The following is a 71,067-nucleotide window of genomic DNA, read 5'->3' on the forward strand; positions in this document are numbered from 1 at the left end:
AAGTTTTCTTAAAAGCTCTAACCACTAAAATAGCCTGCACAAGCTCTCTGCTTCCTAAAAGGACATATTTCACTGGGTAAAGTATGGCATTCCTTGTGTTTTTTCTTAACTTAGGTCTTCTGAGTTTCACCAATTGCAGAAAATATTGAGTTATAAACTAAATTATCTTAAATAAAACCACCTTATATAACAATAAGATGTGATGTCATGAAAACAACTTTTGCTATCTTGAGTTCATGAGAAAAAAGCTGCAATCTCGAGAAAATTACTTTTGTTATCTTGAGATCACAAGAAATTTTCATCTTGAGATGAAAGAAATTTCAAGAAATCACAAGAAATTTCATCTGGGGTCAGAAGCTTTCTGAGAGCCTGCTGTACTTCATCCACTTCAATTGACCACCTATCACAGTGGAGGTGGTGCGTGTGTGGGAAAGCCATAGAATGGGGTTTGGGGTGGGGTTGAGGTAGTGTGGGTGGGAGTTTTGAGGAGGGTGACAGAAATGGAAGTGATTGTGAGGTCGGGTGGTAATAAAAGTAAATTCAAGGCATGGAGAGAAGGCAAGCAAATGATACTGTCAACTCACTACCAAATACAAGTGTATTATTAATTTGAACCTTTTATCAGTCTTACTTGTATGCAAAATGTCTTTTACCTGTCTACAATAATAAAACAACATGCAATGATGTATTAATCAACCACTTAGTGCATGATTACTAAGAAAACAAACATACTACAGTTCAGATTTATGCTTAATTCTGGCTTGGCAAGGAGCAGTTATGTTCAGCAGTATTCAGTAAACGTTGCAATTTGTTTAACTGGCTATTGTTAGTTAACAATGCTGAGCTTTTTTTAATCTAACCTGGTTATGGTGAAGATTTTAAGCAGAATTTGAATGACTAAAAAAAATTATTAATAATAAAAATAACTTTATTAATAATGGCATCATACCTTAGGGTTTATAAAAATATCCTGCACCAGAAGGTATATTTACTTACCTCTCCCACATGTTCCATGTTAAGTAGATTCTCAAAGCGTAGGCCCCAGTGTATGTCACTACTTCCTCCAGCAATGCCGCCAAGCTTCATTGTCCTGTTGACCAAGTCCCTACACCAAGGACCCAAGTAGGCTTGAGATGTCCCGTTGTTAATTCCTAGGAGCTGCTTCGCTAAAAATGTTTCCCGGAGGATCAAAGTATAACATGGGTAAAGGGTCAGAAAGTTGCTACTATTACTTCTGCAAGATCCCGGAGATACAAAGAGAGATCAACACTACTCAATACTGTTAACAAATAAACAACAAAGATCTTAGAGTCCAGTTCCCAGACTTCCAAAAACTAATCTCATGTGGGTTTACTCAGCTTTTCAAGAACATTTTCTTTCTCTCAGTGAAACATATCACAGACATTAAGCCACTTGAAAACCCTCAGAAATGTAAACAAAATGACTATGTTTGGGCACCTCATCACCTCTCACCTTCATAAAATGAGATACATCCATGGAGTCTAAATATTAGATTTATTAAGAGATAATTCCAATACTGCAATATATTTATATACCACTGCTCATTATAAAGGAGGGAACAAAGCAAAGTCAACATCTTACAAATACATTTTTCATTTTCACTAATAAAATGTTTGTTTTGTTTAACCATGATGGTGAGAAGAACCAAGATATTCTAACATGTTACCTTATGGCTGGATGGCTGGAACAACAAACTAAGACGCTAATGCAGTTCTCTCAAAATTGGACACTGAAAACAAACAAAAAAGAAAAACAAAAACAAAAAACAACCAACATAAGAACAAAAGCTACTGTAAAAAACACCAAGTGCCAGCAGGTGCAAGAAATGAGTGGGGGAAAAAAAGTCCTGTTGCTACACGTTAGTTATCAATAAAGGACTGTACAGTTACAGAAAGGCATAACATTTGCTCCCATGCTGCACTTGATGTTAAAAAAAAGAAAAAAAAAAAAAGAAAAAAAAAAAGAAAGAAAGAAAATCTCATTTAGCCAAATCATCCCACAACATTAGATAAGACAAGAGTGGACATCACTGTCTCAATGAAAATTGAGAGTAACACTGGCTTGATGTTTTAATATTACCACATCATATTGGTGCTAACAGTAAGCGAACTTGCACTCTTTCCAATTTGCTGCCATATTTGATCACCATCATCAAGGTCCGGCAAAGGAGGAGTCAACAGTTCACATCAGGGCATTGCAACATAGGGCCTGTGTTGTAACCAGTCAGGATTCAGCCCTGGGTTTAAACGGTCTGGGTGGGGTGGTAGTTGACGGTGCCAGGGTCAGTAAGTCTTGGCATAACGTACACGCACATTCCTGCGCATGTTCAGGTGGGGGGAGAGGGGCAAGGGGAGGGGCATGGCGTCAACTGCTACGTGGCTCAGCTCTTAATGGGCCTCCCCGTTGAGGGAGGAGGCTTCCCCTCGAGGGGAAGAGGAGCGAGAGAAGCCCCTCTCTGTGTTGTCGGAGCTGGAGCCGCTCTGGCTGTGATGGTCTGCCGAGGCAGCGCTGGAGGAGGGGCTAGCCGATGGCTTGCTTTTCTCCTTAAAGTCTGTGATGACGACCGTCAGGTCGCCCACGGTCACCTCCAGGTGCTGGGCGCTACTCCGGTCGACGTTTTTTAACCGGGGCCTGGGAGGGCATAAAGATGTACATTTACATGTCAATTCTTTGAGGCGCCCTAGCTTCAACATCAAACAGCCTCTCTTTATATTAGGGCCCTTTTCTGGACTGATGTGACTCAAGAAGATGGTCTTGTAAGTTGACCCCTACTTGGGCTAAGTTGCCAGTCGATTAAGTACACTTACTGTACAGCTGGACACACATGCTACTAATCCTTATTTGGTTAATACTTTGTATTCAGAAGACCAAAGTTAACCAATGTCCTGTTCTCTCTGCAACTGTGCCATTGTTCCAGTGGTCATGTCTGCATATTTTGTGTACAAATATATAACTGCATATATATCAGTTTATGGTGCATTCTTATGTCTTTGCATAAGTATTTACGAGTGCATTTACAGTATCAATGTATATTGAATGCACTGACCCAACATTGACCCTTTGATGAAAACAAGGTTACTCATAAAAGAAGCCAAGAAAGGTTGAAGATATACACAGCATACAGGACTCTAGTAGACAGACAGTACAGTAATGGTGCTTAGAATAGTGGATTACAACTTACAATCGACTGTGTGTATGGCAGCTCTCTTGCTACAGCTATAATGTATACTTAATAAAGCAATCACTAAGTGTATAGTAAATTGCATTTAGACAGACTGCTGCACATTCATCAAGAGCCCCAGGGTAAATGTACTGCTCTAGTGCCTTTGTCCATGTATTTGTAAACAATAAGGTATACACTCCAAGAGTGGCACTTGTAATTGTGGAAGTTCCCCAAAGATGGCCTAATGATTTTATGGACAGGGATAAACTGATTTTAGGGGTCACCAGAGGCACTGGCCAGAAAGACAGAATACATAATAGTCATCTGGTGGGGTCTCAGGGAAGGAGAGGCCTCCACCCCCACTTCTTTTTTCATGTCGATGCATTTAGTGACCTCTGCACCCCATTCGGCACTGGACCTCGCCTACAACCAAACCAGCGCTACATTTGTGCCTTTGTATGTATTGGATTGTAGCCACAGATGTGGAGACCACACAGCTGCAGTTGTAGTAAAGAAAGCTGTCATTGTGAAACTCCAAAAAAAACAAACATAGCTGGAGATGTGCAGGATTCCTGTACCTGTATTATCTACAAAACCCCTTTCATTGTTACCATAATTCAAGCGATTGCCACTTTCATGCTTATATTTATAATCCAGGTTTGCCCAGTGAGTACCCCTCCTGAACTGTGTAGTTTATTAGCTTGATTGCTCACTCATTATTTAATGCTCCTGCGCTATATAACGGCAGGGTAAAGATTGAAGAGCTCAGGACAGAGGCTCCTTGGGTCTATGCCAGGGTAATGTGGACCCAAACTGGATAAAAACTGTGACATCTGAAAAGACACAGCTACAAAATGTATCACCTCATTTTCTTGTGGCTGTTCCTCTTCAGCGCAGGCTCCTTCTCGTTCTTCTCCTTATCCGTCCGCTCCTTCTTCTCTTTCTTGGGCTGAGTGGGCGAAGCAAACTGCTGCGTTACTTGCTGTGCTACCAGCTGGGAGACAGGACGAGGCTTCCTGGGGGTGGGGGGGAGTGGAGCATGAGAGTGTGAGAGAGGAAAAAGAGAAAAAGAGAGAGAGAGGGATGGGAGGCTGAGTGAGAAAACCAGAAATGCCAGAAATGCAAATCAGGCTGATCTCAACTCATCTGAATGAAGCCTGAAAAAGGAACTCCGGGAAAATGCCAAGTTCAGACAGGCCTCATGCACAAAACCAGTGTAGAAATCCAATCCATCGTGCGCAGATTGTGAAGCGAGAGACCACTGCTTCCAGGGGAGCAGCTGCTAAGTGCCTCTCGTTATACAGCCCACTCCCAGCACAAGCCCACGGGTGCACGCCATCTCTGGCAATTAGGTGGTAAACCCAATATTACTATTCGCGCCACCTCAGGTGCTGCCTTCAACAAAGCTGGACAGCTTGTTGTTACATAATGGTTAGGAAACGCCTGAGAAGCACTTATACACTAATGTTTTTTTTTTTTTTAATTCGTTAGCAATCACTGCAGTTTGCTGGGATTTCAAAATGTTATATTTTGCATCATTAAATGAGGGTGGAAAAAGGTTTCTCTTCTCCAGAAAGTTCCTGCTAGAGACCATGAGCAATGCTGCTACTATCAACAATGTGTAATTAACAGACATCTTCATGACATGTCATTGTGTCTCCTGTTTTTAAAGACTGGCATCAAGGAGACTGATACAACATTTCTGTGAGACACATCAAATAAGCTGTGGCACATTAAATGTTTATGTATAACCGTTTGTGATCACTGTAATAGCTATAGATGTACATTTCCATAAAGGAAACTCCAACATTTGACACCACTAAGTTTTATGTCCTATTTCATCAATCAAGCAAAATAAAATGCTGCATTTGTAATCCCATAATGATGTAACTGGCCTACTTTTATTTATTTGTTTGTTTTTTGTTTGTTAATGGTGATTGGAACCAAGATCTGACAGGGAGCTTTTAGCCCTGTATTTTTAATTATGTCCTTGTTCCTGTACTTTCAATAAATTGTGAATACAGATATCAGTTAATAGACGACAGAGCCATTAGCATGAAATGGTCATGAGATTGATGATTAAAAGTGGGTCATTATATCGTAGTTATAGTATGATGAAGATAGCTTAATCAGGGTTTATGAGAAAATAATAATAATAATAATAATAACACTTGTAAAGGAGTGAATAGACAGACAGAGCAAGCGATTACTATAGGGCACTTGCACTTCATACAGGGTCCCAATAACCTGTGTTAACAACAAATTTATTTTTGCAGAATTTACTGCCCAAGAGAGAGACCTCTGGAGTTACAGACAGCATACTCTATTACACACAGGCCCGTGAACTGCACATATGCTGTTTCACAAGGGTTCAGGATCAATTTCCCAAACCGAGGCTTACTCCTTATAACAGGCACTGCAAAGAATAGCTTTCGAAAAGCTTGCATGGAAAAGATGACTGTGGAGCAATAATGAAGCACAGCCACATAAGAGGTGTACTAGACCCACTTGCACCTCCTTACACATTTATCTTATGGACAATGTCAGCAAGCAAATTCAGAAAACAATCACATGACCATAACCTTGCATTAACGCTCATTGGTTGCCCTGATTTTCCATCCAACATGGGACAGACAGGTTTTGCTGACTAAAGCTATCTGTTTTTGGCAGCAGGGAAAAGAAAAAACCCAAAACAAAAACATTTGTTACCTTTGACAAATTTCCTCACAGCTTCCCCCTCCAGCACTGAGAACACACCTGCACTACTGTAAACATCGCATTATGCTAAACCCCCTCTATTATTCCTACTAAGCTGCCAGTACCTCAGGTGTTTGCATGAGGGTATGAGGACTGCTGGGAGGCGGCGTGTAGTTGGGAGTGTGAGGCCATGATTTATGCGCTACGCCGCAAGAGTGTGCTTGGGCCCCCTTGCTGGTGCCAAGGCCTGCCCCCATCCCATCCATCCCATCCACACCCCCCCAGTCTGACAGATGGCCCCATGCCTCCTGCGGCTTCCCCTCCGCTGACCTCCCCAGCTTTTCCTGCTGCTAGCATTTCCACTAGCTGTTCCGCTAGCCTTTCCTCTTTGCCGTTCCCCCACTTGTTCTGTACTGCCTTTCCTTGCTTGCTCTCTTTCATGGTCATCCCTTCTTCTCTTCTCCCCCCTCCTCCATTTCTGTTCTACCCGAAATTAGGTCAGCATATGTCAGAGATGTGGTGCAGGGCTCATCGTGCCTTGGCTAGCTGCATACTGTCTGTGGTAGAATCTCTCTGTTCTCGCCCCCCCCCCCCCCCCCCCCCCCCCAGGACAGAGTATTTTGGCAAATGAGGCTGCCAGCGCACCATCTTCCAAGCTTGGAATCAGAGCTGTTTGCTGAGATCTTTTGCACACTGTTGGTTTTGGCGTGGTGGAAAAGGGCACTTTAGCCTTTTGCACCCAGACTGCCACAATAGCTTAACTGGGACTTGCATGAACCTTCAGACTCCTCAATATGCTCCTCTATTCCAATCAAGAACAAGAGTGCATTCCTGTGCTAAAAGCATTACTGCCACCAAGAATAAGTGCGTTTTGGGGTCCGAAACCTGCTCAGATTCGCTTTCCCATCAAAATAAGATAATTATGACTGATCAGCTAAAAACTTGTTAGGATAACAGAACTGTCAGTCAGTCAGTCACAATTGCAGTGATCGTATCATGCAAGTATATATTGTGGTTTAAACACCCCCCTCTCCCCAATCTGTCAACAGCAGGGCCATTTGCTAAAAGCGCTAGCCTGGCCCAAGACACACAGGAACGAGTGGTAGCTTGCCCATTTTGGAAGTGCACTATGGTTAGCAGGAATGGTGGGAGGAGCAAGGGGGGGCTGGAGCATTGGGTGGTTGTCAACACCAGGTAAACATGGTACCATCAGAACATGGTTGGTGGTAGACGAGGGATGAGGGGGTTTTAGGGTCAGGCTGAAAAGGCACTCAAGAAGCAAGGACGAGCGCTGACTGACAAGCGCCGACTCAACAAATCTGAGTAGCACGGACGGGCTGAATTGCTAGCATCCTGCTCCTTCCTGCCCCACCTCCAAACCGCTTCCTCAAGTCGCACGACCAGCAAGCATGCTCTTGAACGATTGCTTTACCTTTCAACACCTGCCTGCCGTACGTGGTTTTAAAGTCTACCTCATAAAACATTCATTCTCATGCACTAATCGGAGTGCATACATAGGGTCAAACAGCGGGTCTGGGGTCTCATTTCTAAGGCCCAAGGAAGGAGTGGAAAGCAGCTGTTAATGCAGGCATAAACAATGAAGAACGCAAATGTGAATTACTCAGTGGTAGGTAATCTTAAACAGAAAGCGAGGACCGCTTGGTGGTACGCGGCTCACTCATTTTGCTGAAGCGTCCGTGCAAAGAAGTCGCCTCGCATGGCACTCCAGCTTGTAAATTAATGGACTGTACGTGTCACTGAATGAAGGGCACATCATCATTAAAGCCCATCAGCAACAGCCATCTCAGGGGCATCGCGAACAGAGGCAGAGGAACGGGAAGAGAGAGAGAGAAAGCGAGAACACCCGTATTTGTGTGTGTGTGTGTGTGTGTGTGTGTGTCAGCAGTTAAATGTCCTGATGAGGTGCTTCTCCCCCTGATGACACCGTGCCTGATTAAGCCATTGAATACTAATGAGCCCTGGCTGTCTGGGAGCCAGCTGCCACAGGGCCTGGTTGTGTAACAGCCACACGCTCTCTGCCATACTACCCTTTGCCTACTACTCCGTCTATATGCGGAACAGCCAGGCCCCTACAACAAAATTAATAACGAATTTGAACCACAAACGGTGGACTAAATTAAGATCATAGGATTATTTGTCCTGAAAGTGCAATGATGTAGTTTGGGAACGAGTGTATCATTTCCTGGCTCTTTGCCCCAGAGCTCTGATATCAGGGGAAATATTACTGTCAACAAGGCAAAGCTGGGTGCTGCTCCAAAACTCCAAGACCCTCTCATGATGGTTGAGCTGGGACGGGTTACGCATGGTTTTCATAGCTAGTGTCAAGCCAGAGGGTTTTAAATACCTTACTGATCGCAAAAATGTTCTAAACAAAACAGCAGAGCGAGTCAGTTAGGTTACTAACGTTAACCCTATAATACTCACTCTTCCTTGCGGGTCAAACTGAAAGAAGCGTCGGACGCCGTTTTCTTGAATTACTGATAGCGGCAATAAATAATTTACAATAACGAAAGGTGGTAGCCTGCAACCAGAGCATCTTCCTGAAAATAATGCCCTCTTGTTTACAAACCTTTATGGAGTGGCAGTTTCGTTTCACAATCCGCAGGCTACATTTAAACAGTCTACCGCAGACCTCGACCACTCAAAGAAATATTTACAAACGAACAGCTGTAAATTCGATGGATTTAAACCTAACTGACGGCTCTTTAGCTCCATGCTTCACAACGCACGCATTAGTGCTCCTTCATTGTTTCAAACAGAATAACTACGCGGATAACATTGTATCAACACGCGAATAAGTCTGGTAATCTCGCAGTGTAGGTAACAAATTCTGACAAGACGTTTTATCGGTTCAAAATCTCATCTAAAGCACTTACCGCGTTGACGTTCCCTTTCGGACATCGCACATCATGCATTTGAAAGCCTCGGCGCTGTTCTTGAACGTACAGACACTACAATCCCAGTATCCGTCGTCAGACGAGGGTTTCGGTTGCCGTTTCGGCCTTCAAAAACAAAAACAGAGAACGTCACATGTCTAACTTGAAGTATTTCTGAAAAACTCTAGCGTTACCAACACCCAAAGTCAGCGCTACCCTTGAAAAGGTGACTGGTTTTATGAGGTCTTGGTTTTATGACAGGATAGGCTATTAAAACATGAGTCCGCCATGGTTGTGTTGCAGCTACCTCATTCACACACAGCCTCAGCCTAAACCCTGGGCGCGCGCGGACTGCCTGAGCTCCCGTGTTGCTCGCTTCGAGTATCTTCAGTGACAGTGCGAGTATTATTTTACCTCGTCGGGCTCCTCTTGTCTCCCATACTGCCAAAACTTTGTTTGTGTACGGTGTTACCAGCACAGTCGCTATTTTGTTAAACCGCGATGCGCCCACGGCTCCCAGCTGTCGTAGAAACTCCAGTACAAGGACGCTCACGTGACCAAGTACATCCAACCAATAATTTTGTCAAGACAGGGTCGTAGGGTTTACGCTTTTAACACAAAACACCCGATCCGCGCCGTTTAAACTTACACATATCAAAGTTGATTTTACCCAGTGTGTTTATTCTTGGCACGGGCATTACATTTATCTATTGACCTAATATTTAAGACATCGGGAAAGCCTTTAAAAAGTGTAGTTTATCCCACACCAATTCGGAAATTCAGTTAAGGCAAATGATAGTACGCATTTGAAGACGACATGGTTTTAATGGATTCTTAAGTTCTCTAGGTTAACTCGCGCAGCTTCACAGCTAAAAAGTAGGCTCTTCTGCAACCTCCGAGCTATAAATAAAATACAGCCAGACTCAGTCCAATTCTGCCATTGGCTAACAGTTACGGTCTAACAATCCCCATGAAACCTGAGTCACAGATGGAACACAAATAGAAGATTTGGTTACATAAATTCCCATTTTTATGTGAGAGAAAAAGGGTAAAATGGGGATTCGTTATTTTAACTTGGCTTGGCTGTGTGAGTGCTCCCTTACAAACACACTGATGCACTCAACAATGCTATAGCTCTGAAGGATGGAGGCTTGTTGTAGATTACACAGCAAGTGCCATATATGCACTTGAGCATAGAGGATCAAGGACGTTGTCAAAAATAGTTTTATTTATTCATATCTGTCTGGGTTTGAAAATGATAAACATCTGTATTTTTATTTATTAAAAAAAAAAAAAAAAAAAAAGGTTTTAAAAAATGACTGACAGAATAGAGACTCTAAAAGTGAAAAACATTTCTGAACCCCTCCATGAAGTGACTACTACTTCTTAAATCAAGGTGGGGTATTCTGAGTGTAACATCAGTAACAACAGCTTTCCTCCGCACCAAACCACTAAAACCTACAAAAGTTACTTCCATCTTTGTCAAAGCTTTAAGCAAGCACCTCTGATAATCAGTTCAATCTCACAGGTACTTATTCTGGACAATAAGATGCATCGTCTTGTGAACATCACAATAGTCATCAGTCACTGAGCTCCTCCTCATCGCTGAAGTAGGTGCTCTTTTTGATCTTTTTCAGTTTGTGCGAGTCCTCTGATGTCGAAGCCGGGCATGACTCTTCCATGAGCTGCCGCCTTCGTCTTTCTTCTTCTTCAATTCTGGCTTGCTGCACACAGTAAGACCTTAATGAGGATTTGCTTTTGAACAGGCTTTAGGAGTCCCCCCCAGCCCAAGAATATAAAATGATTCTTCCTTGTTGTGGTTTAAGTCTAGTCCTGGACCACACTGGAAAACCAATGATGATTCACTAGTGAAAACCAATTGTAGCCTATTAACCCTTTTAGCATATTTAATTAATGAGCATGTAGAAATGTAAAAGTTCTGTTTAAATAATGACATTCTAAAGACCTTAAAAAGAGTAAAAAAAGATCATAGTTATTGTACAATTCTAAATATTAATTTACAAAAGCACAAGCCAAAACCTGTAGAACCATCGGAACTCCAAAAAAAGACCAAAACGAACACTATTCATTCGCCGACCTGGAAAGCAATTGCTTGACTTAAGCTGTCAAGTGCAGGGTCCTCGCCTTCATCTTCACTTTCTTCTTGGTCACTTAAGGAGAGGGGGAAAAAAAGACACCAGTGCAAAATGCATCACCTAACATCAGCAAACAACACAAGCATTCCCACTGTGTCTCGGCTGCTAACATACTGAATGGTACTTACACCTCCTCGACATGCTTCATCTTTTTCTTTTTTTTCTTTTCCTTTTTTGGCGGCGGTTCTCTTTCTCCAAGCAAATTCTTTGGGCAGGAGTAGCTTAAGTGGCCATCTTCCTGCAATGGAGAAACAGAGTTGTATGATATGATCAAAGTCTTCAGTAAAAATGAAGCCTAAAAAAGTGTACAGCTGTATTTGTCTAATTTAACTTCTTTGTTTGGTTCTGCAGTACAGTAAGCAGACTAAATATGGAGCCATTACTTCTTAATATTTGTGCATTTGTAAATGGGATTAAGCAATTGCCCCAGCTGAATAGGGATGCGTCATTAATTTATAATTTTATTTCTGGATTAAGATACGATTTTAGGTCAATACTAGGCTTACACATAAGTCAAAAGTATACTATCTGATTTCAAAATGATTTGTTTGGCATTCATTCCAGGGACTGAATCTATACTGAGTAATTTAGTGAAACACTTATCTCCATATATTACAATGCATTCATGTTATTTTTAGAGATCACTGTATTGAAATGTAATAAAATGAAACAACTGGAGTAGATTCAAAGTGAATGCACTCCTCCCTAAAAAAGCGAAGGATGATTCTGTGCTTCAGTGGCACAGTAAACCAACATGAAACAAGCTAATGACTGGAAATGTGGATAAGCAAGCAGAGAGCAACTCCCTAGATGAGACTTGGGAACTATTGGGGAATTTTTTTTAACTTGATCACATTTTGCATGATAAAGTAAAGGTTCTTTCCCCTTCCCATTTCGTGGAACCAAAAGTTATTGGACAAAGTTCTCACTGCAAGTACTCACATAACGCTTACAAATTACATGTGGAAATAAATCACGGGCAAAATTTTCTGACTCTTTCACTTTGTTAACAAGGGGTTGTTAATGTTTATTTTCAACACCTGAAGACATTTGTGGTTATAATAACTGCCCATAGTCAAAATGTAACAAGTATGAAGAAAACCTGGCTGTACACCTCCACACAACACAGTGAATAGAGTTCTAGTGAGAGAGCCTCTCAGAGCTCACACCACACTCAGAACACCTGAACATATCAGTATAGTTTCAAAACTTACACCACACTCATAACACCTGGACTTATCACTGTAGTTTCTTCTCCGAATGAACTCAGCCGCCCTCCCATTATCGATAGCAATGCTGGCCTTCACTGTCCGACCGAACAACTGTGGGAGACAGAGAAAGTAATTGGCAATTACTAGGATGTCATAGTCACAAAAAGACTTAGAGACAACCAGGAAGTGGGTAAGCAATGATTTAGCGATTGTCTATGTACCTGTTTATGGTTCAGTGATCGAGCACAATTATGGGCCGACTCTTTGTCCAGGAACAGCACAAACGCGACACCTTTACTCATCCGTGTTTGTTTGTCTTTTACAACGGTCACCCTTGAAATTATGCAAAAACAGTGTTATGTTTTAGAGTAAATGTGATTACTACTTGTTTTATTGCAGATTTGTTTAATGAGGAATAAGCTTAAAATGTACTTACTTGACAACTTTTCCATATTTAGTGCATAACTTGAAGGAAATGGGAGAATTCTCAAATAAGTAAACTAATTTCCAGATGAGGCAAAACAAAACATTAAAACTCTGCTGCTATTCCCTATAAAAACAACCATATGGAAACATTATCCTGAGAAATATGAGAGTAGAATGGACTTTGATTCTAGTTAACAGAACTAAGAAGTAGACTTTATCTGAAGGGGAAGCCCCTGCTGCATCATCACGATAAGCCTTTGGAAAGCCAGACACCTTCAGGGTTCTCACTGGGCATCAGGCTCCTCAGAAAACATAGCCTTTAGCCTTAAATCAAGACTGCAGTTCTAAAGATTTAGTGTTGCACATCCTCCTGTTTATACATGCACGTAATTAACAATAATTAACTTTTCAACCCAGACAAGCATTGACAATCAGTCTGACTCCTAATTGCCAAAATGACAAGAAGAAAACTCGATGTTTTTTTTTTTTTTATACAAAATCTCAGTTCTTCAAGTACTATTTTATTAGATTGGCTGGCACAAAATGAGGTTTGTTACCTCAAGGATCATCAACCTATAAAATGAGATGTCAGCAAAAACTTTTTTTGTAAAGCCATGTCACAGATGAGCTTGACATTTCCATCAATTTTGCATAACTTTCAGACATATGCTGCACCATGGTGAGGCAAACCTTCATTTTGAAAAACACCAATCAGTGATAGAAATTATTATTGTAGTCAGTATTGTCTGGAAATTCTAAAAGTTTAGCTTAGTATTTTAGTAGTTTTGACATTTCAGGCAACTGATATTTCTGAAACGGGTTTTAATAATTACTGAGTTATGTACACAAAGAAGTAAGAGAGACACTAGATCTTTCTTAAATAACAAATCATAATCCCAACTGTACTGGTCTATTTGTCTTTATCTTATTATTTTAAGACCAGTGAGTCAAAACATAAATATGCAAAATCTATGCAACCTATAATACTTAAGTTGAGAAAACCATGCAAGTACAGTCAAGACAGCAGTGTAGCACAACAATATGCAATAGCCTACCTTATGCAAGTCATTATTAGTTAAGGAAAATGGTAGATTGGAAACATAAACAGTGCTTTTGCTTGGTGCTAAGCCGCCACTCATGTTGCATCTGGAAAAGTAAAAAGAGAAAATGCAGTAACAAAGTTATCAGCCAGATCGCTGACAGATTGAGTGAAATTTAGTAGCTAAAACAGCTACTAAAAAAGCTTACGTGAGTGAAGTAACGTGAATAAAAGTAGATGCTTAATATGATAATTCACCTACGTGTTATGAATATGTTAGTTCCGTTACTGTTTTAAAACGTGTGCTGAAATATTTGACTACACGTCTTCAGAATATGTCTGACAAATAATAATTTGAATAATTCAGTGAATCCGAATCTTGGCAGATATATGTGAAAATATCTGAAGCACTAGGTTAGGTGCCCAATTAACTAAGTAAGCCAAGTTAGCTAACGCTAGCTATCCGAATACATCACGATACACTCCAGCTACTGTTTACTAGCAGCTTGTATGCTAGCTAGGTTAGCTACTTCTGGGAGAACGTATACATAAACACAATCTGAGAAAAAAAGTCTTACCAAACAAATAGCTACACCTTTGACACAAAGCCTCCGTAGATAAGATGCATTCCAACAAGTTTAAGATATGCGATTTGTTTTTAACAGCGATATAACCTAGCTATACTAGATACAACGATTATAAATGAGGTTTTCTGTTGTTTTTTGCAGAACAGTGAAGCAGGTCACCACCGCAATTCCTCAAATAGCTACCACGAAATCCAATTTCTAACCTACAAAAAAATCAGAATAATATCGCACAACCACAAAAGAACTACTAAACACAATCTATTTCGATATGTGTGGTAAGTATAAAATACGCAGTGTTCTTCACAACGACCATTAGTCATGGTGCACTCTTATTTTGTCAAAAACCTGACTCGGAAATAGTTTTTGTCGTCTGTGGTTGCCGCCATCTACGGTTTAATATCAGACATATCTGACCATAAATTGTCAGTTGAAGCGACCCTTTTGTTTATAGTTGCATTGTAGATCGATAATATTCACTTTGCGATCAACTGTGGAGTTATGCATGTCTTATATGGTATCTGTTCTTTGACGTAAATGGTAAGCTGTAGCTGTCTAAATAGTATAACTATAATCGCTACCTAGCAACAAGCACTCAGATATCCTAAAATGGATAATGCTTGCTAAACTGAGGCAGCGTTAGCTAACTACAGTTAGCGGGCTACCTCCGAATCGTCTGCGTTAATGTGCTAGGTGAGCTATGTGGAAAACGATGGCCTATAGAGAGTAATATATGGTTAGCTGGCTAACTAGTTAGCTACTTGATTACTCTGCGAGGTTGGTGTCCAGCAGGGTTAATTAGCTATCGTTCTCCTAGGTTAGCTGGTTATTTATCGTTATCCTAGCTAGATTCAATTGAAGACAAGCCACATGCTATGCCTTAGCGGCTTGTGCCTTAACTTAATTCACAATGCTTAACTAGCATTTTTGTTGTATGTATAATCTACAAAAGGCGAAAAATGAAATAATGGAAATTTGAAGCAAATATCTAGCTAGGTTAGCTAGGTAGCCAGCCAGCTAGCTAGTTGTTTCTTGTTATATTTGGATGGATCCTTTTTTCCACCAAGGTGGCGGGTGCAATACACCCAGTGCAAAGTTTGGAAAGCGTAGATTTCAGTTTTTTTTTAATTTTTGTGCTCTTCTTCAGCTAACCAAGATCGTCTAAATAAACATCACTTCATAGGAAAAAGCAAGTATGTACAATCTTTAACAAATTACCTAAACTTAATTTACTGATACATGTCTAATCAGTCTGATGCTTTTGAGGTATGGTAATAAAATGTGCTAAAGTTAATAGGTTCATTCTAGCTACCCAAATCAAATGTTCTGTAGGCTTTATATGGATTTCACGTACTAATACATTTTCTTTGTGATATGCTTTCTAAGGGAACTTTTATTTCATCCTCTGTGTTTATTGCACTTTTTTTTTACCCTAGTGGCATTCAGGAGAGAAAGGAACATCCGAGAAATGTATGAAGAGCGGTTTCACCCTGAAAGATCTGTAAGAACTTTTTGGCTGCGTACTACGCTTGCCTATACTTTACCGTTTTGTATTTAGAATATAAACCTGCATTTCTCCTCAGCCGGTGTGGTGAAGGAACTGCCTATTTGCAGCTGTCTTTTGGCATGAAGGTATGTGATGGGATTAAGTGCACTTCCCTTAATTTCACTGCTGCAGGCGCCGTATCCAAGGGGAGTTGCGGGTGAAAGGCGACCTGCATTCGGACGTCCTGACGACGACTACAGCCGAGGTTTCGAATACGACGGCCCACGCTTTTACCCAAACGGTGGTCCCAGGAGCTACCACGGCGACGATCAGAGGGCTTACCATGGTGATGGCCATCACTCTTTTTCTAACGAACCCAGAGGGGGTCCACCTGGTCGAAGGGTAAGCGCTGACATCACAGCAACAACGCCTCCCTAATAGGACACTAGAGGACACATTGTTTCAACAAGTATGCAGAAGATTTTAACAGACTGTGGAGGTCCAAAAAGGAAGTTAAGTGGATGACCAAAGTGAATGAAGTTGCACTCGGCCATTGTAAACCAGCAAAACTGTGACACTGAAACTTTTTTTTTTTTTTTTTTTTTTTCCCCCCATTAAATTTATGGGGCAGTTTCCAAGACACAGATTATGCCAAGGTCTAGACTAAAAAGAATTTCCAATTCAGTTCCTGACTAATTTCCATATATAAGCATTCAAAGGATTTATTCTGAATGTTTGTTTATTAGTAATGATTTTTTATATTCAGATTGTTTTAATTTGAAGCTCTTTTTATTGTAAACAGCTCACAGCAGATAAAAATTGCATTAGCATTGTTTCCAAAGAGTGTACTTGCAGTGTTTATAACTGACACAATTTGTATGTGTGTGTGTGTGTGCGTGCGTGCGTGCGTGCGTGCGTGTGCATGTGCGTGATCAGGAGGACTACCCTTATTACAGAGGTCCCAGAGAGGAACCTCACTCTGGCCGACAGATGGATTTCAGGTATTACCCTGCAGTCAGACAGTGCTTGTTTAGTAACTTGTCTGACTTCGCTGTCATTTCACTGTCATTTTGCTGTCATTTCCACCTGATTGTGACCCAAAGCAGAAAATGAAACTGAGAGTAAATCATCACATTTGAGGAAATGTTAGTTTGTTGAGCTTGTTTTAGGCTTTTCCTCATGGTCCCTGCAGCATGTTTGTGAAATGCTAATTAATATGTCTTAACATAATTAAGAGCTTACATCAAGTGTATAAATCAGCCTGCCTTTTGTTTCCTGTTTTGACTGGACTGTCGTGGGTACGCACCCAGAGAAAGGTACTGTGGTTTATGAATGAGCTTAGAGAGAGCACATGTCTCATCCCTCCTCCTGCCATCCCGCTCTGCATTTTGTGTGTTTAATTTGTTTTAAGGTCAACTTCATTAAGCAGGAAATGCTTAAATGCATGTCCCAGTCATGTTTTCTTACCTTAGAGGAGTGGCTCAGAGCACTTTGAATTTCTTTACCCATAAGGCATTTGGTCAACTGACTGCTATCTGGTAATATTCGAATGCTTTGAGTTTGGCCCTTATCCCCACAACATGATTCGTTCAAATGGCTGACCAAGCCCAGAATTAACTCCCCTGCCGGCTCATCAGTGTGGGAGATCAGGGAGAACGGGGAGAGTTTGAGTCTGCAGTGCTCCTCTGTTCTGCAGCAGCCAGACCCTGCCTCTCACTCACACACCCTGCCTCTCACTCGCCATTAGCATAGCATTTTTGACAGAGGGAAATTAATTTGAACCGGAGACTCCCTTGTCACTTAGAACCTGTGCACAGGATTACCTGCAAGTAAAACAGATTTGAATTGATCACGGGAAAAGAATTGTGCAGCAGTTTATAAATCATCACACACAGTCAAATAGAGGTACAGAATACAACTTCTGACTGCCACGGCATCAACACCAGTGGGCTAGGATACTGCCAGGCAGCCCAAACCTAGGCAGGAGCAACTGAGAGTTAAGGGCCTTGCTCAGGGGCCCAACAGGAGCAACTCAGCAGTGGCCGGGCTGGAACCAGCAACCTCCTAATCACAAGCCAAGTACCCTATCCACCGAGCCAACACTGCCCTACAGTTTATAAGTTATTTGTGTGTTAAGCTGTTTTGGGTCAGAGTTTCATTCTTTTTTTTTTTTTTTTTTTTTTTTTTAATCATTTTATATTTGATTAAATCATTGGGTGACTGATTTTGAGATTAATTGCTGAGTGTGGTTCATTTGGTTCATGTGCATTATTTTCACGGTGTATGACAAGCTATCAAGTGCTCTCTCAGTTGCCCTGTTGTGTGTTGTATGAGAGCTTGCATTAGCTGAAAGGCATTAATGACATAACCCTTTTCTGCCGCTAGGTGGCATCAGTATTTTAAAATTATACCGTGGGCTGCTTGCATTTAGGCACCTATTCTGTCAGTCATTGTAGTCATCCTGTTTATTTGGTTCAGTATATACAACACTACATACATCAGAATTCTGCAGTATTGTATAATCTAACCAGTTTCTACTGGTTGAAAAGTGCTTTGTTCTGTATTTTGGGACAGCGTTGAGACCCTGTAATGACCACTGTGAACTGTCAGAAAAATCATTTAACACTGTCTCATATATTAATCTGTGATTACTGCTCTCTTAGCTTCAGACTGTAGGTTTATAATTGAAGGTTATTAGAACCCCCCTTTTGGCCTAGATGTAATATTGTCAGTAAAGACAGATATGTGAGATGCAGTAATTTGGTATGCTGGTGTGAGGCAGGCAGGGTCATATATGCTTCAAACAAAACTCGGGGTCAGTAAACTTTTGCGAGGTCGGCATGAGTGGCCTTTCTCTCGTTCCCATGTGCATGCACATGTAAAAGTGAGAAATGGCTAGAGTTCACGTTGAGGTCACCCAGGCCAGGTGCCTGCTCTCTGACCCACCCCCACAGCCCCCATCTGTACGACGGGTTGAGTTGTATGAGCAGGTCGTACTGGGCACGTGTGAATGGTGGGGAGAGCAGGGTGAGGGGAAACAGACGCAGTCCATTAAAATGCATGTTAATGAACAGCACTGATGAGCAGCAAACCACTAGGGGGTGGTAGGTTTGTTTGCTTGCTTATAATCAGTGCCCACCTCTTTGCATAAACCAAGCAAGAGTTTACCAGCATGATGTGCCACCTGATCCTCACACAGAGGTGCGTAATCTTCAACAAGGAGGCTAGTATGTCACGTTTGGTAAACCTTTCCATTGGTAATTCACATTCAGTATAAACATTTTCCATTAGCATTCCTGTGATAAGGCCTTAATCAGGTGAAATAACAGGTTTTACTCCCAGCGAGTGTGGCTTGGCCTGCAGTTAATGCAAATTCCAGACATACAGAATCAACATGTTTATGGGAGTTCACAATAAGAGCTCAGTGGAGCTTGTGCTGCATGACATTGGCTGTTCACGCAGACTCACAAGCAGGCATCTCTGCTTCCATTGTGTACCGGGGCGTACTGATTGCCCTCAGCCACAGCATCTCCGCCTAGTGACAGAACTACATTTTGCACGTTGTCCGATGAAGAGCATGCAAGGGGGGTTCTGAAGGCAAACCTGAAGCAAACCATGAGCTTTGCCTGGTGGAGAAAGTGCTGAGTGGTGTCAGGATACTGATGGAGTCCCACGCACTGAACCATCAGCATACGCCAATCCAATTCATAGCATAGCTTTGATGATATGAATAGGATATACATGAGTTCCAGGTGTCGGAACACCACCCTTGCTGAGGCCCCCTTGGTCCAATCGCATTGATTCATCCAAGTGGGCCCCAACTTCTCTGCTGTTGTACAAGCTGCATCTAAAGTCTCATCACTGATCTGCGCTTCAGGCTACGAATGAAAGAAAAAAATTGTTTTGGTCTTAATTTATACTTTTGAAGATGGCATCTGGGGTTTGGCCAGAAGGTTATCCTTCAAAGACCCCTCACCCTGCAGGGTCAGAGACCAGACCCTCCCTCCCTCTTTTCTCCTGGTCCTGAGATACTACACCACATCACTGCTGAGTGCTTAGGGACAGGGTCAGGAGGGCTTGAAACTGCGAGGAGAGCCTGTTGGAGCAGCACTCTTAGACGCCTCTCACTACTCTGTCATGGCTGTGTGTGTGGTGTTTTTAAATATTTGCTGGCTAGAAATTTCAGGGAGAAAGTGCACTAAAGGGGCCAGTGGCTTTGGCTTTAAGTTGATTTCGCATTAAAGCATACAGTTTTGATTACGAAGAGAACATAGAACAAATGTGTCTTTCACTCATGCTAGTTAATCCATTCCTTGTGTACATGTCATCCGCTTGGGCATGATGTCCCACAAGAATGGTGCATGTGGACAAGTAATAAATCGACTAAGCTCTTCTGTGTCTGTCTGTATAGCTGTGTATGCATGTTCTATGGATAAGATTAAGCCTTTATTATTAAAATAGTCTTGATTTAAACCACCCAGAGTTGTGCAAATAGGGGAAACCAATGTTTTAAATGTGTCTTTATACCACTGTTTATTTGGTCGATGTTTGTTTATATTTGTCCCCCCCAAAAATTTCAGAGGCAGTAGTCGAGTTGGACCCCCTCACAACGCTCGCGTCCAGGGTTCGTATCCTGCCCCCAGGTCGCTGTCGGCTCTGGGCCCAGACCCAGGAGATGATACGCTGATGCAGGCCATCATGAACCTAGACCGCGGGTATGCACATGTTCCATCATGTGCTCCGTCTCGCATGTGTTACCTCCTTCTCTGTTTGGACTGTGTTGTAAAAGTGAAGTGTTGTAAAATGCTAGGCATCTAAACAGTGAAAATGCATCCATTAAGGGGAGTAAAGGGAGTCCTTTTTAGTATTCAGCAGACTGTTTGTCCCTTTACTTATTTGCGCGTGTGCTTGTGTGCGTGCGTGTGTGTCCTGCAGGGAGGAGAGGGAAGGCCTGCGTCGCAAGGCGCCATTTCCACAGGTACGCGACCGCTCCCCTCCGAGGCGGGACGTGCCCCCTTCCCCACACAGCCGCTCAGGATCCAGCATCAGCAGCCGCAGCTACTCGCCTGAGCGGGGCAAGGGCCACCCCTACCAGCCTCCTCAGGGGAAAAGTATGCTCGCCTCCTCCTTCATCTTTCATGGCCCCGCCAGCCCTTTGCAGATATGTTTGTCTGTCCCTGGTCTAGGCTGTATTGAGCTGTGCTAGGTGGTTGGGTGGGAATTGGGCCTAGTTTCCAGCGGTGCTTTTAGTCCTTCTTGGCACCCATGACATTAGCACCTCTAGGGCAGGTCATTGGTAGCCTTCTGAGAAAACATCCACAATCTCGATGCCTTGCTTTGTTTTTCCTCCGTGAATTCAGTCTGGAACTGGCTGAATAGTGAGCCATTTCAGTGCCAAAGATTTCTGATTGGCTACAGAAATGGCACAAGGATTCTGATTGGCTACATCGATGGCTAATACCACCAATAGATTTTGAAACAAAATTCAGAAATCTGAGACCATAACAAACACCGGAGATTTTAACATACGAGCCCAAATTATTATCGGTTACCAAATTGGCAGTATTAAAAAAAAAAAACAACAACAAAAAAAAAACGGTAGTTAATTTTTGTATTGTAGAGATGCCTCTGCGCATATCCTGGTTGGTCTCAAGGAGAGTTTTTGAAAATTTCAAAGTGTGACAATACAGCCACAGGGCAGAACCCAAGAGGACGCTCGCACAATTCTGAGGCTAGCTGACCAGTGCCTGAGAGCGTATTAATGGCCCTGCTGTTTGCAGGTATGGATTTTTCTACTGGTCACCCATTTTTTCTGACGGAGGGTGCTCAGTGGCGGGAATTCCCTCACCCTCAGGCCACAGCCTGCGTTATGGGTCAGTGTGTAGTGTAGCTTGCTGTGGTGCAGTGTGACCTTTGATCTGACAAAGCATCATAACCACTCACGCGATGCTTAGTAAACCCTTGGCTGCAGAAGATTAATCAAAGGTTGTCATATTTAAACAGGCATTTTTTGCTGTGAAGGTGCAGAGGCTTATATTATGAACTGCTGCCAGTTGTTCACCTAAAATACCCACTAACCTCGATTTATGCTTGACTGTCTTAAGCAGCCTGTGAGCTTCTCGTCCTGAGCTCTCGTCTCTTCATATCCACAAAGCAAACTTGTTTACAACAGCTGAAGAAGCACAAGTAATTCTTCAGCTTCTTCCAGCTCAGTATGTGGACCTGAAGGTCGTTAACTGGTTATTTTGTGGAAAAATGTGAAAGCATATGGAGGCTGAACGGAAACATCATGAAACAAACTGAAACATCAGGTTTCAGAACTGAGGTGCGAGTTAAACTGATCTAGGTTCAGCCATTTGGCCTTTCTTTTTGATATTATCCAGAAGCACCTTGGAAAAATAATCAGAAAGGAAGTGATTTTCAGCATCAGTTTTGAAAATTTAATTCATATTCATATGCCTTCTGAGTCCCATGACTTTCTCACGTTACAGCCTTTGTAGGTCTTGCCCAACCTAGCGCTACCTGAAAGCCTGTTGTATTGTAGCTCTGCTGTAGAGTGGTGCCATTGTCTGTCTGATTTTCAGACCTGAGGTTTCTTCTTAAATGGAATTTTTCGAGTTGTTCTTGCCCACTAACTCTCCTACACTGTTACAGTGCATGAACGCTTTCTGAAAGGAAACCTGACTTCGATATTGGAAGGAATAGTTTGACTGCCATTAACAGAGGAGATCTCAGTTCACTTTCCCCTTGAGAAGTGTCCTTACCGTGTTTTCTTTCAGGGAGACAAATCCCTCCCTAGAGCTTGAGCTTTTAATTTCACTCCTTCTCACAGCTCCTCGAGGGTGGTGTACCATGCACCGCTGCATCTGCAAAGAGAATCGGCCAGAGCTGGCCTCGGCTCCTGCCCTGACAGCAAGGCCTGGGATAGAGCATTGCACGAGGAGTGTGTGATGATGAAACTTGTTGAAACACAGCTTGTCACTATGGTTAAAATGATTGTTGATTTCTTTGATTTGTTTTAGGGTTCGAAGAGTCCTATGGCCCTAGTCGAAGTGCAGGTGAGTCCACCAGGTCCCGTCAATGCCTCGTGACAGTGTTTTAACCCTTGGGGTGGGTGGGGGAGGGGATGCGGTGGAATACTGTATATCCGTTGTTTTGACCCCAGGGTGCTTTGACTGCTAATGATGTGAAGGTTTATGTTGAAAACTTAAGTTGTTTTTGCAAATGGTAAATTCAGTAATGCTGGGGGTCATCTTAGAGCTACATGCTAATAGCCTGAATGAAATTAGCATTCAAGAGGCTGGATTGAAGGCAGTGAGTACAAAGACTCAGACATGCGCACACGCTGTTGTGCGCTTGCTTGCTCTCTTCCCCTTTCTCCCACCCACCATCCTTTGGCAGGGAGGCCGTTTCCGTATCAGAATGGTCACGCCTGAGTCTGGGTAACTGGAGAAAAAGCATAGCTAATCGCATCGTGTCCTTCTCCGGGCCACTTGTTTGGTCAAGGATCGTAAAAGTCCAACTGGGTAGTGTGTAGGAGGCGGATATCGAATGTAATTACAAAACCTGCTGCTGTAACTGAATATACGGTAGCCCAGATAATTTTCACTTTAATAAAGTTGCCTGTCAGAAGATATAAATTTAAACTATTGTTCATAGTTTTTTTTTGTTTTGTTTTGTTTTTACACCTCACAATAAGACAGAAGTATTTGTGATATCTCTCATTTATGAAACATTTTAGAAGTTACCAGAAACATAAATTGACTTATGGGGGTTGGAGTCTAAATTTGTGGTAGAATAAGTTACCATACTGCAGTTACCATACTGCAGTCTAATAGAACTGTTCACTTATGAGAGTCTGTATGGTGAAATTTATATGTAATGTCCTTTGGGCTTCCAGACATGGGTGTAATTTACACTGGGACAAACATTGGGAACGTTGTGGACATGTCCCCCCACCACTTTCTAAAATGGCTGATTTTGTCCCCACCAATTTTTGAATGTCTGCTGTGAAAATATTTTATATAACAGCTTGCTGCAGATAACATGACTGAATCAGAAATTGATCATGTTTATCACGCTCGTCACCCCATGGCTAGGGTGAGAGAGCCCCAGCTAAGATGAAGCTTTAGCTTTTTCAGTGAGTCAGCCATTAATGGATTGAAGCTTTCCTGCTTCAGAGACCGGTATTAATCTGAGTTAGGTTAAGAAAAGTGCTGGTTTACAGTCATGTCCCCTACTTTATACATGGCTGAGATCTGTCTGATTTATGTTTGCTGCATTTAGCAGTTGCTCTCGTCCAGAGTGACTTACAATAAAGGTTTGTTGACTTCATTAAAGAAATCCTTATGCTGGTATATTAGACCAGAGTTTAAAGGATTTTATTAAGATAGGACCTTGACAGAGAGAACACACAGGAAAATGCATGATCCTACTCAGCGATTGTACTTGGCAGCCCTCCTCTTGCAAGCCTGAGAAACGTTCTGTAGGCCTGCGGGTGTGTACGGTAGGGCATATAGACCTGTTAGTGGTGTGCGCTAGGGTGTGCAGGCCCACAGTGATGGGGAGAGACAGTAGGGCCTCCAATTCAAGTAGCAGACCCCTGGCCTCCAGAAGCTCGCTCTCTGGGCCTCTCCACCTGTCACCTGGGGAGCCACCTGCTGGTCAGATCATAGCTATGCCGGAATCTGAACCGAGATGCAATAGGCTGGAGGGTGATCCCACATCCCCCTGCTTCAAAGGATTTCTTTGTACATGCAGTCCAAAACAGCACTGTTGGCAAAGTTCTCCTTCTGCTATCTTTATTTTGTTCTCATCCCCCAATTCCCCATCCTGTTTGATCTTGCATAGACAGGGACCGAGGCCCAGGGACTTCAGTCATCGCCTCCCGAGATGGGTCACCCCACAGCACTGTGTCAGCCTCCAAGGTGAGTGGTGTGTAACAACACACATGCAAAACTGAGAATTTTCTGCCCTCTTTTAATATATGAAATAACACAGCTAACGTAAAGTACCTGACTAGTGGCAAGGCTTCTTCCTCCCACAACCTTTGACTCGTTCTCACTGGCCCGAGTGACTCCCCCTCTTTTAAGGGCTATTTGCTCATGCTTGGACCCCTCGCATGCCTTGGCCCTAACTTGCTTTTAAGGTGCCCTGCTTGGCACATGAAAGGCAAGCTGTCCCTACAGCATTTGCCCTTATTGTAAGCAGAGTTCACAAACCAGACACTCAGGGGTGGGTCAGAGGACAGGTCTTTGACTGAGGCCACCCAGGACGCTTTGACACTGAGCAAAGCAGGAGAAATCCATTAACTGGGACTTGCAGTTTTATCGCACAATCTGACGGAACACACAGAGCACTCTGGCTGCACTCTGGGGACTTCTCACGGCCTGCAATGAATTTCTGTTCTCTTGCTCCCATCTCGTTCCCACTACCTTCTCCGTTTGTCGGGCAGTGACTAAATCCATGTTGACACCGTGTATGGGGATGTTTGTTTTTAAATGATTTTTGCATACATTCTGAAGATATTTCCCTTTGAATTGATTTCAGGCTTAAACTGGTGGCCATGGTTGGCTTCCAAAGCTTGTTGCCCTTCCTTTGAATTTTGTAGCTTGTCAGTTTCCTTTCTGTTTTGCTTTTCGTTACGGGTTTTGTACAACCCAACCACTTTGTAATCTATTCTGCATAAGAAACCAAATACTGTTATCTGCAGAGCCTGAAATGCACACATCACACTTGCCTTCCTGATCTTCTGATCTCCACGGTTGTGGTTGTGCTTGCTGGGCGCGACCTTTAACCTTTTACGGGAGATGAAAAGGCTGGTTCTGGTGGAAACTCCTCGTTGCGAGTGGCCCCTCAGGATCAGCAGAGTTTTTGGGTTGTCACTGTGGGCAAGTGAGACAAGCTGGAAGTCCTCCACACCCACACTCTCTCCCTGAACCTTCCACTGGCTCTAAATGTCTGGGAAAAAGATGATTTTGGGTACAGTATATGGAAGCTTTAGGCTTAGATTAGTTAGTGGGTGGTCATGTCCTTTTTACCATGGTACAGATACACTGTTGTTTGCAAGTCCTCTGAATCATTTAATTCCATTAATATCCAAGTTATATCCAATATCCAATTAATATCCAAGTCTCGTAACCAGTTAAAGAATATAATTCAGCATTCAACCATATATTCTGTAGTTTCACAGGGAAAGAAAGAAAAAGGGAACACTTTTCCCCTCAGAACCTCCTTCTGTACTCCAACACTTTACTCTGTTTCCTTTGGAATGCGTTCCCTTTAACACAGTCTTCCATAAGTTTAAGCTGCATTTCAGTTATGTTGTTTCCAGCCAAGTCGCTGAGGGCTGCATTTTTAAAATGTGTGCGCTTACAAATTTGCAGGCAATTACTCTTGTCAGGTTTTGGAAATAGCAATTTGCTAACACAATCACGGGGCAAAAAAACAAGAATCTAGGGCCTTATCTAGCATAAAAACTGGCATTATATTTGGTCTATGAATGTAATTCTAAATGGAAATTTGAAACGTGTGTGGATTATTAGAGAATTGTGAGCTGTGTGACTGTCCAAGATCAGAGTGGTGTGGTTTTTGTGCAGGAGGACATGCCAGCGACAGAACCCCCTCCAGATGAGCCACTAGCCACTGCAGACGAAGCCCCCGCTGTTATGGACGACTTCCAGGAGCGCAGATCACAAGCCATTGCAGCCAAGGCCAGGGAAATCGAAAAGGTTTGTCTCATCCTAATGCTTACTTCTAATGGCCAACAGAACATTTTGGGGAAGGTTATGATCAGAGGAACATGTTTATATTGCTAAACTCCTCAGCATGGCTGTTTCCTCACCAACTTAAAGAAGGCAGCAAGGTGAGGAAACTTTTCCCTTCTGCACATTGGCCCCTGCCATGAAAGGCAAGATGCATAGTGACACAGTCATGAGTGACAGACATGCATGCTCCAGGCTCATCGGTGCTCTGCCCACACCCTCTCCACTGTGCACTTGTTATTTGGTTTCATCTCTCCCACAATACATCTGGGGCACACCTGCCCCGGAGCGATGCTCCACCCCTCTTGCGGGGGACGTCTCAGATCTTCAGCTGCGGACTTACATTTACCATGTGATGTTTTTATCCAAAGTGACTTATAATTGCGACAGAGTACAACTTGAGCCATTGAGGGTTAACGGTCTTGCTCAGGGGACCAACAGTGGCAACCTGGTGGTGGTGATTAGAAGTTGCCACTGGCCTCTTCCCTTCGCAACATCTTGTTCGCTTCAAGCTGGATCAGACTCCTCAAAGGAAAACCTGGTCAATGTTAAAAGGCTGGTCCATACAGAGCCCTGCCCTATAGGAGAGTCAGCCCCTGAATTTGAGGTACAGCTCTTCAGTCTTGGTTCTTAAGAAACTCTTTTTGATCCATTTCATGACATCTTAGAGTTGCAGGCAAGAAAAAAGTTTCTTGGGAAGACTTCAGTTTCTGGCCTTGAGGGTTTTCGTGGTTCCGGCCATTTTGGTGCTGAATTGAAGTGTGTTTGGATTTCTTTTGAAACATGCGCATATTTCACTGACAGTGTGTGAGGGTCTGTCAAGGTGATGCCTATGATTTGACATTGTGTGTGGAGAACTGCATGTAGAAGCTGTCTTATGGACACTGCCATATTTCACTAATTAGCCAGATACTAGCTAATGTTTAGATTTGACCCTGATCTAGTCTCTCAATACCAAAGTTGTTGTTCTGTTTTTGTTTTTTGTTGTATTTTTTAATAACCGAAGCCGACATGTTGACATTCATAAATGGCCCAGAACACTAACCACACTGCTACATCATTCCTCATTTTTATTCCCCCATTCTGTAAACGTTTTGCCTTTGCTTATATGCTTTTTTTCCCCCCTTTTTTTTCCATGTACTGCTCACTTGTGACTTAGAAGATAAACTAATTCCGGTTTTCAACAGAGCAAAGCTGTTCTCCATCTGTGTTGCACTGACATAACAGAATGTAGCTGTGCTGTGTAAAGGACAGAGCTTTGCAGCTGCATGCTGTTACGTTGAGCAGATGTCCACATGTTTTCTTATGTAGTGTCATGGTCCTATAAGTTCATTAAAAGGAAAGGTGCTAAATGTACTTTCAACAAACACAGAAAGATCATTTTGGCCTATGCAATGGCTTAGGTTTTCACATCTAACTTAATGTCTTTCCTGGATTCATCTTAATGAAAACAAGCTGTATGGAAATGGCTCTTGAAATCCTTTCTCAGTCAGAGACTACTCATAAACTGCATCTAAGGCACCTATCTCACGAGCAGTGCCCTTAAAGGGGCCATGCTTACTCCAGTGCTGGGGTTTTGAACCCTGTTATATCTGATCCGAAAATGCGGCAGCCCGTATTGAGGGCAAATGGTGGAGGAAGTAAGTTAGTTATACGCAGTTACCAAAAGGTCATCGGGCTTTAATCTGTTTCCTGCAACTACACGTCAATTTTTATTTTTTTTTGTGTTAAATTACGCTCACATATGCCACGTATCAGTCATGCATTGGTTCAGTCCTGTTTTTGCATTTTCCTCCCTTTCATTCCACTACTGGAAAGGAGTTGGAGTCCTTGGCTGTATGCTCTAGAAACACTGATTGTGAGATGTTATCATCTCATGTTTCCTTCATTGAGTGCTTATTTAAACTCCTTGCGCAATATCCTGTTAACAGCGGGCCATAAGAGGGGGAGAGATGGGGCTCCTGAAGAGCGCCAGTGCCTGGAGTCATTCCCGCTATTCTGGCCTACTCTGTCCTGTTGCTTTTAGGAAGTGGTTGGTAAAGTGTAGTGGGCAACAATGCTGCCTCCTGTGAGGGACAGGGGGTTCGATACCCACTATACCATGCTGTACCAATAAGAGTCCTTGGGCAAGTCCTCTTAACGCTATGCTGCCTAAAATGTAAATGAAGAGTGCAGATTAATTCTGATTAGTTGGTCTGCCAGCCCCACGTCTCACTTTCTCATTCTGCTTCTCTCTCCTAGTGAGCCTTTGCTCATGCTGTCCTTTAATCAGCGAAGCAAAATAACACGCAAAAGGGCATGCAGAAAACGCACACATGGGGAGCACACATGGAGTGGTTGGGCGGGGCTTTCCTGTTTGACTGGGAAAGGGGCGTAGGGTGGGGTTACAGGAAAAACGTGAAAAGTAAAATGCGCTTGAAGTCCCTTCCCCACATTCTCCCAGCATTAAGAGCTTTTGCACTGGCTCTCATGCGACCGATCCTCTTGACGAGAAGCTCATTGTTTTGAACTTTCAGCATCCAAGAATAGATGCCAGTGATGGTGAAATGTGCAGGGGGGATATCTTCAGGCCTGCACTGCTCAGCTGGGCCTGCTCTGTGGCTGAGAGGTCAGGGCTTGGTACTGCGGGCCAGGGCCTTATCCGATTTTTGTATTGTGCAGCTGTGAATTGGAACCTCATGTTTGTGAAAGGCATTCTGCAGGGATTTAATTTGTTCTTAAAGTTTTGGGGGTGGATAAATTAACCAATGTGCTTCATAGATTAAAAAAAAGAGCTCTAGATCTTTAGGTGATATCTTTTAAATCATATTTATAATTGGTAGATATGGTTATGCAAACTGTTGTGTTGCTGATGTTGAGTGCAAATAATGTGCCTTGTGTACAATAAGGCTTTGTCTGGGATGGCTGCACCCTACTCCGCAGGCCTGTTAAGTGAGCACTTTACTCACAAAGGACAGGGCTCTTGTCTACACAGACGCATTGAAACTATAACACTACCTTTCTGCTTTTTTCTATAACAACCATAAAAAAACACCAGTTAAATGTAGGCCACACATGCAACATTTTGGCTTTGTGAAAGACAACCTGCATAAAATATTAATGGAAGTGACTGATCTTTTTGTTGACTCATCTACAGCTTTATTGCTTTTAATATGTGGAGCATTATGCCTGTAATCTGCATTCCTTAACATAGTGCAATGTTCTCAATATTTAGTGCTGAAGCGTGGTATTACCATCATTTAAAGCTGTCAAACACTTGCCAGCAGTGCTGTGACCTCTAAGAAGAGAATGCAGACCAAAAATATCCCCAGCAACAGTGCTTATAGCTTTTACTGGGAAGTGAGTGTGAGCTGGTTGCATTCCTCCCAAGCAACTGGATAACTGCACTCAGTTCCTGCTGTAAGTTGGGACTCCCGCGCTTCCTCTCAGAATTCCCTCAGCCCCTCTATTCTGGGATTCCATGATGGACTGGCTGGCTGTTCTCCTGGAGCCACTCTGAAGTCAGCTTGATTGCCTGCACGTTGTGCGGGCCCGGCCAGTTTCTTCTCCCTGACCCTAAGGCAGATGGCTGTACCATGATGTGCGGAGCCCATGTACAGCTCACGCAGTGATCCTTCTAGCCGTCAGCACGAGAGGTCGCGGATTTTACTTGGACAACTTGCACATACAGGTTATTCAGTGCGTGTTTCAGCAGGACCAAGTTTTCAGTAACGTCTGGAAATACATTGGGTGTTCTTACGGCCGCTTCCTCTGAGCCGAGTCTTAATCTATGTCTAGGAAGCCCAACTGCACACTTGTCACATGGAAGTATGTGGATTTAAAAGCGAAAAGGCCCAGCTGAAATGTGGTTTTAAAAGCACCAGTCCGACACTTGGGATCCAGGCTGGGGACAGTTGATTGTGCAAAGCCTACTTGTATAGGCTTCATCATCTCTTGAGCACATTCTCAAGCCTAGTCGGAGCCATGGTCAGGTCTGACCACATACGCGTGTGTGCTGGGGTGGGGTGGCGGTGCTTGTAGATTTTGATTGCCGGGGAAAGTGCCTGATTTGACCCACCTCAACAATCTTACTCAGGCTGTATGAGTTTTGGCTTTGAATCCTTTGATCACAGGGCTTACAGGTTACACCCAAACATTAAACAAAAAGCCTCTCATTTCAACCCATTGTCATTAGAGGCTTTAGATTGTTAGGCCATAGATGAAAGTGCTCACCAGATGAACCACCCTATCATACTTAAATACCTGTTGAGAGTTGTATCGAGTTTTGGTCAGGATTAGAATATTTACAGTGTATATTCTTTTTCCAGGTTAATCATAGAATATTATTTATGTAGTAAGAATTATGTATTCATTGCAGTCAATGGTAAAAAAAAATTCTGTAGTGAATTTGTATCTTAAGTAATAGAAGCACAATCAGTCAGTGTGGTCCTGGTGAACAAACGCATGAAATGATCCTTATGCCAAATGTCATAATATGAGAAAGTACAATGTTTGCCTAAAATATCTTGTATTGAACAACAGAACATTGTTTTAGGGATACCAATAAATTAAAATGATTAAAAGGATATCTTTGTCCAGTTTTTGGTCAGTACATATTTATTATTCTTAATTGCTACTATGCATTATTACTGTGTTCTTGCCATGTCATAATAATAAACTATTTAGTTCCTTAGACTGTTGGTCTTCTGCATGCACAACATGTCCTCAGTGCATCTTGAACGTGCTTGGACATCTCCAGTGCGTATTTTGACTGCATGGTAACACTTTCCTGGCTGGGCTTTGCCTTGGCCAGGTTTATCGGCAGGATTGCGAGACCTTCGGGATGGTCGTGAAGATGCTGGTGTCCAAGGAGCCGAGTTTGGAGAAGCACCTGCAGACGCCCCTGAAGGAGAATCTGAGCGACATCCGTGAGCGCTGCCTCGAAGATCTCCGCCACTTCATCTCCGAGTTGGATGAGGTGGTACGGCCACCCGATGCCAGCGCCTGAGGCAGTGGGCGAGGGCTTTTGTGACGGGGCCCGGAGGGCTGAGACTCATCGCTGTGCTCACCCAGTTACTATAGAGACATGAAACACTTTGGAACGTTACTTCCCCTGTTCAGTGGGGAACAAGGGTGATAAGTTCTGTTTATGGCTGGTAGTTGGGTGTAATATGTTCTCAACATGAACGTAGATGGCTCAGATGGTTGTTTAGACAGTATGAAAATTGCAGACAGGTTGTTTAGACAGTATGAAAATTGCAGACATGCTGTTGGGAATATCTGCAATACACTAATAATTCTAAACAGTGTCATAAGGGATGGTTTATGATCGTCTGATCATCTTGTAATGAAACATTTTATGGATCAAGTATTAATTTTGGAAACTGGACATTTTGCTGGTTGTGGTCCAGCTTTACTGAAAAGAACACTTTTCATATTGAGCAGACATGGGGTGCATAGTGTTGGTTTTGCGCTACTACCACCTCTGTATGTACTGGACATGAATTGAAAATGCATTTTCTGTCATTTTGGGATTTTCAAATAATTTGTTTTATATGTCTGAGTACTGGCTTGTATTTTTTTTGTGTGTGTGGGTTTGTTTGTTTTTTTGTGGAGGGTTTGTTTTTCAAGTTCTCAATTCTCAAATAATTTCCATGTACAATTAAATAAAGCCCACCTACATTTGTTTTCTGTTGCCTAATTTTCGTAATGATAAATTAGTTGTTTATTTTTGTTATTGTTTAGTTATATTATGTTTATTTTTAATCAGGAGATTTAGCTTGGTGGTATTCCTCCTTTACAGTCTACTAGAATTAGTGACACAATACTATAGTATATGTTTTACAAATATTTATTCAATTTTAATTACAACGTTGTCTGGAGTATTAATGTCAAAAATGAGTAGAATGTTTATCTGTGAAAGGTATACATTTATAGAGGGGTGAAAAACAACAGGATAAGTGCCTTCCCCCATTTATTTGAAGGGGATAAGCATATGGACAAAGCTATAGTATAGAGACTATAGTTGCTTAAATGGACAAAGTACTGTGCTGTATTGCTGGCCTGTATACACATGAACAACACATCACCGTTTTCAATTTACAAAGCCCTGGTTAGCAAAATGGCAAAAGTGAAATATACTCTTCATTGTCTATTGATATCATTTTCATTGTCTATTGATATCATTTTGGGATATAAAAAAATATTAGCAATCCAATTTTAATTTAACAAATATACATTAATGTTTGCTCTATTAAATAGTTTTAGTTAGTTTCTATGCAACTAACTGCTTTTACTATACATTGGTTCATTCAAAGTTCAACAGTGCCAACCCAATTTTGTGGGAGGTTGGAAAACTAAAAAAGAAAAAAAACAAACTTGAAATAATGTCTTTGTAGTGGCACCTAATTACTTTGAAGGGACAGATGTGTACATTTGTATGTTGTGGTCTTCATGGCCTGTCCCTTCGCAGAGTTATAAAGACTCAAGTATGTGAATATTTTGGAACATCTATGAAATAATACAGTTCTTGTTCTTGTGGCCTCTTTTTTTAGATTTGGTCCGTGAGCCATGCACAGGCGATAAAGCAGTTACGCGCGTCTGGGAATCTTCAGTGTAATAATGAAAACTTTGGGACCTGGGCTTGGGAATAGGTTTGCCCAGGAAAAATCCCTCTTCCTCAGACTCGGAGGATGAGGAGGAGCACGTGGAACACCAGTCGTCTTCATCATCACCATATAAGTCTTGAAAGTGTTCCGGGCAGGCCATGCTCTGCAGTGCACAGTCCGATGTGGTTTGGTGGTAAAGGTGCTGTCTGTGTCCAGAATGGTTCAGGAGAATTCCTTTCTTGTATTTGGATATATCGGGAACTACATGAGTCTCACAGAGCATTTCTGTGTGCTCTTTGGCTGGCAGGTGGAGGCCGTTTTCTGGGCACGTTTTCTGGCCGTGTCGGCGTCTATGATGCAGTCTGTGATGGCTGATTCGTCTGGGTGATTCCTCCATGTTATGTGTCCGCCTGTGTGCCTTTGCATTCACTGGAGGCAGCCGTGATGTTGTTTCCACATGATATCCATTATCCATGACATCTTCAGAAAATTTTACCTGTTGCGTTCGGGACTGAGACTGGGACTTGGTCCGTCTCAGGACAGGGAGGTGGAGAGGGGAAGGCAGCTCCCCTGAAAGGGACACTGAAAGCCCCTTGTCCTCTTGCATCTCGTCTTCTCCTAGCACCTCCTCATTGTCCAGCAGTGAGTTCAGACTCTTTAAGGAGTTGGTACTCCTGTGTAGCATGGAGGAGTTTAATGTACCCATGTTGCTCATTTTATCACATTCATCTGGCTCCTGCTGAGTGATGCTTTGAAATGAGTATGGGATCTGTCTATCTTTGCTATCTCTGTCAACCGAGGCTCCTAAAAAAGAAGTTCACAAAAAGTCAGATAAGGTTGACCAGCCGACAACAGTGCAACCTGTAACTTGTAATGTTCAAAAATGAAAAAAAAATAGCATACTACGTTTAAAATTACTCCTTTTTAGAGGACCTGTCAAGGCATTCTGAAATGGTACAGCATTGTTTGAAAGCAACTTTTTGGACATAGAAAGTATGTTCCCCCATTTCACTGCGCGTTATACTGTGTATGACTATGTATGTGACGAATAAACCGAACTTGAACTTACCAGTGATGTTTGAGAGAGCGAGGGAGTCCATGGAATCCCCTACGTTCTTCTCTGAATTTCTTAGCTCATCTGTGATACATTCTAAAGAGTTGTTGCACCACTGCCTAGGCTCAGACCAAAAGCCAGCCCCTGCTCCTTGGTCTAGCTCTAGTTCCTGGATCTTCCTGGCACTGGCTGGCCCTGGATGACTACCGTAGGCAGAGTCTCCAAGACCATCCTGAGACTGGGTCCAGGATACATCTGTGTGATGTTTTTTAATGGCCAGATCATGGGCACCCATCTTCACGCCTTGTCTGGCCCTGCAGGCATCCGAATCTGTCAGCGTCCACTGCTCTCCCTGCCTGGCATCTTCCATCTGCTGGAAAACTCCATGCTCGCCAAATTTCAAGAGCAGCTGCGTCATGTAGTCCTCATGCTCAGCCCACCCTTCCAAAGGATCTTCCTGCACCTCCCTGTCCCTTAAGAAGTGCTCCTCTGCAAAGTTGAGGCGTTCCAGCTCATGACACACCGTCTCTGTGGTGTCTATGTGAAGGCTCGGGTGTGGGCAGTCGGTTGCCACTGCTGGATAGTGTGGCACCTGGTTGCAATGCACTGCAGGCCGGCTGCTCTTGCCCATCCGCACACTGCGCCGGGACTCTCGTGACCTAGCCGACTGGAAGGCTGAGTCAGATGAGTCAGAAGCGTGAACATCCTCACCAAGGCTGCATGCCTTGGAGCAGTAGATCCGCCCATCCTTCGGAAGGAAGGGGCATCCAAGGAGAGACATATTGCAATGGGTACAGCAGAAGCACTTATCAGTGGCATGCCAGTGCACACCTTCATACGTCATCTGAGCATGATCCACTCCTGAGCAGGACAGCAGAAATTGTAAGGCAATGGACTTATCTTCAAGCATAATGTTAATCACGTCATAATAATATGAATTGCTATGAAAATGCAGTCTTTCACTTACCAATGTTTTCCCCACAGGCTTCACAGTATTCTGCATATAGAGACTCAAAGCAGCCACAGCAGAAGGGACGACCATCCTTCATAATATACCTCTGCCCCCCCAAAACTGTCTCACACTCGAAACAGGAAAAGTGATTCATGTGCCAGTGACGACCTTCGGCCTCTGTGCACTCATCTGCAAAGATGATCTGTGAGAACACAGTATAAAAGTTGTTTTAACAGTATAAAAATGTATTCCCAAAAGTGGATGAAATGTATTCAAGGTTTGGTAGGAATGGCCCATGCTTACTTCATCACAAGCAGAACATCTTGGCTTCAGGAGCTCAGCATGATGTCTTCCGCAGTATATCCTACCACTGTGGTAGAAGTAGATGAGGTCAACCAGAAGCTCGTGGCAGGTGGAGCAACTGAAACAAGCTGGATGCCAGCAAGGCCCCTGGCCAGCCCTCGAGGCGAAGACTGCCATCTCTCCCCCACTGATGGTTTCCTTACACTGCAATTCACATCAAGAACTCATGAGACCCATTATAAGTAGCCAGAGGCTGCATGCTTAATGCAAACAGAACTGTTTGCAAACACATAAGTCAGGGCAGAACAGTGGGCTTTTAAAAGGGCCGCAATTTGCATTTGTGAAGAACAGACACCCAAATTTCATTCTCCATAACCCTTTCATCCCTTAAAGATTAAATGGCCTTCCATAATTCAGTAGAGCATGACCAAATACAAGGCCACAAGTCTTTTTTGAAGCCACAGTATGTATTTCAAAGCTGTTTCTCATTATTAAAAGCTGGCCTTGTTGTTGAGTGCCCAGCAATTATTGGCATTGGAAACTTGAGAATAAACCTACCAGTGTGGGCCTACCATATCATGTGTGATACAGCTAATTACTTTGCATATTTATTGATGAGGTTGATTAAAGCTAAGGTTCTTTTACTAGTGCTGAGACCATGTGACAGAAGGGCTTCTGTAACTATCTTGCAACTCTGGGGTCCCTTGTAAGGAATCACAAAGTAAAAGTGCATGTCTTGACAACACTGCAAGGAGATGTATATGGTGGACGGAAAGCTTGGAATTCCTACTTTACACTGATATAGTACAATGTGAGTAAATTCCTGCATTTGGGCGTTCTGCATCTTTGTTTTGTGAGAGGCGCGTGCATTGGCGGTACATACATGCTCACAGGCTGTGAACTGCAGGGCCCTGTGCAGGAGTCGTGGAGTCCCCCTGCCCAATGCCTCTTTCTTCCTCTGTGCGCTGAACATATGGAGCTCTCTCCTCTCCTCCTCGCTCAATGACTGGCAGTATCGGATCTGAGATGAAGGGAAGTGAAGGTTTATTTATCCAGATCAAAACCAGATGAGAAAAAAGGTGACTTTTGCCCCAATCATCTCGCTAGAAGTGAGTGAGGAAAAGCTTTTGATGTTTTGTTTTGTTTTGTTTTTAGTATGTTTTTCCTTCACAGCCTTGGATTAGCAGAGCAGGAAAGTATACAAATCAAGCCCAGTGTTTATGAGAAGACATTCAGACAGATAAAAGAAGAGAAGAGGCAAACAAGCAGGTCTGCTTGCCAGTGCATGGCAGTAAATAGCAGTGTCACACTTAAAAGAGCTTTGAGCGGCTCTTTTGCCGAGCTTTCACCAAGGCCACAACTATGCCAGGAACTCTCACTGCTGTGGGGCCCTGACAGCAAACATCCTAAAAATTACACCAAGAAAGAGTTTATTGTCCAAAGCCACAGTAGTTGGGAGGACAAAGGGCACACGCAAGATGTGCAGGATTAATGACTCGATAACCCACTGGAATCACTGGACTCACATTTACAATAATGTAAAGATCACTGAAACAGACTTTGCCATTAGTAGGAGGGGGCTGTTGTTTTGAATATCTGAGTCATTCAACAGCTCTAAGGTGGTATGGTTCATACCTCGTTGTCATGAGGTGGAAGCTGATACAGAAGTTGTCTGATGCGATGTTTCTCTCCAGGGCTATTGACATATGGCACCTTCTCCTCTGGCAAACAGGAGAAGTAGAGCTGGACCTGCAGGAGACACAGAGGGAGGGGGTTAGACATGAGTGTGGGCTTTTAGCAGCTTACAACACCACTAGCATTCATTAATTTTATATTGTTTAGGTTGTCATAAGCTTGCTCTACTTGTCTGTCCAGCAGTGGGGTAATGAGCTGACTCATATAAAGCAGGTTAAAAGTCAGCAATTGTCAGCAGTGACCCTTGGGGATAGTTATGGGACAGGCAGCATTAAGGCAGATATAGATGCTGACTAGAGTGTCCATCATATAAGTGTTAGCGTCATGCTGAAGCCGGGCTGCTAATTCTGGAACAATCTGTGTGTGGCTGGGTGTGTGGATGTGTGGGTGGGTGGGAAAGGCATCTTACAAACAGCAATAAAGTCCCTCTTAACTTGTACTACCCCTGAAAACATTTCAGTTTCTTCATCCTCAGCCATAATATTTCTCATATTTTCATACTATGAGGGGAAATACTATGACCAAAGATATGCAACACAAAATGACACTAGGAGAAGGTGGGTTGGGCGAGAAAGCTTCATTCTATGCATTCGTTCTTTCACTCTCCACTCCTCCTCCCTTGTCCCATCTCGCTCCTCATTGTTTCCATGTGTGGATGTTTAAAGGCAGAGGGGCCCGCCCACCTAGCCTTAGGAAAGTGCCATCTAGCCTCTAGACCTACTCTAGTTTGCAAACTACACACAACCAGGGTAGAAAGTAGCTCCTCTTAATAGTTTTACTGCAGAGTGTACAGTTCCAGTGTTGCACAAGTCCAAACCTCACCCTCATCTCTAATTAACTGTCGAGTTGGTGACATAACCAGTTTTTCCAAGTTTTTTCAATAATAGCAGGTTGTTTCACTGGAAGGCTAACCATGTATTCTGAACACAGAATGAAAAACCATCAGCACCAATAACAAGAATTACGAGTCTAATGATGACTTCTAGATGAAAGAGTCACTACAGGAGGATGGATTTTGGGTCCACGAGTCAATACACATTAGAGCCAGGATATGGCGTTTCGACATTTAGGTCTTTTCTCACAGATGACTTCACTAGTTTTGAACCATCTTCTGCTGTGGAGCAGGGAACAGCAAATTGAAATAAAATTGCTGCCATTAATGACTTGGTTGTCTCCTTTTGCATTTTCAAGCATAGCAAACTGCTGCACTTCTTCATTCCTGATGCTCTGGCGCCATAATCTAAAGCAGTGAAGGGTTTTTCCCGTAATCCCAGCTGTGGGGAAGCCACAGTGCTTCACACTCACACTCAGAGAAAGAGGAGACACAAGTTGTTTTTTGCCCAAGAGCACCTTTATATGTGGTTTAAGACACATGGCTGTGTTTTAGGGTAGAACATATCTGAAACTTAAGTTTTCCACTTGTACAGAAAAGGGCTTAAATCTATTTGAAATGATTTTTAAAAAAAACATGAGAAGAAGGCTCAGTTTAATAGATCAGTGCTTCAAAAATCTGGTCATCAAGGAAAATGTTTATAATCCCACTTGTCTTGTAGCTCGTCACACCCTCCTGAAAGTATAATGGCATGTTTTCAGTGGCGTGCGCATTCTGCACTGTACACCCCTTCAGCTAACCAGGAAACGCCCAAGACAGATTGAACAGTTTTATTTCTGGTTTTATTTGTACGTTCTGTCTGTCTGGTGTAAAATATCACAGGTTCTTAAGAAGCGTATACTCTTCTGATAATAAAAGAATGTTTCAAAGTCACTAGAAAGTGAGTAGATTCTTCTGAAGAATGTCAAGAAAGTCAGATGTAAAAAGCAACAATGACAAGGTCTAACTCTGAAAACACCTAAATGTAATATATGACATGAGTGACGCATCTGCGAGTGTGATAGAGTTTAAATATTGCACCATGCTCACCTGGTCGGGTCTCACTCCTGGAGGGACCCAGGTGTATTCTTCCAGGGCACAACCAGAGTCGTCATCTGAGGTGGAGCTCCTTTGGAAACCCAGTGCCATCTTGGCTCCTCGCTTTTCCATGCCCAGGGTCCTGGCAGCGGGCCGGAACGCCGACACTGACTCCAGACTCATTAGACAAGGGTACTGTTCAAAGGCAGGAAAAAAGGAGAATTGGTCTTCCTCTTTCTTTAAGATGAAGAGAGTTCCCTTAGAGCCAAGAGAAGTTAACCACAAACAGTGAATTTGTTAGACCTTCCCAAACAGGCAGGCATATTACCATGGTGATACTCAGTACATAGAAGACTACTAAGCAGATGTGAGATTCTCCCTGTTTCACTAAATGCTCAGGCATTGTGATGGGGACTGACAGGTGGGTTAGATTGAAGAAAGATTATGTTCAGAAATCTCAGCCCTATGTGATCTTCAGACCAAGCCTTTACTTGTAGATAAGACTGGTGTATATGTGACAAGAGATTAAAAGCTTTTGTTTCTGTCTTTTTGTAACTTTGTACTCAAGTACTTCAGAGTTCTCTTGGTCAGATAAGAAGGCTTTGGCCTCTAGGTGCTGAAAAAGGCACTTCTGTTCCATTCAAATCCTTTGATTTGCAAATGAGACCAACGCAGAGTTTCACACGTCACCTCCCAGCTGACCCAAGAGAAAGCCTTTTTTTCTAAGCATGCTGTGGTAATCACAGTATAAATTACATATCAGTCATTTCCCAGCCGTCTCTTAGCACAGTCTGCCATGAATGGCTTTTAAGTCTACAAATGTAAGTCAAAGTCCCCGGGTTTTCTTATCCTTATTGGCAGCTCTTAATTAAAGTCAGCCATGGTCTGACTGACCCTCCATGCGCTGAGTCAAATGGCAATGCAAATTCTGCTGGATAGCATTTCTCTATTTTCCAACCACTATGATTCATTCAGCCCTCGTCACTATGCGATGGCTGCATTCACGTGGAAATGAGCTGATCACTTTAAAGCAGTATAGAATCATATCAAAAGCCCTTGCACTACGCGGTCAGCAAAGCACGGCACACACTAGACCTATGGCTTGAAGTATATCAGTTTAAGCCATAAAAACGCATGTAAAAATATATACAGTAAGTAGAGGACAAGTAGAACTGTCCAAGAGTCAGATCTTTATTATGATTTCAGCTAGAAGTGTCCAAGCAGCCCATGTTGCCTTATTAAACTGGAAAAAATTAAAAACTAAATGGGCTAATTGTCGTTAGCCTTTGTTTCTAAAACTATCATGCTGCCTACTTCATTAGAAAAATGTAGTGAGAAAAGCACTCCACACAGGTGTGATATACTTAATGCTGTTTAAGCCCTGCAACACACACTCTCTCTCCTTCTCCCTCTCCTCTCTCTCCCTCACTTTCTCTCTCTCTCTTCCTCCCTCTCCCTCTGTCCCTCTCTCTGTCCCTGCTATGCGGACAAAGTGAATTCCATAGCCATTTCCACAGCCAACATATACAGGCACTCATGTTACACCTTGTCATTCTGGCACCAACACAATGTGCAGCTTTGTGCCACAACAAAAACAGCAACCTCCGGAAAGGTATGTCAAAGAAACGGTGTTTTAACATAAAAAAAACAAACCAAAATGTCGCAACAAGTGTGCAGTGTAAAGATCTTCCAGATGTGGAGCCGCAAGAGTGCTTAATTCTCACAAAAAAATTAACAGAGTCTGCGCAGAGAATGAAGATGACAGCAAATTAACTTCTGATCAAGTTTTATATTAATACTTTGGGAATCATGGGTGCGTGAACTAGTAAACCAACATCCAACTAGGTGAACTGGTCAGAAGATAAAAGAAGCTCACCCAAATGTGTTATGTTAATGGAAAACACACTCAGGCAGCTGATATCAAAAAGAGTGAGACCACCAGCAAAGACACATCTAGGACTTCAAGGTATTCAAGATAAGAATAACCTCCCTAATACACACACACTCCCTCACACAAATGAATCCTGCAGAAGCTGACAGACAAATGGGTCTTCAGCTTCAACTCAATGGTACTGAACACTAAACATCATGCGCAATTCATTCTGGTCCCTTTCCCAAGACATCCAGGGCATAATATCGCCCACATAAATCATCCAAGGTCATCATGGGAAAACAACATTCTCATTCTCAGATAAAACACTACTGAGGAGCATTTCAAATAAAATACCATCTTACCTCAGTGTAAAGCATTTTAGTATTTCCAGTACAAGTTTTCTACAGGTAATGATGCTGATGGAATTGGTTCCAGAAAAGCATGTTAACAACAAGTTTTAAGTTCTTCTTTCTAAGCCTCACCACTTAACTGAATAGATTTGGAGGGCTCTCTTATCAGCAGACCTTAATTTTTAACATTCAAATATTTGAACATGGAATGGCAGTGTGTGTTTGTCTCTCATGTCCACAAGTGTGTAAGTGAGTGTGTGTCCCTCCAACATCTCTCTTCCCCTAGTAAGACCCTGAGGCCAGCCCCCTCTCACTCAAACCCTCCTCCCACTGTACTTCAAACACCCACTCCAGACAATCCTCCAGATACACACACATTTTCATACATTCCTCCTGTCAGATGACTGTCTACATATATAAGTCAGCAAGCCCCTTCAAGCTAACAGATTCTAACCTTTTGTTCACAAACCTTTAAAATAGGTAAACCTGTCAACCCACAAGATTATTTCATAGCACATTATTTTACTTATATGTGTTTTTGAAAGGTTATCATTTTCTGACAGCGGTCAGAGTTCCTGTTCTACTTAATACATATGTCATGTGAGAGATGGTTATAACAAATTTGAAGCAATAAACAATAAATGATGATATCCTACTACCAAGCAAAGTGGTATTTAAGATCAAATCCAAACAATATAAAATCACTGATCTATGGCTATTATTGAAATCCAACCCTCTGTTTTTATCAGTACTAAACTGAACCGTGTACGGTTCTCACAAGCGCTAGGTGACGTTGCCTTTATTGTATCGGTCTCCTGACAGGCTGTGGGGTGACAAAGGGCCCTGCAACTCACCTCTCTCCTCTTCACTTCAACAGTGAACAAATTCTGAGCCTTCATTTTAGATGTGTGATGCAAATAATGCAAATTCTGCCTTAGCAAACCAAACTTTGATTTAGAGAACTGAAACTTGACTTGATGATGTCAGCCTCCACCATTGATCATGATATGGACTCTAAAAGGGCTCATAGTGCTCATGTTAAGTCACATGACAAATGTATCACCATCATTGTTCATCAGACAAAAGCTGCCCTCACCCGACACGCCGCTCTGCCATCGCCATGGAAACTAAGGCAGAGCAATTCTGATGTCTGGATTGATGCGTCTAAACGTGGGGCAAGTCTCACTTGAGGATGTGCTCACAAGACCGCCAAAATTAATCCAAAACCAGGCCGAGTCTCGCTTTGGAGCTCTCAGCTGTTCTTGAACTGTCCATGAGATGACAAAGCATATCTGTGTAGAGCATACTCAAGGGCTGAGAGCAGGCAAACCTGGAACCGGCGAAGCCTGAGCAAGAGCACTTTCACATAGAGAATGAACCGCATGAAACCCCTTCTCTCCTGAAGATGTTTATCAGAAACACTCAAAGGAACTCCCTTCAAAGCAAAATAATCTAGATCAACCAAGTGACCATATGGCACAACCAAGTGTGCCATATTAAATGGTTCCACTGAGTGAGGCCAAAGGCAAAGACAAAGTCAGGACCTTTCTAACTTAATTAAAGCATATTAAAATACCCTGAATGATGAATCTTTCTTTACCAATTTTATGTACAAAAGCTAAAAAGCCTTGGCATGTGTGTTGAAGGACTGAAGAGCACTTCTCTTCCTGTTTCCTTCAAGGGCTTTTAGCTCCACGCTATCACCCACAGCCTTGCATGGTTCCCTAGACTTTATCTTTAAGGAAGCAATGTCCTAAACACCTAGGTTGGACATCCTCTACTTCACATTGTAAAATGGAGTGACCTTCCCCTGCCAAGCCATTATATGTGATAACACATATTTCACCACATTGCCATGCCAAGTGACAACTGCTTAAGAATGGTCACTGTCCTGTTGCATTCACATGTCAGTGCCATCTAACTAATGAGTCTCCTTGTTCAACCAACCTTTGACCCCTGCGCACACCCTTGGTTCCCAGTTCATCTCTCTTACTCCTTGAAGTCAAGCTTCTCCATGCTTGTAGCTACCACACTGTCCAGAATTTCTAAAAAGCATGAGAACTTAATCATTCATTTTAAAGGCATTGCCATACTTAATATTCTAACAAACAAGTATATGGTAAGTAGATGTTCATGAAAAAGGAGGGTGAAACAGAGGGAGAGCATAGGAAGAGCTGTTTTTCATTTCATCTCTAAAATAAAAATCTGTGTGCCTAAAGATTCCATGCAAACAAAAGCTGTTTACACTTGAATGGATAATGTCTTCCAAGTCATTAAATAGTCTCAATAAACCAGTACCTGAAAGTGGTGGCAGTATGTGCTGATGTGCCATTGAGAGTGTGGCTATATATACATGTTAATGTCTCAGTTAACACATTCAAGTGTTTGTACAATGCACAACAATTGCTCCAGTGTAAGTTTGATTACCATAGGTTAACAGTTCAAAGGCATTCAGGATGTTCACTTACTGTAAAAGACAAAATAGGAAACTTCTAGAGGGGGGATGTGGGTTGAGGACCCGCTATTTTCCGTGATAAGTCCATTGTTTGTGTCAGGATTGCTAAATGTCCTGGGTGGGGATGAATCGTAGCTAGGAAATGCTTTGACAAAGTGAATTCAGTGCAATAAACACACCGCACTATGAAGTTGCTTTGCTGCTGGGGTAGACCCATATGTGCATCAAATATGGTTTGAGAGTTGAAGTGTAACTTCCCACATACAGGCCTTTCACACCAGTGGGACCATGAGCCAGAATTGCACAATTGCCTAGCAAAAGTGTAGCCAAGCATTTACATCAAATCAAAACCATCAGAACATGCCCTGACAACAAGGTGAACAAACAAGGAGACTCATTCTGGATAGATGTTGCTCTTCAAGCTCCAGCCATTTTAGGGTAGTCTCAGTAGAGCATGAAAAGGAACCTCTGTTGACACCTTTGATGACCTCTATTGACCCCTTTGTCGACTTTGACCTCTATCACCTCTCGATATGCCCAGGCAAGTACACTCAACCCAATGAGGATCCAGCTGAGTCTCTCTCTCTCTCTCTCTCTCTCTCTCTCTCTCTCTCTCTCTCTCTCTCTCTCTCTCTCTCTCTCTCTCTCTCTCTCTCTCAGGCTACTGTCACTTTTTACACCTATTACAACACACATCGGCAACTGCTATCCAGTTCACACAGCCTCAACTGCATGTACGTTAGGATCCCGTTCATGGCCCGAGCTTTGCCACTTGCCTGAATTAGCGTGGCATTGACAGTTTGCACCTGAACGTGGCTGTAATGCCGCTGCCTTCAGTCCCGCCCCAATTCATGGCTGCCAGGCCAGAAATAAAGAGTTGGGGATGGCCTTGTGCTTTTCGCAGGCCTGTGTTAATATTTAAAGCCAGCGAACAGTATAATAACCAGACTTGTGTGAGATAACCGGCTCATAAAAACAGCGCACTGCGTGCCAAGACCTAATAGCCGCCAAGGGGTGTTATCGAGACACCTCCATGGCAGTAGAGCAGGGTCATAAAAGTCAATAAAGAAAAAAAGAAAAGACCAATGTTCCTTTGTAACCACAGTCTTGAATGCTTGGAGAGAACAAAAAAGACCAAATTAGCTGAGAGCTATCACACTTCACAGCTATGTGCAGGGGCTCGCCCAGCATCACGCATGCTGTGTGTCATGCTCACACCAGCAGAACTAAAATCCTTGGAAGATAACCTGCAGTTTTCTACTCCAAATGTATTACACAGGATTGAAGATTCTCAGTGTCATTAAGGAGAGGGATTTACAGCTTGACTTCTGTTTCATTTTCTCATACATCTAGTCTACCTAAACCCACCATTCAGGTTTCAGGCTAAAATCTTGACAGCAGTTGATTGATAAATTCCACTGTATCTAATTTAACAAAGGGATCATTATTGATTTACATTATCTAATCAGAGATATAACATTTTTAATCCCATAATTCAAGTAATCATAGTTTAAACCTACTGAGTTTTATTTAAAAAATAATAATAAAAGCTTGTCCCATTATTAAACACTCATAATTACAATAAACAAAGCTGTGAGGGGGAAAATGGTTACTTTAGACACACACTGACACACAAACACACACAAACACATACACTCACACACACACACACACACACACACACACACACACACACACACACACACACACACAAACAGACACATGTGTGCACAGACAAACATCATTCAGCTATCATCAGAGTCATTTCACAGAGTTAGCAGTGACCATGTTAATAGACTGGATAACTCTGGAGTATTTATTTGTAGCACACTCCATTTGATCTGTATGGGTGAGCTGTGTGGGAGAGCTGGAGCTATGGGTCAGTGACTACCTGACTCTGTCCTTTTAGCCCTAGGACTTCAGCTGCTGCCCCATTTAGCCCCTCTCTCTCTCTATCTCTCTCTCTCTCTCTCTCTCTCTCTCTCTCTCTCTCTCTCTCTCTCTCTCTCTCTCTCTCTCTCTCTCTGTGTGTGTGTGTGTGTGTGTGTGTGTGTGTGTGTGTAAAAGCCTATTTTATTAAGGCGCTCCTATTTTATTAAGGCGCAGCTTAATTTTCTATTGTTAACTAATGTATTTTGTCTTAAGAAAGCCTAGCTACAGATTTCACTTCACTGAAAACATATTCACACACACCCAGCCCACTCTAACAGCCACCGTTTTCATTTTTATGCATCGGGACAGAGGATACGTTTAAAATTATCTAATGTATCTCAATACAGCCCCAAGCCTTTCGAGTGTCCAAGCACAGTGCTTGCACGAAGATGGGGGACCACCCAGTAAAGTGTTCCTGCCGGACACTCTCTGCTGGGTCTCAGCCCGCTTCCACGTCTGATAATTACAATCATTTAGCCTCTTTTCCGAAAACAACAACAAAAACAAACAAAAAAAACCCATCTGCACCTAATAAGCAGACTGATGACTCTGATTATTGATGATATAGCGTTCCGCGGAGGAAACAGACCAGACAGCAATATCGCACAAGCCATTCGTGTTTACGAGCGATGGCGCATTAAACGTGGAGGCAGAAGCGAAACTTGAAACGCTTTATTATAAATTAGTTTATTTTTCTTGGCTGGTGGAGTTGAATTGTACTGTGTGACTAATCTATCTGAAGCTTTATGGCAAACTGTCCCTCGTCAGTGTCTGTGTGGAAGTCAGAGTTCTAACTTCAGGGACTATGGGAATATTGCAATCAAAGTTGTTTCATGTGTTAAATCAGGTTCCACACGAACTAAATCTGACCATGATTTGAAAATCGAATACAGAGTGACTGGTGTTTAGGATGACAATGATATCGCTAAGGATGTCTGGATAATATTTTGTTCTCCAGGCTTTTAGGGATTAAGTATAGAGTTGGAGTTATTTCCATGGCAATCGCAACCCTGAGTACTATCTTGCATCACGTCCACCATTTGGATGGTAATTAATGCCTCTCCTATCCCCAAAGACACATGTAGGCTAGGGAACCGCGACTGGGTATACAAACAGTAATGACGCTATCCCTAAGGCATTATCTCTCTCTCTCTCTCTCTCTCTCTCTCTCTCTCTCTCTCTCTCTCTCTCTCTCTCTCTCTCTCTCTCTCTCTCTCTCCCCTGTATTACTTAATCCAGCTACTTTCTCATCATTTATAAACCACTTACATAGCATGTGCAGGGAACCGAGGACCCAGCCTAATACTTTTAGCCGCCTGACAGGCTGTGCTTTACACTGCTTCCGCCACCATTTACACATGGCGCCAGGACAGCGGTGTGGGAACCTCAGAGCTGCGATCGGCTGCGCCGATCCCAAAACAGTGGTCCCTCTGTTTCAAACAAACTCAGCCTTGGTCTACAAACCAAGCTCCCTCTGTATATGCCGTGTAATGTCAATCCGGCAAAATGGCCATAGGCCGTTTGTATCTTGCCGTCATATGGTGGTTAAGGTGGATGTCCAGGGTGGTGCACGGCGTGAGGGGGAAGACTGGACAGCTGGCCGTGGCTCATCAACTTCAGCCACAAGAGTCCCTCCTCTGTATTTATTTGTTTGAGTCTGTCCTGCAAGGTCCCTCCATTAATCTACTGCAGATGGAAAAAAAGGGAGTGACGTTGAAACACGGAATCAGACATAGTAAGAGAATGAAAGACAACTTTGAGGAGGACATGGACTAACAGTGATCATTATCTCTGTTAGATTAACATGCATATCATTGAAAGGTAAAGGCTTTGGGTCTCCTTCCAGATGTCAAAGCCCCGGAGGGAGATTCCATTCAGTCTAACCACAGTGGGAACACACATCCAAACTGCATGCGTCTATGTGTGTGAAAGAGAGAGTGAGTACAAACAGACAAGCCTTCACATGTTGCATTTCACAGCTGAACGAGTTAAGATAATGATGTTTGTCCTGATGTAATTTTTTTTTTTTCTGCAGAAAGCAGACAGCCTGGTTTTTGGGGTTCATAAAAATAAACACACATGGTGCTTATTTACAATGCTATTACTATGCGAGCATTTAGGTTCCCATACTTTTACCTGTGCAAAATGGGTATACAATAAATTCTCTGTTGGGATGAGGCTGGGGAAACTCCCGGTCCTTCATTAGCAATCTGCGGTGAATTTATGAGCATGTCTTCCTCCCCAGGTTCCATGCATGTATTTATTTCAGTAAAGGTGAAGAGCGAGCACCAAGACTGGCGTCTATTTTACGGCTTTGTGAGTGTGATCTTGTTTAGGGGATTTCTGCATGGTGGGGGACATGGAAGCAGTTGTATGTGGTATGTGTTCGAGCTCAGTGGATGACACGCTGCAGATGGCAGTGCCAGTAGCGCTGGGTACTCAGTGTGGAGAGGTGGAGAGTCAGGGTTTTTTGTGCTGTATTAATGCACTGTACTTTATACTGAAGAGGAGTTTTGCTCTGAGAGCCTGGTTACACACAGCATCCTCATGCATCCTAAAGGGGTGTTTGTGATGGCTAATTCAGTTTGGGTTGTGTGTGTGTGTGTGTGTGTGTGTTTTCTTGTGACTAGTCTTGGGACAGTGCATTCAGAGCTTTGCTAACTTTTTGTTTTTTTGGGGTCTAACGGTGATAACATGCACATGGCATTGATCCAAACTAAGGAAAAATCAACCCATAACACACCCTCCCACCCACACGCACACACAAAAAACAGATGCTCGATGCACAGATTGCATCCGATGCTCCCTCCCTGCACATCCCTTCCACCCCAAAAGCAAATACAGCCAAACCAGGCTTCTGCGTCTTGCGCTGAAGCATATGGCCATTATAGATCTGTACTGGGGCTTTGGTACTGACTTGAGGTCATGCATGGGCAAATAGGAAGAGGACGCTTCTCACCTGCCACACTGCCAGGTCTCCCACAGTGCCAGTCTGCTAGTCCATTTGTCTATCCTTTAAAGAGTAACAACAAAGCCTCCATCCCTCCCAATTGCCACTGTGGTTCCCCTTTAATCTCCCTCCTGATACTTCTTATCAAAGGCAATTAGTGCACATCCAAGCTGTCTCTATGACTCACGTTTTGTAAAGAGACAGCACTGAAGATACTGATTAGAAAGTCGCGATGATGGGACACAGACCCTCGTCTGGTAAATCCAGTTGTTATTTCTCCTTGTATGACACCATTCTGCTTGGGTAATGGACCTGTGATGCATAGAGCCTGCGCATCACGGTTTTGCCATAATATAGACCAGAATGCCCTGGAGCCTGGAATGCTGCTGCTCTATAAGCAGTGCAGGAGTCCCAGGGCTATGATACACCTCCAGCTGTCTATCTTGGGAATCTTTGGAGACAGTGTAACCAGCAACCTGAACACTGATTTAATAGCAGTAACAAATTCAGGTCTGCGTCTCACCTGTGTCTCACCTGCATCTCATCTGCATCTCATTTGCGTCTTGCGCAATCCCAATTGTCGGCCAGGTTGTTTAGACAGCCAAAGAGGCTACAGTTACAGTATGCTGTGCCATGGTCCCGTCACTTTTTCCTGCTCTTCTTTCAAGCTGACTTGCCTGGATTTACAGAATTGGCATGAGCACAAACATAACAAATGTGCCTTCAAGTTTACCTTCAACTGAAGGCTTCCATTGATTAGGGGCCATCGTGGCAGGGTTTGTCGCATACAGATGTCTCGGGTGGCCCAAAGGCCGCCACATGTTTGTGCGTGGTGCAGGCCTGATTTATATAGGCGAGCACATGTTCAGCACCTTGCAGCATAAATGGGGGCTCTGTGACACCCCTGGCACTCTTGACCCATAAACCAACATGGCTGTGTGTCCAGACCACAAGTGCCCTGTGCACGTGTGCTCGGCTGTGCACAATGGCCCTCTCATATGCACACGTGGGCGTCCGTACAACAGATAAGCCTCTGTCACTTAACGATCACATTTATTTAAAGACTCTGAAAACCCAGCATAAAAATATAAAGTACTTCTAGATGTTGGGGTATGTTTTATATGATATATGGTGTTGGATCCAACTTTTTGCTTTTAAATTACGCACACATACACACAGCAAAACAGTTAAAAGTTTTCCTCAAGCTCACTAACTTTGAAATAAACTTTGGACATCCCTTTTGGCAGCGCAGAGATGGAAAGTGCAATACCTGCTAATAGTGAGTTTATGTTACACAATTAGTGAGTTTATGTTACACAATCACCAGACAAAAAAAAAATGCTAAAAGGAATGCTGGACCTCCCTGAGCTACTGATGGACCCCCCTCGGCCTAAAAGCGATCTCACAAGGGCCGGTGCTGGAGGGACCGTCTCATTCACAGCATTCCAGTCAGCTGACATAGCACTTAACATGTGGTCCTAATGGCTCATGTATTAACCAGGTCTTTACTTAGCCCTGAGATCTCCTCACTGTGCTCAGTTGGCGACCTGCCACATGTTCTGCCGGAATCACCTGACACCCCCCTGGGTCTAGTTAACTAGTTTGTTATTGAGTCTCATAGTGGGCTCCTCATGTAGTCATTGCGAGACACAGAGGAAACAAAGGGACTGGTAGCTTCCTGTAAGGAATGGCCATATATGTAACACATTAGATGGACAAAAATATAAGTAATGCAGGCTTCACCACAAAACAGTTCTCTGTGGTGAGGCGCCGAGCAAAGCCAATGTTAACAAAGGGGTCCAACCACTAGGTGACACCACCACCCCTTCTACTATTGGGAATGAGCTCGCTCTGCTTTCCCGGTTTTTTTTAAGGTGTCTTTAAGGTGTTAGTGAGCAGTGATGTTGTTCAGGCACTCAGGCACTCGAAGGGCATCGTGACAATCTACATCTGGGATTCACCGTCAGAAAATGAAAGAATTTACAAACAATAAATATTACTAAAGAATCAACTGCAGTACAAGTCAGCCAAAAGATACGAGAGACGTAAGATACTGACTGCGCGTTATGATTAAGATATTCCGGCACGGTTGTATTTTAAAGAGTTGTCCTGAATTTCGTGACAGTGTGACTGAAGTGCCAGCTGTGAGTGACAAGGACCAGCTGAGTCCACACATCTGGAGAGCAGTATACATGAAACGTAAAAAATCACGTTCTGCGCTTTTACAATCGGTCTTACATAAGATTAAGTAAATTAAGTATATATATATATATATATATATATATATATATATATATATATATATATATATATATATATATATATATATATATATATAATTGAATGTTATAGATTCCAGCCCACGAAGCAAGTGTAATCATAGTTTGCACTGACTCTTGCACAAAGAGTAAACCATGCTATTTATACTATATACTATAAGTATAATATATACTATATACTATAAAAGTATATATACCAAGAATAAATACAAAAACGACTTTATTGCGCGTTCATTCGCTCGTTCTTTCTGCCTCCCCGAAATGTAGTGCTAAAATGTCCAGAAATATGTAACACCGAAAGTCTGTGTTGTTTTTTTCATATAGGTAAGTTTGAACATGACTTTCCAGCTTGTCAAGTTGAACCAACGTATAAAAATACACCCCACTGCAGAAAAAAAGTAAAGGCATAACTTCATACTTACACGATAATCTCAGAAGTAGGATAAAATCGTAGACTTCCTCAAATAATCACACCGTAACCTATGTCATTTGCTTAAGTTCCAACCGCAAGTAAAGGAACAAAACGTCCACTGTCGATGATCGAGTAGTTTTCAGTATCCAAATAATGTGAACCAATCGCCCAACATAATGTAGACGCGGGGCTGTATTTCAACCCCAGCTGCAAGCAAGTGAACTTGCTGTGTATAGCTCCGCCAGTTAAAGACCCGTGTGCGTTCACGGGCGCTGAAATGACATTAACGTTACTTTCTGCCTATTGGCTTAAACAAGCAACCCCCACCAATCCCTCGACAGCCTGAGAATTCTTCGCAGTCTGGAGAAAGCGGCTGGTCTTCTCATCTCACTTTTAAATGCTTCCAAAATAAATTGTGCATGGAGTCGATCTCTAAATGCCTGTAGCCTAAGCGCAAACGTGCTTGTATCATATTAACACAGAAAACATAACTGCATGGTAAGAAAGAAATATATTTAAGATCAGTTGGTATTGAGTTAGTTTATTAGCCAATAATACTCAAGAAAGAATGAAGGGACTCCTTTCCTTTTTAAACGTAGCCTAACTGACAGTTTTATAACTGTCCTTTATAACTGTCCTAAGTATTTGTTCCACTTGGACCTCCTTGCTGGCACTCTGTGGTGGAGTGGCATGGGGAGACAATCACGTTATTCTGCAGCACCTCTGAGGCACACTGGAGTGAAGTGTTTTTCTCAGTGTCTCAAGGACAACACTTCAGCCCCAAGACTTGGCAAACATGGAAACAAATGTGCTTCATCAAAGTGCTAAATTTAAAATTCCAGCAAGATCTAATGCTAGAACTGAACGGTTTCTGCAAAGTATTGCCTTTAATGTTGAAATGAACAGGAATGGTGGTCACTACCAACTCTGTTTATTCTAATGACTCTAATTCCAGTGTGCTGTATTGTCAGATTACTGTGTACACCAGAGATGGCACTTTCCACTCATTCTATATGGATGAATCCCACATTTCCAATATTATTCCTAGTACATTCAGTTTAATGACTTGTCCTTCCTTTCCCATACACTATTTTTCAGTTTGTCCCTTTCCCTTTCTCTATCTCAAACACATTCACCCTCTGACACGCACACACGCACGCACGCACACACGCACGCACGCACACACACACACACACACACACACACACACACACACACACACACACACACACACACACACACACACACACACACACACACACATACACACAGGATGTCACAGAAACCTGATCATCCTTGACTTTATCTTAAGACTTTGCCAGCGCAGATCTAATCCTGATCTAATTGCAGTGTTGCACCAACAGTAAGGGGACGTTTATGCTATTGGAAGCGGAAATGTGCAGTACATCTGCTGTGGGCGTTGTACACTGTCTGATCCCCTTTCCCTGCTGTCTTGACTGCTAGAGATGCTTACCAGACAGTCTCAAGACCAGCAGACATCACTCCAAATCTTTCTTTGGCTTGTCCCAGTTTGGCCTCTCTCTCTCTCTCTCTCTCTCTCTCTCTCTCTCTCTCTCTCTCTCTCTCTCTCTCTCTCTCTCTCTCTACTATGCTTCTCTCATTTGTGTGCCAGGTTTGTGTAGTTCTTTTTGCCTAGTGAAAATTAAAAAAGAAAGAAAGAAAGAAAGAAAGAAAGAAAGAAAGAAAGAAAGAAAGAAGAATGACTACAAGCATTAACCATGTTGATTACACAATCAATCCGACACAGAAATCAAACGTAGACAGGACGGTGATCTGATTACATCCACACTGGGCTGTCAGTCTTGCTGAAACATGACCTATTCAGTGAAACTGAGCTGAAACAGTGGTGACATGAGAGTTCTTCCATGTGGTGAATCTGGTGGTTAACAGTTAGCCTGAGGTTTCTTTGGATTCTGAACCAATAAGCTTAACGCTTGTTTTTTGTTTTTGTTTTCTATTATTTGGAATGTTAGAGGGATTTTGTGGACCTTCCACAGATTTCAATCAGAACCTAATCATATCTAGAATCTTTGGGGCAAGGTTTTATCTCTGAAGTGTGCTCGTATGTTTATACTTCTCCCTTCATCTCATAATGTTATCAGCATTTCACCAGAGGGGCGGTGCTTCTCTCCTGGGTCACAAGCCATTGCTAGAATTCAGCAGATCGCTGAAGTGCCTGCTTTCAAACCCATGGAACTTACTAGCGTGGCAGCTGGAGCTGAGTCCATCTCTACCATGCACACTCGTTGTCTGCCCAGCAACACTGACAAAGACCTTTATTCTTAGGGACAGATGACATGGGTTTACAGAGGCCCATGCCAAAACCTGGCAAGCTCCTGCAAATACCCACCCTCCCACATACTGAAATATTCCTGCCCCGCATTAGGTTAAGACAAGTGGTGACATTGTTCTTGGTGACAGTCAGAATGAAGCTACACAAAAATAAATACACATACATTCAGAATATGAAACAGAGGCCCAGAGGTCAATATGCCAACCGTCATGAGATATTCAGTACATGAAATATTATGCGTGCGCATGCAGATCCATTCACTCACACTGATCCTGCCTTGGATTAAGACCTATGCTGCACTTGTTCCTTCGTAATCCCTTTTAGGGATCTTTGCATTGTCTCCACCCCAAGGCCACTTCAAACCTAACCTGGCCTAATTATTCTCCAGCGCCACATCCAGATCCGCTCAGAGTCTATTACAAGTGCACTTATGCACTTCACTGTCTGTTTGGCCCATCATGTCAAAGTCCATTGTTCCCTCTAACACACTGTCAATAAGGTTCTTATTAGAGTCGTCCTCTGGATGCAATTAACCGAGTGGAAGGCCCCTGTGTCTTCTTAAAGTCAGCTGCTCGCTTCGAGGGCCAGCAAGGGCCAAACCATGTGGGCCATTTCGCTGACTCATCATGGTATTCTACAAACGAGGCTGTCTTGTCTACTCTCGGTTCGTTTAAGTTCATTTGTGTTTATCTTGACTCAGATCACCATCGACGTGATAAACATCGCTCCAGCTGGGCCCAGCGGTGGAACCATCCTGCTGTTCCTTGTTCATGAACTGCACAAATGAGGGTGACCCAGATTCCACAGAATTCCAGCTCACTAACAAGAGAAATGCTTGTTAAAACTTTGCTACTTGATGCAGCATTGCAAAACCGGAGCCCGAGCAGGAATGGGCTTGAGAGTTGAGCTCTGTTGTAGTTACCACAACTGGAATCTCAGTTGAAAGCTTATTAAAACTAAATAAACTTGTCTTCTTCAGCAAACTCAGGGTTTAGCTTTGTTGGAAATATTTGTTATGCTATAACAAATTTCTATGGCTGATGGTCACAGGTCGTTTGTGTTTGGCGGAGGGGGCGGTGCTCAGAAGGGTTGACGGGTACTGTTGCAGAATTTTTGCATTTTCTCATTCACCCACAGCTTTACCTCCTTCTTGCTCTCTTGAGGTTGTCATCTCGATTCTGGGGGTTAATGGTGATCGCTCATTAATGCTATTATCTTAACGGGTAATCGGTAAACCAATATTAACCCAGAAGATTTAGCCGAAGAGTTGTGGAACCAGTCAAACAAACACGGTGACTTTAAATGACCTAATTAGTGCTCCTCTAATAACCAAGCAGAGCAATGTAATGGCATGTGAATTAAAGGCGGGAAAAAGCTCAGCAATGCTAAGAATTGGCCCCACCAAATGTCATAATTGTTTCTTTGGTTTTTATTGGAGAATGATTGGTTGGGGGGTGTGGTAGGAGGGGAAGTTTACTGTGATGGGCAAACAAACAAACAACTAGAGACCAGATGCAAAAGGGAGAGGGCCAGAGACCAAAGCTCACAAATCAGGTTTCCCCAGTGCACTGAAAAAAGCTTAAACGGCCGTAATATCCATGCCAGGATCTGTAGTTAATGTTCTATAAGGCAGCTAAAAGTTCAGTAAGGCACACTGAATCTTACTGTGGCAGTTTATTCTCTTTGGGAATATATTCAGCAGTGTAAAACTGCAAGTGTATTTTACATGTTCCCTTGGGTTTCATGTTCTTATAACTGAGGAATATGTGTTGTTCACATGTGGCTTTAAATTATAATTTCTGTCTGGATGAGGGACACTATGTGCAACTGTTGTCTTTATATTTTGGGGGGGGTGGGGGGGGGTGGAGTATTTTGCAAGGTCTGTGTTCTGGTGGTGGTGGATTTGGTTCCACCCTCTGGGTGGGGACAGGGTTGTGGAGGAAGTGCATGGTGGCACGTAGCTGTGGGTCAAGCTGTGGAATGTCACATTTACCCAGGGGCCTAAGAGAGCCAAGGGAAGAGCTCAGGAGAGAGGGGAGGGCAGTCTGCTTGCTTGAGACAGGGTTGTGGGGGTGGGGGTTGATGGGAGGGGAGTGGGGAAAGTGGGGAATGAAGGAGGAAGTGAGTAATAGAAGGCTGGTGAGAAGCAGTGGGATTGAGAGAGGTGTGGGTAAGGTAGGGAAGAGAGCTAAGGAGAGCAGCAGAGAGGAGAGGTCGACAAAAGACGCACTAACCTGGAAATCCTATGGTGTTGGGAATGAGAGGGCTGGTACTGAATATGGTTGGAAAATGCACTTCAGAACAGCAGGCCAAAGGTTTACCATGGTTCCCAGCAGTAGACTACTCACATGTAGTGTGGTGGGGTTCTTGAGCATGGTGCACATTCTTGCAAAACACACTGCACATTCTTTCAAAAGCCTTGGAGGGCTGAAGCTTTCAACCACCTTTTCAACACCATTGGAAATTAAAAGGTCCTTGCAGTTTTAATAGCCACACCATGCTACCAGTTCAAATGGAATTCATCAATAATATTGTGGGAAAGAATATAGAGGTGTTCATATAGAATGACCCTAGCTGCTAGAACTCAGGCTGTGGTGTCACCTTGCTGAATTCAGATATTATTTGACAGGGACTGTTGGGGGGCTAAACTAAGAGGTTAACACCCCCACTCCCCTCTCCCCAGACAATCAACCCTGCTCAAGTTGCAGAGAGCTGGCCTGAGAAAGCTAGGTGTTCCTTGTTGGAGGTGCTATGGAGGTAGAAAGGGGTGGAGGCTAGGCAGAGGAAGAGAGGGGCTTTCCCCATTCACCCCATCCAGATTTGGGTTTCTCTCACAAGCCTTCCATCCTTCTGACCCCTCACTCACCCAGCTACCACAGGACACATGAAGAGGAAGGCTTTGCTCTGCCTCTTATGGCTGCCAGCCATGAAATTGGGATCTTTGAATGCCCATCCTCTCCCCTGCACATATGACCACCCAAGACTGGAGAACATCTGTAGGAAAGGAGCACTGAGATAAAGCCTTTCTCTTTCTTTCTTTCTTTCTTTCTTTCTTTCTTTCTTTCTTTCTTTCTTTCTTTCTTTCTTTTTATCCTGTTATCTCTCGCTATCCTTTCTTACTTTGGCAGAAAGAAAAACAGGAGATTGGAATATGAAACAGTATATTTTGGCCATGAATCACCACTTTTCGAGAAAGGCGCACATGTGGACGACTGCCCCTATGGTCCTGCATGACATAAAGCTTTCACACTGGGTGGGAAACGCAGTCGATTTGACACACTGCATTCACAAAGACCACATGTACGTGCATGTGCGTGAACCTGATATGTTGAGACACTGGCGCTGTGTGTTTCAGTGATTAACACTTGACTGCTGTACAGGGATTAATCAAACTTTCCTGCTGTATTTATCCAAATGATGCAAGACTCTGGAGAGGGACACATCTCAGAACTTCATCAGGAGTGACATCTACAGTAATTTGTACTGAAGCTGTACAAACAGCTCAAAGGGCCTACTGACAGGTAGAATGCCAGATCATAAGGAGTTGGAAAATGTTTATCTTTAATTGTGTGATAAGGTTTCCACTTGGCATTGAACAGAATGTTTCTAACTTCCTTTTGAGAACAAACCCCATGTCCACCTGTCCATACCAAGCTGATGAACAACTCTGGTACCCTGGGGTAGGTACTTTAAACCACAGAGGTTGGCACTGCCTGACGGCTCAGTGCTACACTCTACCTCCTTATGAGCCAGTATCTAGACAGCAAGAGAGAAAGGACTGTACCATCAGGTGAGGGATGGGGAATGGCTGGACAGAGGCAGCCCTTTGCCCCTGGGCCTGAACATGGACCTCTGCCTGAGTGCCTGGAGCTCATCCAAGTTAACAGGATCTTTCTGTAGGCTTTCTCTTTCTCTGTTCTCTTTCTTTCTCTCCCGGGCGATCCAAAGCTCATGTCAGACCTTATCACTCCTTAGTTTTTCCTTGCAACCTCTCTACAGCCCTCTTCTCTATCTAGATCTATGTTGTATGTCTAACTGTGGTAGATCTTAAACCACACACCTCAGTCTGTGTTCAGACCTGTTCTTATCCTGACACATCTGTCTTGCTGTCTCCCCCTGTCATCTACTTTCTCTCTTTCTGTTTCTCTTTATCTCTGTACTCTGTGTAGCCGTTCCCTTCCCTCTCTTGGTCTCATGTACACACACACACGAACGCGTATGCACGCAAACTCTTGCAAATGTCCTCCTGCCCACTCCTAATGCCCAATCACCCGCCCACCCTCTGGTGCGCTGCAGTATAATTCATGCACGGAACCTGCTGCCGTCAAAAGCCTCATTAAGTACAGTGGTGTCATATTAGGAGTTTGGATTCACTGCAGTGAATGGGATCATGGAGCCGAACACCTGTGCTTTCATAAGTCACCCAGCCAATAATGAGAGTGTCACTGATAGCATATCAGACACATTTCCACCTTAACAAGATCACCACGTCAATGCACAGGGTACGTGGGGAGGAAGGCATCTGGATTTAAGGGAGTGGCACAAGCCCAGGTGGGAGTAGGGCAGTTACAATGACACCGCGGGGGGGGGTTGGAGGACAGTGTTACATCATTATCTTAGAGCCTCCTGAGCTCAGTTTTACTGCTCCTCAGCCCACATGCTGCTATTATCAGGCCCAGCTGGAGACAGGGCGACACCTCATAACACACTTGGGCACACGCACACGCACACGCACACGCACACACACACACACACACACACACACACACATACACACACACACACACACACTCCTCAAAGAGACATTTTTCTGTTGCAACTTCTTTTCTCCTGTTTGATTTGATCTCTCTCGAGGGCCACATATAAAGTAAAATGAGGAACAAATTTAAACACAACAGATCTCTACATTAACATATTGATATTGATATTAAAAAAGTATGTAATCCTCTCTTATTAAACGCATATCAGGCTTGTAGCTTTTATAGATTGTGTCTGATATAAATGTGGAAATGTTCATAATAATCAAAATATTATCAAAAGTCTTTGTGGAGCTGGTTGGATCTAGTACACAGTGTAATAAATGGGATTCATGTGAGTGTGTATTTTTTAAATGAGTTGATGTGAAATGAATGGCCTCTCCAAGTGCCCTGATGTGCATGTGTGTGTGTGTGTGTGTGTGTGTCTGTGTGTATGTGTGTGTGTGTGTATGTGTATGTTTTGCTCCCCACAGACTACTCATTGGCCCACTCTCTCTCTCCAGACTGCACCTGTCCTTGCCATTAGGATTTCACTAATTAATCACTGAGGTGACTCTCTCTCATATTTTCAGTCCTCTAACATATGGCCTCCTCCAATTCATACACTACACTCAAGAAGATAGATTAAAGGAACACACTTAAAGGAGCCAAGAGCCAAGATGCAGTCTATGAAGAAGAAGAGGCTCTGGCTCTGTGCAATGAACCTGTTAGCTCTCCTATCTATCTATCTATCTATCTATCTATCTATCTATCTATCTATCTATCTATCTATCTATCTATCTATCTATCTATCTATCTATCTATCCATCCATCCATCCATCCATCCATCCATCCATCCATCCATCCATCCATCCATCTATCTATCTATCTATCTATCTATCTATCTATCTATCTATCTATCTATCTATCTATCTATCTATCTATCTATCTATCTATCCATCCATCCATCCATCCATCCATCCATCCATCCATCCATCCATCTATCTATCTATCTATCTATCTATCTATCTATCTATCTATCTATCTATCTATCTATCTATCTATCTATCTATCTATCTATCTATCTGCCTGTCTGTCTGTCTGTGAATCTTTCGTAAATTCTTTTATGGCATTATGCTATGCCATGTAATGTAATTCTTTCTGGGTGTTTTATACATTGTCTTATTCATACTGTTTATACAATAATAAGGTATTCTCCACAGTGACAACAAAAATAAATATCTTCCAAGTTCCACTCATTTCATGCATTCTTCAACTAATACCATGGAATGTGATTCATACAAAATGAATGAAGTCCAAAACTCATGTGAAGGTATACTTGACAGATTGATGGCTAGGCACATTTTACTTCAGAATCAGTATGACATCTTTTAGAAACACTGTGAAAGGTTTGAGTAGAAGAAATAACAAGTCAAGAAATCAATACCAATGTGATTGGCGTTTTTTAAGTCATCAGGACCATTTTCAAAAACAATATCACAAAATAATAAAGAAAAACTGAGAGATACAATACTTTTATATGCTTATCTCAGACAAAAGGCCATGCGTGTATTCGGGAGTAAGTGTATCACTTTAAGCCATGTGGGATGTGTTATGTGGAGTAGTCATCATTTCCATGTGTTCAGTCTGCCGTGCTTGTGGGGCTGGTTGGGTGTAGAGTGGTTGGCCGATCACCCACTGGGTTCCGGTTCATTGTAAATGCTGCTGTCACTTGGCCAGGGGCCGTTTAGGCGAGTGGGCACCTCTGGACTTCCCTCCTGCTTGGAGAAGGCACTGAACAAGTCACCAGCGCAATGCACAGAGCTTTGCTGGCTGACCATGAGGAGGATGCGGCTTGGAGTCGACCAGCGGTCCCTTGGGGTCCCTTCAATTCGCACCAGACCGTCTCCGTATCTCCACTCTCCTCTCGCGTTTCAGTCATCCTCATTCCATTCCTCAGGAGGAATACAGACGATATGGACACTATCGGCTCCCTTCAGCTGCTGTGCAGACGTTACTTTACTCCTGTTATTTTTTAGAATTTACTGTGAAGAGATCCGGTCCAGGTATGTGCATGGCAAGTGGCCAATCACTTTTGTTACCCTTGCTGAATCCCCTTTGTGACTGGAGCAATGTCCACCCATGCAGCATGACAAAAAGCTATGGTCTTTTCAGGTTTAGTACAAGAAATCACCATAGTTAAGATTATACTATATAACTCTAACATATATATTCATCATTCAAGTTTAAGCAGCTGTCATTCGAAGCAGTTCTGTATAACTACATCGATCAACTCTTATATGTTCAGTGAGCAGTCTTGGCAGTAGACAGTTACACATGTTGTGAGCTGCATCTGATTTAGACCTCTTCAGGACCGTGGAGGAGGTAGGAGATGCATTATTCTCAAGAGCCATTGGCCAGTGGTGTGTTTGCTGAGGACAGAACATCCATGGGTTCACCAGTGGCTTGCCCATAGAGACCAGTGACGTCCACTTCTCCACAAGCCTGCTAGATTTCCACATTGTGCCACGGCATCACACACTATCTGTACAAATATGTAAACAAGAAGCTGCGTCAGCATTGCTAGTTTGAACCATGTGGGGAATCTGATCTGCTCTCTCCCAGTGCTCAGCCTAGCACTTAGCCTACACGAATGGTACATGCTACAAAGCCGTTAGGAGCACAGAGAAATACTCCAATAACACGTTGTCTCTCCCTCCCTCATAACTGCTACTTCGCTAGTTATATCCCTGCAAGGTATCATCCATTAAGAAAGACTTCTGTTTCCCATCTGACACAACTCAGCCCTCTGTTTTTGTCTCAGCAGACAGTCAGAATCCTGCCAACACTAACAGACTGGAAGAGAACCAAGGCTGGTGAAGTACAAAGACCTTAGTAGAACAATGGCCCTGCTGAAGAATTTCTGGAGAACAATGATCTTTATGCCTCCCATTTTTCATCTTCTTTTTTAAAGACAGTTGTTATTCATCCCTTACTTTATGTACCGCTCCCAAATATTTTTAGTTTTTCAGTCTGAGTTTAGTTATGGACCTCTAGAGAATGTTCAGTGTCAGAGTCATTTAGCATAGCTAACTCTATAAAGTTGCTATTTTCATTGGATGCTGGATATGGCAAACTCTTTCTTCCCCTCTCTCTCAGCAGCACCCCTCACCCCTTCATGTGCACCAAACTCTTCATTGGGTCTCCTTTTTATTCTACCTTTCATCAATAGCACTCCCAGAGTTCTCCCTGACTCAGAGAGTCTAGTGAGACATTTATTAATTAAATGAATGAGTAATGAGTGATTTATGGTGTATTTCTTTGGTGTCAAGTGCAGCAGAACGCGTTTCATTAGGCTGCCGTGGTGCTCTTAAGTAGCAGCTATGTCGAATAAAGAAGCCTTTCATTTGCCAGCCATAGGGGCGGTTCATACTGAGGCGCAGGGCCGTGTTTGTTCTTTGTTCGAGGCCCTCTCACGCATTTCTCGCCCGCCTTGATTTTCTTGGCACCACGGCACGAGGGCCATCCTCTCCAAATCCACGCGCAACCCCTTTCCAGGTCCTCTCTTGGCTTCTCCCGAAACTGCACTTCGCCAAGAAACGATATTTGTGTGTGTGTGTGTGTGTGTGGAGGGGTAGGTGTGGGTTGGGTGGTGGTGGCTAAGGGATATTGTAATGCAAAAAATCCATTGTTCATTAGGTGCTCTGTTCGTATTTGCTCTTCTCCAGCTCTTTTTAACAACTCTCTTGCACTCTGCACTCATTGCAGTCTGAGCTCTACATCATACATTGCAACATGGGTATGGACCGGACGAGCTGCCTGCATTTTTGTGGTCCTCCATGGGCTAATCATCCTTTGTGGAATGTGTGTTTCTCTGTTTCAAGTGCATCTCATTTGTCACTCCTGAGTCTGGGCTAGGCGGAGGTCCAGCCAATGGGTCTATGTAAACAATGACAGTGTAAGTATAGGGAAAATAATATAGGAGCTCTTCAGTGGAAATAAGAGATTGTTTATGCAATATTTATAAGTGAAGGTAGGCAGGGTAACATGAAACATAATACTGGATTTTGTTTCTTTTTACTAGGATTTCTTATTGAAAAAAACTCTTTAAAAACTCTTCTTGTTTTTAACCCGACCTGACTGTGTTATGATACACAATTAAGCTGGTGTTAATTAGAAAGCACAGCTAATTAGGCGAAACTGATCACATATGCATCTTTTCACTTATAAAGCCCATTGAGGTTTTTCATTCTTCTCATAATCTCCCTGTAGAGGATACTCTAAATTTCCCCAGGCTTTTAATTTGACATTGTTGGTGCCATGATGCTGGATGCTGGATTTCTGGATGATGGAACTCATGATGTCCAGCTTCATGTCCTGCTTCACATTCTAAACCCACCCCCATGACAGAGGCGCCGGGAGCCTCACCTATAACCATGACAGCAGTCCACTTGGCATGAAGCACAGTGCTTGAATTTATTTCATAGGGGCATCACAGCACAAGATGTGTGAGGGCACGTGCCTTTGGAGATAGAGGTATGAGAATAGATACTATCCTGCTCAGGGTAGCAGTCTGGTTCAGTCAAATGATCTGTACAGCACTGGAAGATCAAGGAATGTAATGTTCTATCCTGACACATATACAAAAGCAATAATTATTATTCAGGGTAACAGGTCACATTAGTGAAATATACCTTAGCAAAGCATGCCTCTGCCATTTACAGGGCTCTTCATCTCATATTCAGCTTATCAAACAATCTGGGGAACACTGAAGAAGTAGTGGGGGCCTGAGCCCATGCATTTCCCTCCCTGATCATGAGGGGGAAATCAAGCTCAGGCCTGCATCTGCAGAAGAGGGTTTATTCGAGTTCACCTGTCCGAGCTGCAGCCAAGCAGAAAAGGTGGAGCCGTCGCCTCGATTCCAGTCACCAGCATTCTCCAGAGGCCAAGGACCAAGAACCCTGGCGCCCATCTGTGCGCAATTCATTCTTAACTCATGGTATATCGTTCAGCCTCACCACACTTGGAACAGCCTCACCACACTTGGAACAGCCAAACCTAGAGGGGCAGCAGCTCCTTCTGCATTAGGGTCTCGTAAGCAGTTTCTAATAAGGTCCTTGGGGTTAAAACCTGCTTTAGGAGGGTGGGGGTGGGGTGGAGAATGGGAGTCATTAGTTTTAGTCATATCGCTTGTTGAAATTTGCTCTCATTTAGAAGAATGGAAGTAGACAAAGCATGTGGCGAATGTTTACTCTCAGCCTGTCCAAATGTCAGGGAACTGATCCATGGGGAAAAGGAGTTTTTCAGCCCACTGAGCTCTATAACACAGCCAGAATTCCAGTGCCTTATAACACAGAAAGCACATTTGCCAACAACCTGTTGCAATATGCTACAATAGGTAAGTATTAAAGGTTCACTTATTTTTTTTTAAAACAAACTACACACATTTTTGCCCCCCAAAAAAGACAAGGCTCAATGATTTGATGTTCTAAAATAAATAACATTTAATCTGTGTAACAATGTTCTAGCTATAAGACTTAAAATAATTATGTGATAAAAAATCAGCAATGAACAGTTGCAATAGTCAATAGCCTTTAAACATTTAATTACAGATCGGCATTTGTTTAACCAATGCTAACCCAGGTTACATAAAATAAAAGAAAAAATGATCTTAAACTTCTTAAAGCAAACCTTAAATATTGAGAAGACATTTTATGATAGATTTACCAATTAACCCACCCCAGCCCCTACTACCACCAAAATACTGAATTGTAATATACTGCTCTCATTGCACCTATATTAGAGGTATCGAGAGCAAGATTCATACATTTTGGTCATTTTGAGCAAGTGGCTAAATGCATAACAGAAGAACAAGCATTTCTGCTATTAAAGACATTAGGACATTGTTCTGAGCATTCCTACTTTTATTCACATACTGTCACACTGCATAATAAATCTAATGACAGCAAGCTGATGCAGCATTGTGGATATGTGTCCCCATTCTGGTTTCCTTGTTTTCATTTGCAGTAATAGATGTGTTGTTTTAATTAACTTTAGACATTGTTATTCAAATCGCTGTAGATAGTGGGGTATCTGTATGGCATAACATTGGCAGAGAGTTATACGCAAAGTTGCATGCATATTTCTGTCTCTCGTGTGCTTATGACAAAATGTTGGTTGGTAGGATCAACCCAACCATCAAAAAGTGGTTAAATCAATAAGAAATTTAAACATATGGCCTGGCTTACCAAAGTGCCAGGCGGAGACTTCGGAAATACCTGAAGCTTCCTCTTACTTGACAATCCCTCTTGCTCTCTCAGAGAAGTACTTTACAATAGGGATCGGCTCCACGTTTACACAACACTCCCTTCTCAGCAGGGGTGCACCTTCAGAGCTGCATGGTTCACCGCGGAGACGACCTCCAAGCTGTAGAGGTCAGAGGTCGATGGTCCCACAGGGAAACAGTGGCGACACCCCAGGAGCGGGGACGCCAGGGGCATGCAGGTCATTAATAGGGAGGGACCATGTCCTTAAAGGGGTGAATGTGTGCAAACACACAACAGCAAACACTCCAAGAACACCTACAGTGACAAAGCACTCCTGCTTTTGCAAACTGATGCTCTCTGTGAACATTGAGTTTTTACTAATCTGGTTCAAGATTCTATCAATTTGTGACATGATTTTTGACAATCATTTAAAACAACTTACAGAAAAAATACCCCTGCTGTTGTCCTTTACAGAGACATAGAAAAACCAATGCAACCCAGGAACAACACAACAAACAGCTTAATAAATATACCTATAACCCACATCCATGACCAAGGAAAGCATGGCTTAGTCAAACCGCAACCTTGATCTCTGCCATGTCACCCCATCTCCCCAAACTTCTCCTTTAGTGTCAAGGAATTGGATTAGACCATTTTGTTCATATTATGTCCAGAGGTAAATGGATGGCTAGTTAGAGTGATGGATGAACATTTCCTGCAAAGAGTCTCTCCATCTGACACACCCCAATACATCATTTTTATTAGCTTCAGCTTGGCCACTTGGCACAGATCATGGCTAAAAGATTAAATGCAGTGCCACATGGCAAATCAGAATCCTGTATCTGCATATTGAATACCCCATTAGTTTAAACCATTTTAAATAATTTCATTTGAGGGAAAAATTGTATTACACATGTAGGACATCTCATGCTGTGTTGGACACAGCAAGAACATTGATTTCATGCACTTCACATAGATTCTGGACCATTTTAAGGAGTATCTACAGGAAGAAATAATATAGACCTTTTTGTTAAGTAGGTTGAACAGAATGTCCTTATTTGTTTGTCAGTTTCTTTAAGCAATGAAACTTACTAAGGATATTAAATGTTAGACAGGACTGATTGGGACACTATTTACAAGTCATCAGTAGAATGAGGAATTAATGTGTCAATCTTACGCTACCTAAAGTAGAGAAATAAAAAAAAAGCAACAACCAAGCAAACAGTAGCAAACATAGCAGTCGCATGAATGTGTTTTGGTCACACTTTAAGAAGAGAGGAACCTATTGAACAGGAAAGGTCAAGTTGTTATTTGAAGCCTGACTTCTAATAGGAGTTAGCTCACATGTTAATACTGCAGATCTTACTGTCTATTCTGTTTAAGCTTCAACAGCTGTTTGTGACTGGGTTTCAGCATATTGTAGAAGAATATTAGGCTGTTAATCTGAGCCCCAGTCCACCACACCACCAAAACAACCTCCTGTCTTTGCTTGCAGTGTTGGTGATGTCTGTTTGTGAGTAGGTAGAGTGGATGTTGGGATGTGTGGCACTGATTTAAGTGGCGGGGCAGCCATTACTCACAGTCACCCTAGAAAAGGTTAGAGACACATTTTTCAATAGATATTGATTCATTTGAATTGCTTTGTGTGTGGTTGTGTGTGCTGGTGGTGGAGGGGGTTGGATATTTCGGCCACTTGTCCAAATCGACAGCTCCAGAGATAAGAACCATCCTTCTCATCAAGGGGATATAGTTTATTTAAACAATGGCTACAGTTAATCTAATTGTCCTGGCCAGAACTATGGTGCTGTCTGTGCCTACACTATTACCTGATTAAAATAAAGCAACATCTGGCCTCCTTCCTTGATATGGTTTTAATGCAGATGCAGGTCTGTTACTGCACGAAGGTTTTTTTTTTTCACACTTAATGCACAGCACTGCGATTACTCCTTCATGACGCAGTAGGATTTAGCTAGAACAGCACATTTATTGTATTAATATTTACAGTGAAATTCAGTACCATGCTAATTGATGCACAATAAGTATGCATTTTAGAGGTTATTGCATTATTTTAGGTCTAGGCTGTTTCCCTTTAGTGCCTGTAGGAATGATGCACAGCTTTCAAGGCCCAGGGTGGACTGGGAATGTTTAAATCACAGCGCCACTCCGCGTGAGTTTCCCTACAGCTCCCCGGAGGAGAAAACCAGCTGGTCTCTTCATAAACTCATGCTTGGTTCGGCGTCTGCGTAGCGAGCGTCTGTGCAGCCGCGAATCGCTAATCCTTCCGCGATGACAAACTGTTAAACTTTTCCGCTTGTTCTCGTTTCTCATGTGGAATCAGCCCACACAAGCCTTAGTGCAGTGTTTTTATATGACCCGTGTTTGAATACAGTGCAGTGGAGCCCTAGACTGGAACACTGTTACATAAAGACTTCAAGTGGATGTATTTAATCAAATGTACAGTCTGTGTACATTGTAATAATTTTTGCAGAATTAGTTGTTGTGGAAAATGTATTCCCTCTCTCTCTCATTCTCTCTTTTGCTTCCTCTCTCCCTGCCTCTCTTTTAGAGAGGTGAGCACTAAGCATCTCTGCATACACATCACCAATGAAATTGACGCCTACAGCATTGGATAACCCTTAAATCACAGCCCATTTGCCTGGGAAGGAAACATTGCGGCTGTTCAATCCGCACTGCCTTCTTTTTTCCACCAGCACCACATTATGTTTTTGCATTTGTTGTGGATGTGGAGAGAAGACCTTGGGCTACACCGTGAGCCCCTATATATATAGGGCTACCTCATCTGTCCATGAAGCCTTGTAGACTGAGAGGATGCTCAGTGTGTTGGCGCACACTTATATATATATATATATATATATGTGTGTGTGTGTGTGTGTGTGTGTGTGTGTGTGTGTGTGTGTGTGTGTGTGTGTGTTAAAGAACATTGTTTTAAACATTTGTCCTCCTCCTTGTCTTTTTTCCTTCAATCTCAGGACCTTTTCCTGAGGACTAGAAACTTGAAGGTCCTGCATATTATCTTAGCTGTTCCCAGGACTGCACTCTTCTGGATAGAGATCTCGGATGTTGTTCTTGGGATCTGCTGGAGCCATTCTCCCAGTTTGGGGGTCATAGCCCCTAGTGATCTGATTACTACAGGAATCAGTGTTGCCTTCACCTTCCACATCTTTTCCAGCTCTTCTCTCAGCCCTTGGTATTTCTTAAGCTGTTCATGTTCCTTGTTCCTGAGGTTGCTATCATTTGGGATTTTATGTATACAAAATACATGTCACTTTCTGTGTCTGTTTTGTATTATTATTGGTATTATTCCTCATTTGAGTTATTCATGGTCAGAGACAAGACCACCTCTTCTTGACACATATGACACATTCAGATGGTGAACATTTGACAGTTAATGTGTTCTCCATGAATCTGATTAGTCCACCAATGAAAACATACTTTAATGATATTTTATCACACTTAGGTTTGATTAAGTCATCTCTGTATTTAGGAAATCAATAAAGTGGTGTCTTCATGAAGCAGTGGTGGCAACTGTTCTGCTCTTCAAGAAGAACAACACCACAAGCTATAATTGCATAACATATACATGTTCAACAAAGAGTCAGCCATCTAACCTAGGACAGAATTCAGTCAAGGCCAGTTGGTATGGGGCTAATTTGAAGCATCTCTACCTCTGTGGCAATAACAGATTAATAAAAAACACAAGGAAATGCTCTCATCTAATTGAAATTGTCCTGAGAAAACTGCCTGCCACCATCAGTACAGAGCTAGTTGATGCAAGCCATTGCATTTGCGTCTTGTGATGATGGCCCACAAATTCAATGTTGTTTTCACAAGTTCTGTTTGTGAGTGTGCAGTGTGCATCTCTTTATTGCAATGTAAACAGATTCTAATTAATTAAATGTTCAGTGGTATCATAAAACATCTGTAGCTGAAGAATCTATAGTGTTACCTTTCAAATAACTAATAAACCAAAACTTGAAACTGCAAGCGTAGGCTGTTTTTGTAGAAATAAGGAGTTTTACCATTTGACAGCAAAAGAGAACACTTTTTAGAGGCTAGTGTCCAGGCTAGTTTGTGGCAGATTAATTCTGTGCAGCAGAAAAATGCTGGAATCACTTTAGGCTGTTTTCTGGGTCATGCTGTTTTATAATGAGCTGTCCTTTCTGAACAACCACTTGAACACACGTTCATTAGCAGACAGACTGTCTCTGTCAGCATGACATGAGCCTGCTCTTCTTTCACTTAGTGCATGCTACAATGATCCTCTGTACTTTCAGAAATATGCGACATTACTGGTTATCTTATACTGTATGTCTAACTGAAGTAATATAATATGCATTTAACATAATATGCTTTCAGTAATTAACTACATAACAAACTCTTTGAACAGGGCATTTGAAGCTGATCTTTTGGTTCTAATGTGTCAAGTCAATTTTTGCGGTATTTAAAAATGCTATAGATCCAATACCTATTAGAGAATGGGACTTAAAACAAGTTAATGTTTCATTCTGTAAGTAATTAGGTCATTTTTAATAGTGCTATTTTCAACTTATTTCATGATTCACAGTACAAAGTACAAGGACAAGATCAATATATATATATTTTATTATTGTAGCTGTTTTCACTTTTACTCTAATGAGGCACATTGAAATCATTCTTTATGCTTTGTTACATAAAAGTAACTACTTAATGCCAAACAATGCCAACAAAACTAAAATCAACAAGATGTTATGTTGGGAAAATAAATAAATAAATAATGTCAAAAATACTGAATACTACACCATCAAAACAAAAGTACTGGTAAGGATTTTTTTCCACCAATTCTCCAGCAACATGTGAAAAGTACATTTAGGAAAAATATAGGCAATTACAAAGAAAGATCTATTCTCTCTAGCTGCCATGCCAAACAAATGCAATCATCATTCCTTAGGATGGATTTAATCACCACTCCCTCTCCCAAATGATGAATCAGAACAAAGACCTTTCACAAAAGACACTTGACAATATTTAAGATCAGCTGGTGTGTGCATATCAGGTAAAAAAAAAGGACATTTCAGTTATGGTCTCGGAGCAATTGTACATAGGAGCAGAGATAGGAGTAAGCCAGAGCTACTCAAAAGCATCCTCATAACCTCCGGAGTATCCTTTGTGCTTGCTGAGCGTGGAGAGGGGGAGGGCTGGCTGGGCCGGGCGGCGGCATGGGGTGAAGCTTTCGTGCCCGCCAGACAGTGATGCCATGTGGCTGCAATTTGTACTTTAATCCTGTCGTGATTTGCTTTAGAAATTCCACATATTGAATTTCACTTCATCTGAATGACAAAGCTCATTCCATGTCACAAACATCTGCTGCTTACAATTGTGGTGATTGTCTGTGTCTCAGTTTGGAGTGCTTGGTTTGTTGTTATATTATTTTATGGATATAAAGCATATGTAAAATAGAAAATCTCTATACAGTAAGGAAGGTAAAAGTTTTATTCATTTTTGTGGGTCCTTCACTTTATTTCCTCATCTGATTGCACGTGATGAGTAATATCAGTATCTAATTCCTCTGTGACATTTTGTCAATATTTGAAACAATGTAGGTCTTAACTGCTGAGGTGGGTGCTGGTAATCAGAGGTTTTGCTTGTTTTTAATTCTTGGTATGTTTGAGAAAACTGAGGTTTCCAATATAAATCTAAACTGGTCTCAAGCTTTCTGAACAGGGTTTACCTCAGAGACGTTCCGCGTTCTGGTGCCTTGCACCAAAATGAGGCCAGCTTGCACTTCTTCTTGCTGGGCCTGAGAAGAGAGAAGGTCTGATATATGAGCCTGTGGTGCCAGAGTCAATCTCCACGCCCTCTCCCCTCCACACATGGGCTTTATTAGCTCTGCAGTCCGACTGTAAATTCCAAAGCCGGGCGCTCAGAGAGGAAACAGTATCCCGACGGGAGTGGAGGTGACCCTGGGATGGACAGGAGACGGGAGGGGGGTCCCGCCCCCTCACTGGCCCAGCTCGTGACATGGTGCACATGCCTCTGAAGGGGGATTCAGGAGGTGATCTTGGTGGGAGGTGGGGGTGGGGGTGTGTTTGTTAAGAATCTTGGAGACTATTGTTAGTAAAAGGACAGGCTACCCACATGTGGCCTGATCTAAGGGGAGAAATGAATGAGGTGTGCGTAGGTGCATGTGTGCATGTGTGCATGAGCATGGATGAATGCATTAAAGCAACTCTTCTCTATTGCCATTCTTGAAAAAATGACAGAAATACCCTCCTAAATCTCCCCATGTGACTCCACTACTCCATTCACCACTGGCTTCCTGTAGCCGCATGTATCGGATTTAAAACTCTGATGCCTGCCTACAAGGCCAAAAACGGACGTGCTCCCTCTTACTTCATGGCAATGATCAAAACTCAATCTGTACCTTGTGCATTTTGTGTAGTAAGGCCCGGCTTGACTAACTATGCTTTCCAAGATTCATGGAAGTTAATAATGCTCTGATCAAGACTCTTCTCTGGCCTGGCTGCCAGGTGATGGAGTGAACTTCCACTGACTGTCCA

General features: G+C 42.8%; 4 protein-coding genes across 8 annotated transcripts; 1 reads left to right on the forward strand and 3 right to left on the reverse strand.

Annotated features, from left to right (window-relative positions):
• Positions 1-1,496: 1,496 nt before the first annotated feature.
• yaf2 (YY1 associated factor 2) lies at positions 1,497-9,323 on the reverse strand. Of its 2 annotated transcripts, none has more exons than XM_027011133.2 (4): positions 9,193-9,323; positions 8,779-8,904; positions 4,048-4,200; positions 1,497-2,652 (listed from the first exon to the last, which is right to left on the reverse strand). In XM_027011133.2, exons 1-4 carry the CDS (start codon positions 9,216-9,218, stop codon positions 2,409-2,411), a joined length of 549 nt encoding a protein of 182 aa, XP_026866934.1. In that variant the 5' UTR covers positions 9,219-9,323; the 3' UTR covers positions 1,497-2,408. The 2 variants fall into 2 exon arrangements, with proteins under 2 accessions (XP_026866934.1, XP_026866935.1); XM_027011134.2 differs by lacking the exon at positions 9,193-9,323 and adding an exon at positions 9,086-9,186.
• Positions 9,324-9,987: 664 nt separating this feature from the next.
• Positions 9,988-14,514, reverse strand: zcrb1 (zinc finger CCHC-type and RNA binding motif 1). The gene is made up of 8 exons (XM_027011083.2): positions 14,189-14,514; positions 13,627-13,717; positions 12,582-12,610; positions 12,367-12,478; positions 12,149-12,256; positions 11,063-11,172; positions 10,877-10,949; positions 9,988-10,502 (listed from the first exon to the last, which is right to left on the reverse strand). The coding sequence occupies exons 2-8, from the start codon at positions 13,708-13,710 to the stop codon at positions 10,359-10,361; spliced, it is 660 nt and encodes a 219-aa protein (XP_026866884.1). The 5' UTR covers positions 13,711-13,717; positions 14,189-14,514; the 3' UTR covers positions 9,988-10,358.
• Positions 14,515-14,578: 64 nt separating this feature from the next.
• Positions 14,579-32,109, forward strand: pphln1 (periphilin 1). Of its 3 annotated transcripts, none has more exons than XM_035536215.1 (12): positions 14,579-14,734; positions 15,342-15,387; positions 15,631-15,695; positions 15,873-16,082; positions 16,617-16,681; positions 20,261-20,395; positions 20,616-20,791; positions 21,461-21,553; positions 22,703-22,738; positions 24,531-24,607; positions 26,279-26,410; positions 31,236-32,109. In XM_035536215.1, coding segments are annotated over exons 2-12 (1,185 nt in total). In that variant the 5' UTR covers positions 14,579-14,734; positions 15,342-15,386; the 3' UTR covers positions 31,431-32,109. The 3 variants fall into 3 exon arrangements, with proteins under 3 accessions (XP_035392108.1, XP_035392109.1, XP_026866892.1); XM_035536216.1 differs by having other exon boundaries at positions 31,248-32,109; XM_027011091.2 differs by lacking the exon at positions 21,461-21,553.
• Positions 32,110-32,257: 148 nt separating this feature from the next.
• prickle1b (prickle homolog 1b) lies at positions 32,258-51,472 on the reverse strand. 2 transcript variants are annotated; one of them, XM_027011089.2, is made up of 8 exons: positions 51,205-51,472; positions 38,956-39,138; positions 36,975-37,088; positions 36,223-36,360; positions 35,340-35,543; positions 35,052-35,238; positions 34,100-34,945; positions 32,258-33,834 (listed from the first exon to the last, which is right to left on the reverse strand). In XM_027011089.2, the coding sequence occupies exons 2-8, from the start codon at positions 39,124-39,126 to the stop codon at positions 32,933-32,935; spliced, it is 2,562 nt and encodes an 853-aa protein (XP_026866890.2). In that variant the 5' UTR covers positions 39,127-39,138; positions 51,205-51,472; the 3' UTR covers positions 32,258-32,932. The 2 variants fall into 2 exon arrangements, with proteins under 2 accessions (XP_026866890.2, XP_026866891.2); XM_027011090.2 differs by lacking the exon at positions 51,205-51,472 and adding an exon at positions 43,114-43,185.
• Between the last annotated feature and the right edge of the window lie 19,595 nt (positions 51,473-71,067).

The sequence above is a fragment of the Electrophorus electricus genome, chromosome 2, assembly GCF_013358815.1.
Source record: "Electrophorus electricus isolate fEleEle1 chromosome 2, fEleEle1.pri, whole genome shotgun sequence".
NCBI lineage: Eukaryota > Metazoa > Chordata > Actinopteri > Gymnotiformes > Gymnotidae > Electrophorus > Electrophorus electricus.

Bases quoted from the DNA above. Each gene is read 5' to 3' on its own strand.
- yaf2 (XM_027011133.2), bottom strand. From the start codon at position 9,218: ATGGGAGACAAGAGGAGCCCGACGAG. The intron at 4,201-8,778 runs GTAAGTGCTTTA...CCCCACCCCCAG, and splicing joins CGAAAGGGAACGTCAACGCG to GAAGCCTCGTCCTGTCTCCC. The intron at 2,653-4,047 runs GTGATACATTTT...ATGCCCTCCCAG, and splicing joins AACAGCCACAAGAAAATGAG to GCCCCGGTTAAAAAACGTCG.
- zcrb1 (XM_027011083.2), bottom strand. From the start codon at position 13,710: ATGAGTGGCGGCTTAGCACCAAGCAAAAGCACTGTTTATGTTTCCAAT. The intron at 10,950-11,062 runs GTAAGTACCATT...CCTCTCCTTAAG, and splicing joins ATGAAGCATGTCGAGGAGGT to TGACCAAGAAGAAAGTGAAG. The intron at 10,503-10,876 runs GTCGGCGAATGA...TACTGTGTGCAG, and splicing joins GTCAAGCAATTGCTTTCCAG to CAAGCCAGAATTGAAGAAGA.
- pphln1 (XM_035536215.1), top strand. The intron at 15,696-15,872 runs GTAAGAACTTTT...TCACTGCTGCAG, and splicing joins GGTTTCACCCTGAAAGATCT to GCGCCGTATCCAAGGGGAGT. The intron at 21,554-22,702 runs GTCAGTGTGTAG...GATTTGTTTTAG, and splicing joins GGCCACAGCCTGCGTTATGG to GGTTCGAAGAGTCCTATGGC.
- prickle1b (XM_027011089.2), bottom strand. From the start codon at position 39,126: ATGAGTCTGGAGTCAGTGTCGGCGTTCCGGCCCGCTGCCAGGACCCTG. The intron at 36,361-36,974 runs GTATGAACCATA...CCTTCATCTCAG, and splicing joins TTCCACCTCATGACAACGAG to ATCCGATACTGCCAGTCATT. The intron at 34,946-35,051 runs GTAAGTGAAAGA...TGTCCTGCTCAG, and splicing joins AGCCTGTGGGGAAAACATTG to GAGTGGATCATGCTCAGATG.